The sequence below is a fragment of the Petromyzon marinus genome, chromosome 47 (genome assembly GCF_048934315.1).
Source record: "Petromyzon marinus isolate PM22_M1 ecotype Great Lakes invasive population chromosome 47, UKy_Petmar_22M1.pri1.0, whole genome shotgun sequence".
In the NCBI taxonomy this organism is placed as follows: Eukaryota; Metazoa; Chordata; class Hyperoartia; order Petromyzontiformes; family Petromyzontidae; genus Petromyzon; species Petromyzon marinus.
Window position 1 is genome coordinate 5024391 of NC_133713.1, and position 72089 is coordinate 5096479.

At 50.1% G+C, this 72089-nt stretch overlaps 1 protein-coding gene across 3 annotated transcripts; it reads right to left on the reverse strand.

Moving 5' to 3' along the window:
* Positions 1–3644: 3644 nt before the first annotated feature.
* Positions 3645–55219, reverse strand: LOC116952456 (lysophosphatidic acid receptor 6-like). Of its 3 annotated transcripts, none has more exons than XM_032971819.2 (4): positions 55028–55219; positions 41190–41235; positions 13163–14275; positions 3645–7014 (listed from the first exon to the last, which is right to left on the reverse strand). In XM_032971819.2, exons 3-4 carry the CDS (start codon positions 13862–13864, stop codon positions 6646–6648), a joined length of 1071 nt encoding a protein of 356 aa, XP_032827710.2. In that variant the 5' UTR covers positions 13865–14275; positions 41190–41235; positions 55028–55219; the 3' UTR covers positions 3645–6645. The 3 variants fall into 3 exon arrangements, with proteins under 3 accessions (XP_032827710.2, XP_075930433.1, XP_032827709.2); XM_076074318.1 differs by lacking the exon at positions 41190–41235 and adding an exon at positions 51959–52117; XM_032971818.2 differs by lacking the exon at positions 41190–41235.
* Between the last annotated feature and the right edge of the window lie 16870 nt (positions 55220–72089).

Here is a 72089-nt window from a genome sequence, read left to right on the forward strand (position 1 = left end):
CGCGTGCGAGGCGGCAACACACTATCCGATACAGATGCAGGAGGGGTGGGGGCCGCATTTGCTGCGTCGTCTTCTGGTGAAGCCAGGGTATGGCACCACCCCGATGCCCGCAGGAAAGGAGTTTCACAACATTAATCGTGCACCAACCCTCGCTACCGGGTTAGTGCCACGCGCATGGACACCACCGGCCAACAACAACAAAACTCATAAACAGACGCGGGTCTGTTTATAAAATAACATTTCAGTCCATCAGCGCAATCGACCACTCCCCACACTAATATCTTTCAGCAGCGCGTGTTCAACAGGCAGGCAAACAAACACTGGGACTGCTTTTAACTGTGTCGCGTCTGCTGCTTGGGTTGCCCGATAACCATACAGTGAGGGGAAAAAAAGTATTTGATCCCCTGCTGATTTTGAACGTTTGCCCACTGATAAAGAAATGATCAGTCTATAAGTTTAATGGTAGGTTTATTTGAACAGTGAGAGACAGAATAACAACAAAAAAATCCAGAAAAACGCATGTCAAAAATGTTATAAATTGATTTGCATTTTAATGAGGGAAATAAGTATTTGACCCCTCTGCAAAACATGACTTAGTACTTAGTGGCAAAACCCTTGTTGGCAATCACAGAGGTCAGACGTTTCTTGTAGTTGGCCACCAGGTTTGCACACATCTTAGGAGGGATTTTGTCTCACTCCTCTTTGCAGATCTTCTCCAAGTCATAAAGGTTTCGAGGCTGACGTTTGGCAACTCGAACCTTCAGCTCCCTCCACAGATTTCCTATGGGATTAAGGTCTGGAGACTGGCTAGGCCACTCCAGGACCTTAATGTGCTTCTTCTTGAGCCACTCCTTTGTTGCCTTGGCCGTGTGTTTTGGGTCATTGTCATGCTGGAATACCCATCCACGACCCATTTTCAATGCCCTGGCTGAGGGAAGGAGGTTCTTATCCAAGATTTGACGGTACATGGCCCCGTCCATCGTTCCTTTGATGCGGTGAAGTTGTCCTGTCCCCTTAGCAGAAAAACACCCCTAAAGCATTATGTTTCCACCTCCATGTTTGACGGTGGGGATGGTGTTCTTGGGGTCATAGGCAGCATTCCTCCTCCTCCAAACACAGCGAGTTGAGTTGATGCCAAAGAGCTCCATTTGGGTCTCATCTGACCACAACACTTCACCCAGTCGTCCTCTGAATCATTCAGATGTTCATTGGCAAACTTCAGACGGGCATGTATTGCTTTCTTGAGCAGGGGGACCTTGCGGGCGCTGCAGGATTTCAGTCCGTCACGGCGTAGTGTGTTACCAATTGTTTTCTTGGTGACTATGGTTCCAGCTGCCTTGAGATCATTGACAAGATCCTCCCGTGTAGTTCTGGGCTGATTCCTCACCGTTCTCATGATCATTGCAACTCCACGAGGTGAAATCTTGCATGGAGCCCCAAGCCGAGGGAGATTGACAGTTCTTTTGTGTTTCTTCCATTTGCGAATAATCGCACCAACTGTTGTCACCTTCTCACCAAGCTGCTTGGCAATGGTCTTGTAGCCCATTCCAGCCTTGTGAGGTCTACAATCTTGTCCCTGACATCCTTGGAGAGCTCTTTGGTCTTGGCCATGGTGGAGAGTTTGGAATCTGATTGATTGCTTCTGTGGACAGGTGTCTTTTATACAGGTAACAAGCTGAGATTAGGAGCACTCCCTTTAAGAATGTGCTCCTAATCTCAGCTCGTTACCTGTATAAAAGACACCTGGGAGCCAGAAATCTTTCCGATTGAGAGGGGGTCAAATACTTATTTCCCTCATTAAAATGCAAATAAATTTATAACATTTTTGACATGAGGTTTTCTGGATTTTTTGTTGTTATTCTGTCTCTCACTGTTCAAATAAACCTACCATTAAAATCATAGACTGATCATTTCTTCGTCAGTGGGCAAACGTACAAAATCAGCAGGGGATCAAATACGTTTTTCCCTCACTGTAGGTAGCAGCCATCTCCTGGCACCAACATTGGTTGGCCACTTGATCAAGTGCCACGAGACTGCCCGATTATCCGAGGCAACAGCTGCCTACAGGCACCAACATGGGGTTTGTCTCCTTGAGAAAGTGCTGCTGGGTTGTCTGATTATGATAGGCACCATTGCGATGCGTGTAATCGTTTCGTTCATGCACATTCAAAGTGTTGCTGGCAATGTGGGTCTTCATTTCCTTTCACTGAACCAACACCTGCCACCCACACCGCGTTCCATTCTCACACTGCATGGATCGCGAACCACCACGTGAGTGAATGAACGAATGCACTATCATTACGTATACCAAGCAAACATCAACGTGAAATGTCGATCTTGGTTGCATAACATCTTAAACTTACCTTTGTTATTTTACATATATATTAAACAAAACAAATGTTTAAGTATTGGCTTTCACAGATCATCGCAGAATACAACCAACATTATTTAAGCAATAAACTCAACTCATTCGTCAATAACACTTTGGGTGGCCTTAAAAGGAAAACATACATAACGTATATAATAGGGCACATTTCAGGCCCCATTCGCCATAGCACACGCACAATGCCACAAAACATCACGATTTTATGTTTCTAAGGCAATGATTCTCAAAGTGTGATTCCCAGACCAGCGAACCACCATCAGCGGTCTGCGATGCTCCTCCAGGCGGTTAGGGTTACGTGATGCAAAACGCAGCTTGTTCCGCAAATCACGACAATAGTTCACATTGTTTCGCACATGAAATCACGTTTGACTTCATACGGTATTTCATTTTAAAAAATGAAGTATGTAACCACCCTAATTAAACTACCCTGAGAACTCTTTTCTCGACTACTTTAAACTCATATTCTTGGTTCTTTCGGTAAAGTCACGAAAAGCTTTAAATCAAAATTTACTTTAAACTCATTTAATTGTTGTTTAGTTCGTCCTTCCACCGCACCTCCGATTATCACGGTTGGTTATGAACGGTGCGAAAGAAGTTCAACATACATACAGACATACATAGACATACATACAAACATACATACATAGACATACATACATACAAACATACATACATAGACATACAAACATGCCCTAACCCTAAGATGTAAATGCCCCCCCACGCCCATACCCAAGTAAAGACCTTAGAGCAGAGTTTTTTCACGTTATGGTAATACGACTCGTTTAGTAGTACCGATAGGAAGCGTTCAGTACGACTGATATTTAGAGAGATAACAGAGTGAATGCGTTTTGTCAACAGGGCTGGGGGCTGGCTGAGTGTTCCGCAGGACCAAACAAAGTTTTCATAATAAACGTGTTAAACCAAACGAAGTTTGAGAAACTTCTCCATAGAGCCCTGTTGTTTCTTGACAGACGTGCCGAGTTTTTTTGTCATGATCTGTGCACCGCTGGCAGTCACCACTCCAGCGCGGTCCTACCAGACAGTCTCGCTCCCTTCACCTGATGAAGGCCGCTTGTGTTGTGGCCGAAACGTCGTGAGAATATTATTGTGTTATTTTATTTTATCAATTTATTATTTTATTCTCATTCTACGTGACTTTACCGAAAGAACCAAAGAAGATGAGTCACCAAACAATTCACTGAACAATGCAACCTCTTAACGATACTTTCGCTGGCAATGACGACGACAAAGCGCAACGTTTCGCTTAATGACGGTTTTATTTCATTGCGTTATTTGGCCAAAGTTAAATGAGGTGATATCGTCAGCAGTGCTGGGGGCACGTCTCCTGACGTTGTGTGAAAGGCACTTCAATGACATAAAACAAAGACAAATTTAACCTTATTTGTATTTGGGCTCAAAAGTACTCGCTAGAGAAAGGCGGCGGCAGTAGCAGCAGCCGCAGGTTGTCGTGTTCGAGATCCCGATCGTGGTCACAGCCGTTACCGCCAGCTCCACCACCACCGGCTCCACCACCACCCACTGGCACCACCACCCACTGGCACCACCACCCACTGGCACCACCACCCACTGGCACCACCACCACCACTGGCACCACCACCCACTGGCACCACCACCACCACTGGCACCACCACCACCCACTGGCACCACCACCACCACCACTGGCACCACCATCACCCACTGGCACCACCATCTACCACTGGCACCACCACCACCCACTGGCACCACCACCACCCACTGGCACCACCACCACCACTGGCACCACCATCACCCACTGGCACCACCACCACCCACTGGCACCACCACCACCCACTGGCACCACCACCCACTGGCACCACCACCACCCACTGGCACCACCATCACCACCACCACCGGCACCACCACAATCACTGGCACCACCACCACCCACCGGCACCACCACCACCCACCGGCACCACCACCACCACTGGCACCACCACCACCCACTGGCACCACCACCACCCACTGGCACCACCACCACCCACTGGCACCACCATCACCACCACCATCACCCACTGGCACCACCACCACTGGCACCGCCTTTCTCCCTTCACCAGAGCCCACCGCCGCCCACCGCACAGCTCTCGGCCAGTGGGGGGGGGGGGGCGCTCTGTGCGTCGCCCCTCGTCACACACTCACTGACCTCTCCTGCAGTTGGTCCCTCTCTCTCCACCCTCCTGCATCAACATTCGCGCAAACGTCACAAGCGCTGGATCAAATACACCGAAGTTGCTGAACGCCATCCCCTCTGCTGCATTCTCCGTCTCCGTTGAAACCCGAGGACGTTCCATTACAGGACTCCCCTAGGGCAGGCGGACCGCGCACCGCATCGGGGTGGTGACGCTCGAGAGATATCGTGGTGACGCTCGAGAGATATCGTGGTGACGCTCGAGAGATATCGTGGTGACGCTCGAGAGATATCGTGGTGACGCTCGAGAGATATCGTGGTGACGCTCGAGAGATATCGTGGTGACGCTCGAGAGATATCGTGGTGACGCTCGAGAGATATCGTGGTGACGCTCGAGAGATATCGTGGTGACGCTCGAGAGATATCGTGGTGACGCTCGAGAGATATCGTGGTGACGCTCGAGAGATATCGTGGTGACGCTCGAGAGATATCGGGCCTTTCCCAGGCAACCTTCGGTGACCCGACAGCACCGCTGCCACTCTGCGATTGTGCTGCCACGTTGTGACGTTTGCCGGGCGGCCTGTGAATGTTGAGAGCAGCGGTCGCTTGTGAGACAAGGTGACTTTGCTTGGCACCGATCTACCGAGCGGTAAGCTTCACTAAAGTGCGAAAGCCACTTTTCACGATGGGATTTTTCTTCTTTTAGTAGTCGTAGTAGTCGTAGTAGTAGTCACCGGTGACTGCACCGAGGCCGTGCAGCATATTACACGTCAGCACCCTGTGTTACCACAGAGGGGCACTTGAAGGTCATCCCCGCGATCCCAACCATGACCCAGATTTCACACTGGGCTCGAGGCACTTTGTTACAACTTGCACTCCCCTCAAGGCCTTCATCCACCAGGGCAATCGTCGCTGGCAATAGTTACCGCAGCATATCCCAACTGTGTCAAAATCTCATTGCCCAAAATCTGAACAACAATTCTGATGCAAGTTGCCCTCCGAGTGGGCAACCGGGGCGGCAACGTCCAATCGGATCAGAGACGGAGGGTCTGCTGACGTTTGCTGCACCTGAAATAAATGGCGGCTTCCAAATCCAGCAAGAGTGGGATTTGGACGGATGGAAGAGAAAGCCTTCTGAGAAGTAATGTATTGTATTGAAATAACGGGCTGCATAAAGGAATCACTGTCATCTGACCAGTGACAACTACCAGGCCTGCCTCATCCCGAATAAACAGGTTCATTTACAGTCTGTAGACCAACCATTGTTCAGCATACACAATTTTCACCGAGGCTCGCTCTGATTGGCTAGAGAAATGTCACTTCATTCCGGCAAAGCGCCTTTGCCTGTGATGATTGCCCTGACATTGCCCGAATGAATTATGGCCTTTAGCCGAGCCTGTGTGGTTATTTCATCATTGTTTAGCTTAGCCTGTGTGGTCAGTCCATAATTCCGTCACACAACCAGACTCTTGACCACCCCTCCCCACACCCCCCTAAAAGGATCCATCCTTCACAGTCATCATCCTCGCTCCGACCATGTGCTCGACTCCAAAGACAAAGATCCCACATATAGCCTTAACAGACTTTGGCCAAGTGCTGTTAGCGAGCACCTATGAATGCCGGCATGGAAACAAGAGGAGGTGGGTGGCCAGCACCACGCCCGGTCGCCTTTATCTCCTGAATGGCGATGTTTACACACCACACCAGGTACTGATTTGAGGGCGAGTCGACCTAGGGGAAGCCCATTCAGATAATTGTCACTTGTGTTATTCGTGAGCGGGAATCGAACTCGGGCCGCCGGGTTTGTAGTGCGTGCGCACACACGCCAGTGTCCAGGCTCTCTCGGGCAACACACCACACTCCAGTGTCTCAGGTCTCTGTGAACAGTCAAATCCTTCACATTCTGGGGTTGTTTGCCGCCCTCTTTTCGAGATCAGGCGCGCACGTGTGCACATGCGCTTAACCCAAACGCGCTTGCCCCACACGCGCTCGTCCCAACAAGCCAGCAAGCCGCGAGTCGGTATCCTTGACCGTCCCATGGGGGTTTTCGTCGCGAACGTAACGCGGGCCCGCCCTCTTGCTCCTCCCAGCCCGTTCACACGCCGGTCTCGGCCTCTCCGTTCTCCTCGAAGAAGCCCACGGAGCGGCGCTCCGTGAGCTTGCGGAACAGCGCCCGCCTGCCGCTCAGCGTCTGCCTGAACGTCTCCGTGGTGAAGTAGTAAATGACGGGGTCGAGGCAGCAGTTGGCGCTAGCGAGCGACAGCGTGACGGGGTAGATGGTGCGCAGGGTACGCAGCGCCGCACAGCCGCCCACCGTCTCCGTGCGCACCATGGTGTAGAGCATCAGCGTCACGTGGTGCGGCAGGAAGCTCGTGACGAAGATGGCCAGCGTGGCGCCGATCATCTTCTGAATCTTGTCCTTGTTCAGGGAGCTCTGCGTCAGCATCGATGTCTTCCTAATGGTCTGGGGGGTTAGAGAAAGGTCAGGGAAGGAATTGTTAATCGGCAGACACAGGCTTGACTTCCTACGGTCCGAGCCAAGCGCGTCATTATATGTACATTTATGCCAGCACAGATCCTTGGCGCGTTCGCCATATGCAAGAATATAATTGTCAAAATAATCCCATCATCATCGTCATCGTCACGATCCACGGGGCAGGTAGCCCTTATGCGTCCACTGCACACTTTGTCATTTGTGGCCACTTTCCTCTCGGTCTTGTAGCGTCAATCTGTCTTCTTTGGTTCTTTCGGTAAAGTCACGTAGAATGAGAATAAAATAATAAAATAACACAATAAAATTCTCACGACGTTTCGGCCACAACGCAAGCGGCCGTCTTCAGGTGAAAGGAACAGACCTGTCGGGACGACAGACACCCGAAGACGGCCGCTTGCGTTGTGGCCGAAACGTCGTGAGAATTTTATTGTGTTATTTTATTATTTTATCCTCATTCTACGTGACTTTACCGAAAGAACCATCCTTGCAGTCACGAAAGCTTTAAATCGAAATTTAGCGTCAAGCTGGCTCAAGTAGTAGCCACATCTTTCTGGCACCAATCTCTTCGTGTCCCCGTCAAGGCAGTTCGCCCTGAGGTCTTCCTCTCTTTCCGGTTCCTTCCATTTCTCCGAACAACAACACTCTTAATGTTCCTATTTTTCTCCATCCTACGTGTGGGTGTCCACATAGCGCCGGTTTCCTCCTCATCGCTGCCTGCATCATCACCTGCAAACTTTACCTTACTTATTCGTTGGTCGCTCTTTGGGTTCAGCTTTAAGTGCAGTAATCACACTGAACAGCCGTACGGCAGATGCGGAGGCTGCTCCGATGTCCCACTCTCTAGACGCATCGCGCGCGACCATCCGATCGAGGCGGTGCATTGTGCCGAGTTGTTGGGGTTTTTTTCCCTCCTCTGAATGTGCCTCAATAAACAACACAAATGGTTATTTCTTTAAAACAACATCGCGGCCAGCGGTAGCAATCAGATTTTTTTCTGGGAGGAATTTCCTGTTATTATTAGCAGCTTTCTGTACGATACCAAACTTGAGTGGTCGTGCATTGTAGCTACGGAGCCTACTGAGACACGGAAAAACACACGTGAGCAACTATTTAGACATTTGCAGAAAGCCATCAAAATACCCCGAATGAGTGGGCAAACTGGAATGAACAGATGGGGTCTGGGCAGTATAAATGTCCGTGATTAATCTTACATTCTTGTGTTATCCAAAATATAAAAAAATAAAGTCCAGTTAAAGTATGGTACTTTGTGTTAAAAATGGAAGCATTGGCGCCAACAATTTGGTAATAACAGTTTTGTCTAAGCCTGGTCAAGTCTGTGGTGGGTGGGTGTTTACGGTTTGGGTGGCAGTGTCCACACATGTTATTACACCGCATGGCCATTTTTTGGTGGGTACAACGTTGAAGTATTGAATGGAACATCTGATGTAAAAATAGACGTTAATGTCTTTGGCAGCATTTACGATCGCAGACGATCCCAAACGGTTACATTTAGCGGTGATAACAATAATTATTACAATGGTCCTGACCATTCCGACTGTCCAGATATGTCACAGAAAATAGATAATTTGACCTCATTGTGCCATCACGTGGCTGAAAGTATACTTGCTCCTTAAAAAATCAAATCCATTTGCTCGTCGACAATGCATGTAGGTACGTTGAACTTCTTTTGCACCGTACGTCACCAGCCGTGCTAATCGGAGGTGCGGGGAAAGGACAACAAACTAAACACGCAAAAAACAATTATAAAGAAAAATAATAAAATAATAAAAATAAAACAATTAAATTCTCACGACGTTTCGATTGCTTGTGTTGCAATCGAAACGTCGCGAGAATTTTATTGTTTTCTTTGCATTATCTTATTATTTCCCTTCCACGTGGCGACTTTACCGAAAGAACCAAGAAAATGAGAATCCCTGCGGTCACGAAAGCTTTAAATCGAAATTAAATTCTAAAAGAAATTAGCCGTCAATCTACACGATGATTTAAAAGTGCAAAGCCCCAGTGGCCTCCTAATATCGGAGGGAAGAGAGCGTTCCAGACGGCCGCGGAAGAACATCTGAAAAGCGCCGCGATGCGGCGACCGTCTTTGGTCGGTGGCCAGCCAAAAAGCCGCTGGTGCTGCTGCTGCTGCTGCGGCTGCTGCTGCGGGGATGAGCGGGGTTCGTGTGGTGATGGTTCATGCTCGCTGTCGACAAACGGACTCTGCCAAGCCGCACGCAGAACAGCGCGTGGCCTAGCTGCGAGCGAGACCGCAGATTTTGTCACTGGGAAAACGCAGCGACTTCCCAAGAAGCAGCTCTGTTGACTCTGCAAAGTAAGCCGCGATACAGAGTGGTACAAAACGGCCAACTGGAACACACAGAGCCACTTTTGTAGTGTTTAAACTTTTTTTTTCTTCTCTTTACACCGGATTTTCATGGAATGCCAGGTTGGGCTGGGTTCACAAGACTCGTGCCAATGATTCCAGGCCCTCCAAAGTCATTCCCACGCAGAGGAAATGTCTGGAATTGGCTGATGTTTAACCACGCAGTGAGCAGTGTAGGTCACAGTGTAGGATGATCTAAAGAGACGGCAGTGGAAAGAAGGGGCAAGCAAGGGGGTGGGGAGTGGAGGGGATCCGAGGGTCCGAGTCTGTTGCCATGGAAACCTCAATGTTTGTTTCTTTCATGGCAATTTTTCTCTCTTGTACAAGTTGTCAAAGTTATTGTTTCTTTTTTATGATAGATTATTTTGATTGCTACATTGCCACATTCTTTATGAATTACGTCCTTGTTTTAGACACTTCCTCGCATTCACCAGATGTACAACGTCTCCGTCACACATACTTTGGGAGTTAGAAATATCGCATTCACTCCCCGCAATCCAAACCCGGACCAACTTCAACATCACTATCGCCGTCTTCAACATCCACCACGGATTCGACCCTGTACCCCTGCCCTCCCCTCCAAGAGCTCGCCCCTCCACCCCCACCCCAAATCCCTCCCCCCCCCCACACACAACCCCCTCTGAAAACAGATGATGGTTAAGGCCCTGCATGTAGCCTCTACCTCCTCCCCATCTCTCCCGATCCTTTGTATGTGCGAATGTTGAACTTATTTCGTACTCTACGTTGCCAACCGTGGTAATCGGATGTGCGGAGGAAGGACAGCAAACTAAACACAAAAAGCAGTTCGAAAGAAATTAGTTTTCAATCTAGATTTAAAAGTGCACAGCTCCAGTGGCTTCCTAACATGGGAAGAGCGTTCCAGACGGCCGCAGAAGCGCATTCTGAGAGAGTGCGATGCAGTGACCGTTTTTGTTTGATTACTAGCCAAAAGCTATTGCGAGGATGACCGGAGTTTGCAAGATGGTTTATGCCCCATTGACGAGATCAGCAAGGTATTGTGGTTCATTTGTGGTAAGCACTTTGTGTAGTGAGGGCGACCTCATTTCCAAATCTCTCTCTTTCCGTTTCCATTCATTTCGAATGTTCCATGCATTCTATCCTTGACACGATTCCCCTTACATGGAGTGTGGACACAGGTACAAAGCTGCTGGTTGAGAATGAAACAGCACTGGGTGAATGGAAAGCTTAACCGTGATCATTTGGCGGGCAATTTTTGTTGATATAAATATGACCTTATACGTAGGCTTTCACGATCAATATTATGATTTATAGTTGGTTTCTTTTGGGTCAGATCGTGTTGGTACAACGTCAATATATATAACTATAACCCTGCACCACCCAGCGATGTTGCCAATCAAATCGAAATGTCACGTCGTGGGAAATACGCCGAATGATTTGGCGAATTCAGGACCTGGATCAAGAAGCGCTTGCACGCAAGGACCGCTGAGGGGCGCCACGGTGGCTAGGAGATGTCAACTCCCTCGCCTGGTATACAGGAAGTCGTGGGTTCAATCCCGACCCTGACGCCTGCTGCTGCTGTATATTTGGAGTTTGCGTGTCTCTCTCTCTCTCTCATCACGGTGGCTAGGAGATGTTAACTACCTCGCCTGGTATACAGGAGGTCGTGGGTTCGATCCCGACCCTGCTGAGATGTTAACTCCCTCGCCTGGTATACAGGAGGTCGTGGGTTCGATCCCGACCCTGCTGAGATGTTAACTCCCTCGCCTGGTATACAGGAGGTCGTGGGTTCGATCCCGACCCTGCTGAGATGTTAACTCCCTCGCCTGGTATATAGGAGGTCGTGGGTTCTATCCCGACCCTGACGCCTGCTGCTGTATATTTGGAGTTTGTGTCTCTCTCATCATCATCACGGTGGCTAGGAGATGTTAACTACCTCGCCTGGTATACAGGAGGTCGTGGGTTCTATCCCGACCCTGACGCCTGCTGCTGTATATTTGGAGTTTGTGTGTCTCTCTCTCTCATCATCACGGTGGCTAGGATATGTTAACTCCCTCGCCTGGTATACAGGAGGTCGTGGGTTCGATCCCAACCCTGACGCCTGCTGCTGTATATTTGGAGTTTGTGTGTATCTCTCATCATCATCACGGTGGCTAGGAGATGTTAACTCCCTCGCTTGGTATACAGGAGGTCGTGGGTTCGATCCCGACCCCGACGCCTGCATATTTGAAGTTTGCGTCTCTTTCCCACCGTGGTAGCGTGGATTTTTCTCTGGGTCATCCGGTTTTTTCTCCACATTTAGAAACATCCGTTTAGAGTAGGGGGGTTGCTATACATTTCCACGTGATAAGCCACTTCGTTGAGCTATCATTTGCGGCCAGGTCGCTTCTGAAAGAAAAAAAAACTATATATAGCTCAGCGAGTCCTTAACTGGTAAATGAAAATAGATGGCTGCTGTTCACGCGCCTGGTGATGCTGGGTGCGATCTGTAGTGAAACGTCGTCGAGAAAAAAATTGTCCAAAATGTTTTGCTCGCATTTTCAACTTTCCTTCCGGTTTTTTTTCTGAAAAAAAAAACAAACTAATCAATCCGAGTATTTTCCCACAACGTGACAACTTTAATTGATTGGTTCTATTGTCGGGTAAGTGGAGGGTGACAGTTAATCAATGGGCATTGTAGCTACATGACGATCTAACCCCAACATAAACTAATTACGAATCCTTCAAGACGCACATGCCTCTGAACCTTGCTCGCGCAGACATGTGGCGAGAAAATAATCCGACGTTTGAACCGGCAATGACGATGGTAGCCAAAGGACGCGCAAATGACCGCACGGCACTCTTGAAGGAAGGGACACCTTCAGGCAGTTGCCGCTTTGTGTTTCACAGTTGAGAGCCTCGCAGGGGCGCCGCGGGGCCCCAAGCAGATAAAAGACCTCACGTGGGCGTCTATCCGCTTCAACTCGATACCGCAAGGGCAGCCAATGCGTAGCACACACCGGGAGAGGACCACCGCCAAACTATGCATGCGGCGAGCATGAAAACGTAGAGCGGAGGAGCAGGGGACCATGGCCGGGGGGGGTCCAAGATCGGGACGTCCGCCATCCGCGACGTGGCCATCGGGCTCGCACCACCATCGTCTCTCATCGAGTTAACAGCTTACTGTGCTCCACCGCGACCACTCTGACCACATCGCCAGAATCTTGACAAAACAAATAAAATCGAGCGACCAAGCTGCCGAATGGAGCCGGCGAGGAATCGCCCGCGGTGAGGAGCTCGAGCTTGGGATTAAAATTCCAAATGGCTCACCTGGCGGAGCCGACACAGGCTGAGAGTGGGTTTAGGCCGATGCGACGCTCTCATGAAATCATGGGGAGGTGGTGGGGGGGGGGACTTCTGCACAACCGACCGATGTGCTTGTCAGGAGAAGCAAACCACGGCTCATCTCTTGAGATGCCCTGCAGCATCACAAAGCACTCCTCAAGATTTGGCAATGCCAACACCAGAAGCGGTGGCCTGTTCACAATATTGTGAAAAGACTCTATAGGTTGGACAGGAGACACGACTAAGGAGAACAGAGGAAGTTCACCGTAAACAATAAGGGAGGGGGGATATCCTTCAACCTCCCTAAACGCGTCACACATTCCGCTCAAATTTTGTTCGTTCACTTAAGACACATCTGACGAAAGCTCTCTCGCCGAAACACCGCCGCCAAGAGACGCCGCCGCCGCCGCCGCCGTGCCGGATGCCCACCAGCAGGATCTGGCAGGAGCAGTACACCATGACGCAGAGCGGGATCACGAACCCGACGAGCTCCACGAACACGACCACCGCTCCGATCCTCGACCAGTCCTCCTGCGAGAAGTTCTCGAAGCACGTGGTGGTGGTGGCGGCGGCGGCGGCGGCGGCGGCGGCGGCGTCCGACGGCGGCGGCGGCGGCGGCGGCGGCGGCACGTTGGCCGCGCGCAGGGCGAACACCGGCGCCCCGCACAGCGCCACAAAGAGCCACACGGCGGCGCTGACGAGGCGAGCGATGCGCGGCGTGCGCAGCGGGCGCGAGCGTAGCGGGTGCACGATGGCCAGGAAGCGGTCGGCGCAGATGCACGTGAGGAAGAGGACGCTGCCGTACATGTTGACGAGGAAGACCGCCTTGCTCAGCTTGCACGCGAGCTCGCCGAAGGGCCACAGCCCGCCACGCGCGTAGTACAGCACGCGCAGCGGCAGCGAGCCCACGAAAAGCAGGTCCGACACCACGAGGTTGGACATGTATATGGTGGTCTCCGAGTGGCACTTGATGTGGCGGCAGAACACCCAGCAGGAGACGCCGTTCACGCAGAGCCCCACCACAAACACCAGGCTGTAGGCGACGGCGTAGAACGTGTTCTTGAAGTGCGCGTCCGCGGTGCACTCGGTGACGTTGAGGCCAGGCGGCGGCGGCGGCGACGGCGAGTCCATGGTTCGCGCGCGGGGCCTGCGCCGGATCCTAGTCGGCGGCACGCCGCGTCGGAACGAGCGCCGAATTCCACGCGGGAAGGGGCGGGAGGTTGGCTGACGGGCGCGCGTGGCGGCGATGGCGGCGATGGCGAGGTGGTTCGAGGCGCGAGCCGGGCGCGCCGTCCGCTGCCCCGTCAGCGCGCTGCCACCGCATTGCGTTCGGCGGGGCTGCCGCGAGTTAGCCGTCGTTCGCTTGAGCTGCCGCTCTCGGCGCTACGCGTCCGCGTCCGGGGCGGAAGCGAGCTGCCGTTGGTGTCGCGGCGCCGGGGTTTGCTACGGCACGGCTCTGCCTGCGGGCGGCCGCCGCGCTGTGCGACGGCGTGGCTGCTGACGGGTCTCGGTCGAGCGCAGGCTCCATCACGGGCAGCTAATCTGTTGAAGGCAGCAACAGCAGCAGCGTTCCCAGTTACCACTTTTGACGAGGGCATATTTTTTACAAAGTTTCATTTCATCCATACTCTTTGGTTCTATTCGGTAAAAGTCACGTGGGTAAAAAATAAAACAACAAAAATCACGACGTTTCGGCCACAACACAAGTGGCCTTCATCAGGTGAAGGCATCAGGCTGTCTCGAGGACAGCGCTGGAGTGAAACACAGCCACGCTCAGACCGCGACCTTTAAGCTGTGTGCGAGGAAACAAGGTGCCTTGACAAAGGAATTCGCATAAATATTAGCATTTGATTGGCCGACTTAGCATGATGAACGGTGTAGAGGTGGTGTACATGCGGGTGAACATGCCGGTTGGCGAGGGGGGGAGGGGGAGTTTACCTATTGATGGTGTGAAAAGGGAATTTTTAAGAGCTGCGAAAGTTTGGGGTACCACTACTTGAAAAATATACTGTACCATTGAAAATTAGTTTAATGTTTGGTTCGATTTAGAACATCTTTCCAATGGTTGCTTAATTTGAAACCATCTTCTCGGTTGAAATTGTGACTGTGTTTGTAGATCTGAATTGCCTCGTGAACAAATCTCTGATAAAAACCCGTGGGTTTGCAAAGAACCTTGGTATCGGAGAAAATTATATCGTGATCACCCACAGCGTTGTAACAGTGATCAGCTACGGCAGAAGAATTCGTTCTGCCGTGTTTCAAATCTGATTTGTGCTCGCGAATTCGGTCAGAGACATGTCACTTTGTCTCCTCTATATAGCAATCACCGCAGGTACAACTCAATTTGTAAACCCCGGGGTACTGTAAGTCAGGAATGACGTCCTTCACGGATGGGATCAGATCACGCATTTTGTGTACTGTATTGAACCGGACCCGGATCTTGTGTTTGTTTAGAATTTTGGAAATCTTTTTAGTAACGCCTGCTATATATGGTAGTGTGATGGTTTTGACCGGAGTATCAAGTGGTTGTTTCTGTATGGAGGGAGAAACAGCTTGGTGGATGGTACGGTCAGAGTATCCATTCCTTTTGAGGGCCAGGTGTACATGTTTTAATTCACTGGTCAGGTGGTGTTAGTCCGAAATGCAATGAGCCCTATGGTATAAAGTTTTGATGAGATAATTCTTTTGGGCTGGGTGGTGGTGGGAATCAGGTTTAAAGTAGGAATCTGTGTGGGTGGGTTTCCTGTAGACAGAATGCCCCAATGAGCCATCAGGTCTCCTCTCAAACAGAACATCCAAGAATGGTAGCTTGCCATCTTTTTCCACTTCCATGGTGAATTTGATGGCGGGATGTCTGGAATTGATGTGGTGTAGGAAAAGGTTCAGAGCTGGGAGGCCATGTGGCCAAATGACGAAAGTGTCATCCACATATCTCTTCCACAGGGAAGGTCTGAGGGTGGAAGTCTGGATGGCGTCCGATTCAAATTTGTCCATGAAAATATTGGCTATCACTGGTGACAAGGGGGATCCCATGGGGGTACCCTCATTTTGTTTGTAGAAGGAGCCATTCCAAGTAAAGTAGGTATTGTTGAGGCAGTGCCTAACCAGTGCAGGTGTATCGGGGTCTAGTCCATGTTGGACCAAATTGTGTTGAACGTACGACACCGTATTGCAGCGAGCGGCGTTATCCACTCGTCATCGTTGCCTTTCTCAAAACCTGCTGGGTCAGTAGCTCGGCCCTGCTCGTGAGGGCACGCGTGCCACTGGTTGCATTTGCATAGAGGCGGCATACTTTGATTCCTTGCCGCCACCGAGGCATTTCAGTCGGGGATTTCACCCAACGCGCTCCAGCTACCGCAGAGGCAATGGACGATTCAGTCCCAATACACAGAGATGTCTCGAGCCAGGCTAGCTCACAGTTGGGAGTGTTCCACTACAGGCAAGACACGTCAGCCTCATGTGATATTAGAACGCTGGCAGAGTAGGCCAATGCACAGAGATGTCACATAGCCAGGCTGGGTGGACCCCCGTACTGGGAATGTTCTATCAGGAACTTTCACAGCTTCGTCAGACCACTGTGCACCTGTGCGCGTCGTGGAGGACTGCAGGAAACTCGGTGCCTTTCCCACGATTGCTGTGGCTTGCGTATATTTTACCTGGTCTTTCATTTGTTGTAAGTGCTCGTTCCTGGATTGCACGGAAAGATATTTGGCAGCCAACCGATAACCGCCACTGACAAATTGAGGCGTTTTCTGTCGTGGCAGCAGAGCCAGAAAAAGGAAAGGTTCTGTGGCCAGCTGCATGAAACACCTTAATAAGTGACAACCTCCTTTGAGTGACATTTATTTATACAGGAGGCGAGTGGAATTTTACATTGAAGTTCTTTGATGCAACCAAACCGCGTTCTTTGACTCTTTTCCAAGCGGTGGCGGCCCGGGGTCGTAGCGCAGTGCGCTAACCACAGCACTACCGCTCCCCATACGCCTGGAAGCACACTCGCATAAACGTGCGGGAAATATGTCACGCACAGCCCAACTCTTGCTTTGAAACACAGAGGGAAAGAAAAGTGCGTGTTGTAATCTGAAGAACACGGCATTCATTTTCAATCTCTGACCTTCAGAAAAAAAGGTCACTGCTGGCTCAAACCAATGGGCTGGTGATGCAGCGTTGACAGCGGCGCTGCGCAAATCACTCTTCGTTAGGAACGTGAACATCATCGGCAAGCTGCAAAATCGCAGCAGTAACATTTGCTCTACACTCACTTTTCAGACACACCTAAAGCCCCCTTCTCTCTTCAAGCCCCCCCTCTCTCTTCAAGCCCCCCCTCTCTCTTCAAGCCCCCCCTCTCTCTTCAAGCCCCCCCCTCTATCTTCAAGGCCCCCCTCTCTCTTCAAGGCCCCCCTCTATCTTCAAGGCCCCCCTCTATCTTCAAGGCCCCCCTCTATCTTCAAGGCCCCCCTCTATGTTATAGGCCCCCCTCTCTCTTCAAGGCCCCCCTCTATCTTAAAGGCCCCGCTCTATCTTAAAGGCCCCCCTCTATCTTAAAGGCCCCGCTCTATCTTAAAGGTCCCCCTCTATCTTCAAGCCCCCCCTCTATCTTAAAAGCGCCCCTCTATCTTAAAGGCCCCCCTCTATCTTAAAGGCGCCCCTCTATCTTAAAGGCCCCCCTCTATCTTAAAGGCGCCCCTCTATCTTAAAGGCCCCCCTCTCTCTTCAAGGCGCCCCCTCTCCCCTAAAGGCCCCCCCTCTATCTCCTTGAGAGCCACGGTCATTTGTGACGTCTGTGATATACTGTGAATGTCACCAACCATTGCAATTATTATTTCCAATAAAACTCAAGGCATCCATCAACACCGCCCCGAAAAGGCAAAAAATCAGCAGCAGGCGACGCCTTGAGGAACGATCCTCCTCCCTGACACAGGCCAATCAATCACGTTAACGATCAGTGAACGAAGTGAAACACAAATTAACTAAATCATTTTGGTCATTGGTGATTACGCCGAGAATATCAACCCCACTTGGACGTGAGAATGAATATTCGTTTACTTTAAGGGTCAGAGCCCCGGAATGGATTCAAATCCGGGATCTTAGTGGAGCCACCTCCACACTACGACCCCCGGGACTCATGAGAGTCACCCAACCAAGTCACCCAACCAAGTCACCCAACCAAGTCACCCAACCAAGTCACTCACCACAGTCACACACCACAGTCACACGGTACCCAACGTAGTCACACACCAGTCACAAGGTACCCAACCTAGTCACACCACAGTCACACGGTACCCAACCTAGTCACACACCACAGTCACAAGGTACCCAACCTAGTCACACACCACAGTCACATGGTACCCAACCTAGTCACACACCACAGTCACATGGTACCCAACCTAGTCACACACCAGTCACAAGGTACCCAACCTAGTCACACACCACAGTCACACGATACCCAACCTAGTCACACACCACAGTCACACGGTACCCAACCTAGTCACACCACTGTCACACAGTACCCAACCTAGTCACACACCACAGTCACATGGTACCCAACCTAGTCACACTACAGTCACAAGGTACCCAACCAAGTCACTCACCACAGTCACACGGTACCCAACCTAGTCACTCACACCAGTCACAAGGTACCCAACCTAGTCACACACCACAGTCACAAGGTACCCAACCTAGTCACTTACCACAGTCACATGGTACCCAACCTAGTCACAAACCAGTCACACGGTACCCAACCTAGTCACACACCACAGTCACAAGGTACCCAACCTAGTCACTTACCACAGTCACACGGTTCCCAACCAAGTCACACATCAGTCACACGGTACCGAACCTAGTCACTCACCACAGTCACAAGGTACCCAACCTAGTCACACCAGTCACAAGGTTCCCAACCAAGTCACTCACCACAGTCACACACCACAGTCACATGGTACCCAACCTAGTCACTCACCACAGTCACAAGGTACCCAACCTAGTCACACACCACAGTCACAAGGTACCCAACCTAGTCACTTACCACAGTCACATGGTACCCAACCTAGTCACACCACAGTCACACAGTACCCAACCTAGTCACTCATCACAGTCACACGGTACCCAACCTAGTCACTCACCACAGTCACACGGTACCCAACCTAGTCACACCACAGTCACACGGTACCCAACCTAGTCACACACCAGTCACAAGGTACCCAACCTAGTCACTCACCACAGTCACACGGTACCCGACCTAGTCACACACCACAGTCACAAGGTACCCAACCTAGTCACACACCACAGTCACACAGTACCCAACCTAGTCACACCACAGTCACAAGGTACCCAACCTAGTCACACCACAGTCACACGGTACCGAACCTAGTCACACACCACAGTCACATGGTACCCAACCTAGTCACACACCACAGTCACAAGGTACCCGACCTAGTCACACACCACAGTCACATGGTACCCAACCTAGTCACACACCACAGTCACACGGTACCCAACCTAGTCACACCACAGTCACACGGTACCCAACCTAGTCACTCACCAGTCACAAGGTACCCAACCTAGTCACACCACAGTCACACGGTACCCAACCTAGTCACACACCACAGTCACAAGGTACCCAACCTAGTCACACCACAGTCACAAGGTACCCAACCATGTCACTCACCACAGTCACACGGTACCCAACCTAGTCACTCACCACAGTCACACAGTACCCAACCTAGTCACACCACAGTCACACGGTACCCAACCTAGTCACACCACAGTCACACAGTACCCAACCTAGTCACACCACAGTCACAAGGTACCCAACCTAGTCACACACCAGTCACAAGGTACCCAACCTAGTCACTCACCACAGTCACACGGTACCCAACCTAGTCACACCACAGTCACACGGTACCCAACCTAGTCACACACCACAGTCACAAGGTACCCAACCTAGTCACTCACCACAGTCACACAGTACCCAACCTAGTCACTCACCACAGTCACACAGTACCCAACCTAGTCACTCACCACAGTCACACAGTACCCAACCTAGTCACTCACCAGTCACATGGTACCCAACCTAGTCACACACCAGTCACAAGGTACTCAACCTAGTCACTCACCACAGTCACACAGTACCCAACCTAGTCACTCACCAGTCACACGGTACCCAACCTAGTCACTCACCAGTCACACGATACCCAACCTAGTCACTCACCACAGTCACATGGTACCCAACCTAGTCACACACCACAGTCACACGGTACCCAACCTAGTCACACACCACAGTCACATGGTACCCAAACTAGTCACTCACCAGTCACACGGTACCCAACCTAGTCACACACCACAGTCACACGGTACCCAACCTAGTCACACACCACAGTCACACGGTTCCCAACCTAGTCACACACATCAGTCACACGGTACCGAACCTAGTCACTCACCACAGTCACAAGGTACCCAACCTAGTCACACCAGTCACACGGTTCCCAACCAAGTCACTCACCACAGTCACACACCACAGTCACACACCACAGTCACACAGTACCCAACCTAGTCACTCACCACAGTCACATGGTACCCAAACTAGTCACACACCACAGTCACACGGTACCCAACCTAGTCACACACCACAGTCACACAGTACCCAACCTAGTCACTCACCACAGTCACAAGGTACCCAACCTAGTCACACACCAGTCACAAGGTACCCAACCTAGTCACACACCACAGTCACAAGGTACCCAACCTAGTCACTCACCACAGTCACACGGTACCCAACCTAGTCACTCACCACAGTCACACAGTACCCAACCAAGTCACTCACCACAGTCACAAGGTATCCAACCTAGTCACTCACCACAGTCACAAGGTACCCAACCTAGTCACACACCACAGTCACAAGGTACCCAACCTAGTCACTCACCACAGTCACATGGTACCCAACCTAGTCACACACCACAGTCACATGGTACCCAACCTAGTCACACATCACAGTCACACGGTACCCAACCTAGTCACACACCACAGTCACACAGTACCCAACCTAGTCACTCACCACAGTCACAAGGTACCCAACCTACTCACTCACCACAGTCACACAGTACCCAACCTAGTCACACACCACAGTCACAAGGTACCCAACCTAGTCACACACCACAGTCACACGGTACCCAACCTAGTCACACACCACAGTCACACGGTACCCAACCTAGTCACACACCACAGTCACAAGGTAACCAACCTAGTCACACACCACAGTCACAAGGTACCCAACCTAGTCACACACCACAGTCACATGGTACCCAACCTAGTCACACACCACAGTCACACAGTACCCAACCTAGTCACTCACCACAGTCACAAGGTACCCAACCTAGTCACTCACCAGTCACACAGTACCCAACCTAGTCACACACCACAGTCACAAGGTACCCAACCTAGTCACACACCACAGTCACACGGTACCCAACCTAGTCACTCACCACAGTCACAAGGTACCCAACCTAGTCACTCACCACAGTCACACGGTACCCAACCTAGTCACACCATAGTCACACGGTACCCAACCTAGTCACTCACCAGTCACACAGTACCCAACCAAGTCACACACCACAGTCACAAGGTACCCAACCTAGTCACACACCACAGTCACAAGGTACCCAACCTAGTCACACCACAGTCACACGGTACCCAACCTAGTCACTCACCAGTCACACAGTACCCAACCAAGTCACACACCACAGTCACAAGGTACCCAACCTAGTCACACCACAGTCACACGGTACCCAACCTAGTCACACACCACAGTCATAAGGTACCCAACCTAGTCACTCACCACAGTCACATGGTACCCAACCTAGTCACACACCACAGTCACATGGTACCCAACCTAGTCACACATCACAGTCACACGGTACCCAACCTAGTCACACCACAGTCACACGGTACCCAACCTAGTCACACCACAGTCACAAGGTACCCAACCTAGTCACACACCACAGTCACACAGTACCCAACCTAGTCACTCACCAGTCACAAGGTACCCAACCTAGTCACACCAGTCACACGGTACCCAACCTAGTCACTCACCACAGTCACACAGTACCCAACCTAGTCACACCACAGTCACACAGTACCCAACCTAGTCACACACCACAGTCACACAGTACCCAACCTAGTCACACACCAGTCACAAGGTAACCAACCTAGTCAAACACCACAGTTACACAGTACCCAACCTAGTCACTCACCACAGTCACAAGGTACCCAACCTAGTCACACCACAGTCACACGGTACCCAACCTAGTCACTCACCACAGTCACACAGTACCCAACCTAGTCACACCACAGTCACACAGTACCCAACCTAGTCACACACCACAGTCACACAGTACCCAACCTAGTCACACACCAGTCACAAGGTAACCAACCTAGTCAAACACCACAGTCACACAGTACCCAACCTAGTCACTCACCACAGTCACACAGTACCGAACCTAGTCACTCACCACAGTCACAAGGTACCCAACCTAGTCACTCACCACAGTCACACGGTACCGAACCTAGTCACTCACCACAGTCACACAGTACCCAACCAAGTCACTCACCACAGTCACATGGTACCCAAACTAGTCACACCAGTCACACGGTTCCCAACCAAGTCACTCACCACAGTCACACACCACAGTCACACAGTACCCAACCTAGTCACTCACCACAGTCACACAGTACCCAACCAAGTCACTCACCACAGTCACATGGTACCCAAACTAGTCACACCAGTCACACGGTTCCCAACCAAGTCACTCACCACAGTCACACACCACAGTCACACACCACAGTCACACAGTACCCAACCTAGTCACTCACCACAGTCACATGGTACCCAAACTAGTCACACACCACAGTCACACGGTACCCAACCTAGTCACACACCACAGTCACACAGTACCCAACCTAGTCACTCACCACAGTCACAAGGTACCCAACCTAGTCACACACCAGTCACAAGGTACCCAACCTAGTCACACACCACAGTCACAAGGTACCCAACCTAGTCACTCACCACAGTCACACGGTACCCAACCTAGTCACTCACCACAGTCACACAGTACCCAACCAAGTCACTCACCACAGTCACAAGGTACCCAACCTAGTCACACACCACAGTCACAAGGTACCCAACCTAGTCACACACCACAGTCACAAGGTACCCAACCTAGTCACTCACCACAGTCACATGGTACCCAACCTAGTCACACACCACAGTCACATGGTACCCAACCTAGTCACACATCACAGTCACACGGTACCCAACCTAGTCACACACCACAGTCACACAGTACCCAACCTAGTCACTCACCACAGTCACAAGGTACCCAACCTAGTCACTCACCACAGTCACACAGTACCCAACCTAGTCACACACCACAGTCACAAGGTACCCAACCTAGTCACACACCACAGTCACACGGTACCCAACCTAGTCACACACCACAGTCACACGGTACCCAACCTAGTCACACACCACAGTCACAAGGTAACCAACCTAGTCACACACCAGTCACAAGGTACCCAACCTAGTCACACACAACAGTCACATGGTACCCAACCTAGTCACACACCACAGTCACACAGTACCCAACCTAGTCACTCACCACAGTCACAAGGTACCCAACCTAGTCACTCACCAGTCACACAGTACCCAACCTAGTCACACACCACAGTCACAAGGTACCCAACCTAGTCACACACCACAGTCACACGGTACCCAACCTAGTCACTCACCACAGTCACAAGGTACCCAACCTAGTCACACACCACAGTCACACGGTACCCAACCTAGTCATACCATAGTCACACGGTACCCAACCTAGTCATTCACCAGTCACACAGTACCCAACCAAGTCACACACCACAGTCACAAGGTACCCAACCTAGTCACACACCACAGTCACAAGGTACCCAACCTAGTCACACCACAGTCACACGGTACCCAACCTAGTCACTCACCAGTCACACAGTACCCAACCAAGTCACACACCACAGTCACAAGGTACCCAACCTAGTCACACCACAGTCACACGGTACCCAACCTAGTCACACACCACAGTCACAAGGTACCCAACCTAGTCACTCACCACAGTCACATGGTACCCAACCTAGTCACACACCACAGTCACATGGTACCCAACCTAGTCACACATCACAGTCACACGGTACCCAACCTAGTCACACCACAGTCACACGGTACCCAACCTAGTCACACCACAGTCACAAGGTACCCAACCTAGTCACACACCACAGTCACACAGTACCCAACCTAGTCACTCACCAGTCACAAGGTACCCAACCTAGTCACCCCAGTCACACGGTACCCAACCTAGTCACTCACCACAGTCACACAGTACCCAACCTAGTCACACCACAGTCACACAGTACCCAACCTAGTCACACACCACAGTCACACAGTACCCAACCTAGTCACACACCAGTCACAAGGTAACCAACCTAGTCAAACACCACAGTCACACAGTACCCAACCTAGTCACTCACCACAGTCACACGGTACCCAACCTAGTCACTCACCACAGTCACACAGTACCCAACCTAGTCACACCATAGTCACACAGTACCCAACCTAGTCACACCAAAGTCACACGGTACCGAACCTAGTCACTCACCACAGTCACAAGGTACCCAACCTAGTCACACCAGTCACACGGTACCCAACCTAGTCACTCACCACAGTCACACACCACAGTCACACAGTACCCAACCTAGTCACTCACCACAGTCATATGGTACCCAAACTAGTCACACACCACAGTCACACGGTACCCAACCTAGTCACACACCACAGTCACACAGTACCCAACCTAGTCACTCACCACAGTCACAAGGTACCCAACCTAGTCACACACCAGTCACAAGGTACCCAACCTAGTCACACACCACAGTCACAAGGTACCCAACCTAGTCACTCACCAGTCACACGGTACCCAACCTAGTCACTCACCACAGTCACACAGTACCCAACCAAGTCACTCACCACAGTCACAAGGTACCCAACCTAGTCACACACCACAGTCACAAGGTACCCAACCTAGTCACTCACCACAGTCACACAGTACCCAACCTAGTCACACACCACAGTCACACACCACAGTCACACGGTATCCAACCTAGTCACACACCACAGTCACAAGGTACCCAACCTAGTCACTCACCACAGTCACACGGTACCCAACCTAGTCACACACCACAGTCACACAGTACCCAACCTAGTCACTCACCACAGTCACAAGGTACCCAACCTAGTCACTCACCACAGTCACACAGTACCCAACCTAGTCACACACCACAGTCACAAGGTACCCAACCTAGTCACACACCACAGTCACACGGTACCCAACCTAGTCACACACCACAGTCACACGGTACCCAACCTAGTCACACACCACAGTCACAAGGTAACCAACCTAGTCACACACCACAGTCACAAGGTACCCAACCTAGTCACACACCACAGTCACATGGTACCCAACCTAGTCACACACCACAGTCACACAGTACCCAACCTAGTCACTCACCACAGTCACAAGGTACCCAACCTAGTCACTCACCACAGTCACACAGTACCAAACCTAGTCACACACCACAGTCACAAGGTACCCAACCTAGTCACACACCACAGTCACACGGTACCCAACTTAGTCACTCACCACAGTCACAAGGTACCCAACCTAGTCACACACCACAGTCACACGGTACCCAACCTAGTCACACCAGTCACACGGTACCCAACCTAGTCACTCACCAGTCACACAGTACCCAACCAAGTCACACACCACAGTCACAAGGTACCCAACCTAGTCACACACCACAGTCACAAGGTACCCAACCTAGTCACACCAGTCACACGGTACCCAACCTAGTCACTCACCAGTCACACAGTACCCAACCAAGTCACACACCACAGTCACAAGGTACCCAACCTAGTCACACCACAGTCACACGGTACCCAACCTAGTCACACACCACAGTCACAAGGTACCCAACCTAGTCACTCACCACAGTCACATGGTACCCAACCTAGTCACACACCACAGTCACATGGTACCCAACCTAGTCACACATCACAGTCACACGGTACCCAACCTAGTCACACCACAGTCACAAGGTACCCAACCTAGTCACACACCACAGTCACACAGTACCCAACCTAGTCACTCACCAGTCACAAGGTACCCAACCTAGTCACACCAGTCACAAGGTACCCAACCTAGTCACACACCACAGTCACACAGTACCCAACCAAGTCACACACCACAGTCACAAGGTACCCAACCTAGTCACACCACAGTCACACGGTACCCAACCTAGTCACACACCACAGTCACAAGGTACCCAACCTAGTCACTCACCACAGTCACATGGTACCCAACCTAGTCACACACCACAGTCACATGGTACCCAACCTAGTCACACGGTACCCAACCTAGTCACACCACAGTCACGCGGTACCCAACCTAGTCACACCACAGTCACAAGGTACCCAACCTAGTCACACACCACAGTCACACAGTACCCAACCTAGTCACTCACCAGTCACAAGGTACCCAACCTAGTCACACCAGTCACACGGTACCCAACCTAGTCACTCACCACAGTCACACAGTACCCAACCTAGTCACACCACAGTCACACAGTACCCAACCTAGTCACACACCACAGTCACACAGTACCCAACCTAGTCACACACCAGTCACAAGGTAACCAACCTAGTCAAACACCACAGTCACACAGTACCCAACCTAGTCACTCACCACAGTCACACGGTACCCAACCTAGTCACTCACCACAGTCACACAGTACCCAACCTAGTCACACCATAGTCACACAGTACCCAACCTAGTCACACCACAGTCACACGGTACCGAACCTAGTCACTCACCACAGTCACAAGGTACCCAACCTAGTCACACCAGTCACACGGTACCCAACCTAGTCACTCACCACAGTCACACACCACAGTCACACAGTACCCAACCTAGTCACTCACCACAGTCATATGGTACCCAAACTAGTCACACACCACAGTCACACGGTACCCAACCTAGTCACACACCACAGTCACACAGTACCCAACCTAGTCACTCACCACAGTCACACGGTACCCAAACTAGTCACACACCACAGTCACACTGTACCCAACCTAGTCACACACCACAGTCACAAGGTACCCAACCTAGTCACTCACGACAGTCACAAGGTACCCAACCTAGTCACTCACCACAGTCACACAGTACCCAACCTAGTCACACACCACAGTCACAAGGTACCCAACCTAGTCACTCACCACAGTCACACGGTACCCAACCTAGTCACTCACCACAGTCACACAGTACCCAACCAAGTCACTCACCACAGTCACAAGGTACCCAACCTAGTCACACACCACAGTCACAAGGTACCCAACCTAGTCACTCACCACAGTCACACAGTACCCAACCTAGTCACACACCACAGTCACACACCACAGTCACACGGTATCCAACCTAGTCACACACCACAGTCACAAGGTACCCAACCTAGTCACTCACCACAGTCACACGGTACCCAACCTAGTCACACACCACAGTCACACAGTACCCAACCTAGTCACTCACCACAGTCACAAGGTACCCAACCTAGTCACTCACCACAGTCACACAGTACCCAACCTAGTCACACACCACAGTCACAAGGTACCCAACCTAGTCACACACCACAGTCACACGGTACCCAACCTAGTCACACACCACAGTCACACGGTACCCAACCTAGTCACACACCACAGTCACAAGGTAACCAACCTAGTCACACACCACAGTCACAAGGTACCCAACCTAGTCACACACCACAGTCACATGGTACCCAACCTAGTCACACACCACAGTCACACAGTACCCAACCTAGTCACTCACCACAGTCACACGGTACCCAACCTAGTCACTCACCACAGTCACACAGTACCCAACCTAGTCACACCATAGTCACACAGTACCCAACCTAGTCACACCACAGTCACACGGTACCGAACCTAGTCACTCACCACAGTCACAAGGTACCCAACCTAGTCACACCAGTCACACGGTACCCAACCTAGTCACTCACCACAGTCACACACCACAGTCACACAGTACCCAACCTAGTCACTCACCACAGTCATATGGTACCCAAACTAGTCACACACCACAGTCACACGGTACCCAACCTAGTCACACACCACAGTCACACAGTACCCAACCTAGTCACTCACCACAGTCACACGGTACCCAAACTAGTCACACACCACAGTCACACTGTACCCAACCTAGTCACACACCACAGTCACAAGGTACCCAACCTAGTCACTCACGACAGTCACAAGGTACCCAACCTAGTCACTCACCACAGTCACACAGTACCCAACCTAGTCACACACCACAGTCACAAGGTACCCAACCTAGTCACTCACCACAGTCACACGGTACCCAACCTAGTCACTCACCACAGTCACACAGTACCCAACCAAGTCACTCACCACAGTCACAAGGTACCCAACCTAGTCACACACCACAGTCACAAGGTACCCAACCTAGTCACTCACCACAGTCACACAGTACCCAACCTAGTCACACACCACAGTCACACACCACAGTCACACGGTATCCAACCTAGTCACACACCACAGTCACAAGGTACCCAACCTAGTCACTCACCACAGTCACACGGTACCCAACCTAGTCACACACCACAGTCACACAGTACCCAACCTAGTCACTCACCACAGTCACAAGGTACCCAACCTAGTCACTCACCACAGTCACACAGTACCCAACCTAGTCACACACCACAGTCACAAGGTACCCAACCTAGTCACACACCACAGTCACACGGTACCCAACCTAGTCACACACCACAGTCACACGGTACCCAACCTAGTCACACACCACAGTCACAAGGTAACCAACCTAGTCACACACCACAGTCACAAGGTACCCAACCTAGTCACACACCACAGTCACATGGTACCCAACCTAGTCACACACCACAGTCACACAGTACCCAACCTAGTCACTCACCACAGTCACAAGGTACCCAACCTAGTCACTCACCACAGTCACACAGTACCAAACCTAGTCACACACCACAGTCACAAGGTACCCAACCTAGTCACACACCACAGTCACACGGTACCCAACTTAGTCACTCACCACAGTCACAAGGTACCCAACCTAGTCACACACCACAGTCACACGGTACCCAACCTAGTCACACCACAGTCACACGGTACCCAACCTAGTCACTCACCAGTCACACAGTACCCAACCAAGTCACACACCACAGTCACAAGGTACCCAACCTAGTCACACACCACAGTCACAAGGTACCCAACCTAGTCACACCACAGTCACACGGTACCCAACCTAGTCACTCACCAGTCACACAGTACCCAACCAAGTCACACACCACAGTCACAAGGTACCCAACCTAGTCACACCACAGTCACACGGTACCCAACCTAGTCACACACCACAGTCACAAGGTACCCAACCTAGTCACACACCACAGTCACACAGTACCCAAGCTAGTCACACACCACAGTCACAAGGTACCCAACCTAGTCACTCACCACAGTCACATGGTACCCAACCTAGTCACACACCACAGTCACATGGTACCCAACCTAGTCACACACCACAGTCACATGGTACCCAACCTAGTCACACACCACAGTCACACAGTACCCAAGCTAGTCACACACCACAGTCACAAGGTACCCAACCTAGTCACACACCACAGTCACAAGGTACCCAACCTAGTCACACACCACAGTCACATGGTAACCAACCTAGTCACTCACCAGTCACATGGTACCCAACCTAGTCACTCACCAGTCACACAGTACCCAACCTAGTCACACACCACAGTCACACAGTACCCAACCTAGTCACACACCACAGTCACATGGTAACCAACCTAGTCACACACCACAGTCACATGGTAACCAACCTAGTCACTCACCACACTCACACGATATCTGCGCTCTGGCACGCAGAGCCCACCTTTCGAGACGTCAGTGGAGAGGAATTCGAGCCGTCCGATCCCGTTGTTGGAACGCGTTCATAAACAAGGCGCAGATTCCGTCACCCACCTGCCCCCGCCCCCCATACCAAAGATAGCAAAGACAAAGATCCCCCGTATAGCCTGTAACAAGACTGTTGGGGCAAGTGCTGCTAGCGAGCACCTATGAAGATCGGCACGGAACACGAAGGGGTGGGTGGCCAGCACCACGGCTGGTCGCCTTTGTCTCTCCGGTGGCGATGTTTACACACCGCACCAGGTACTCATTTTGGGCCGAGTCGACCTAGGAAAGGCCCAAGACCGGTTCAAATAATCGTCACCGGTGTTTGTGGCCGTGAGCGGGATTCGAACTCGGGTCGCCGGGTTGGGAGCGCTCACACATCCGCCTCCTAGCGTGGCCACCTGTGGATCAGTGCGTCCACGCTTTCTCTACGACGTATTTTTCAGCCCAGCTTCAACCCTCTCTTCTGCGGGGTCCCCACGAATGAATCACTCGACCGTATCAGGTGGAACTTTTCTTAATTCGTTTATGCGGGGCACACAGACACATTACTTGAATTCTGAAACAAGCCCGACTTGTTTAAAGTTGTGGAAAAAAACAAACCATCAACATAGTGTTCCGCTCAAATGAACGCAGGGCAAACGCTCAACGTCCAGTGCACGGCCCTGAGCCGAATGCAACGATCCACGTTCCCTCCAGCACGAGGTAAGGGGCCGTCCATAAATGACGTCACGCGATTTTGGACGATTTTTGACCCCCCCCCCCTTGTCAGACGGCGTCACAAAAAGTCAGACCCCCCCCCCTAAAATATGACGTCACAAAGCTCTGCCCCCCCCCCCCCCCCCCAACAATAAACATGCTTATTGCAAACATGATGCCTTGAATAAAGGTGTCAGTTTTTGTGCCAGTTAAAAGGGTAAAACCTATTCCAATGCTTCAAAGCGCTTTAAACTATTGTCACTGTAGTGCGTATTTAATGTGCCGCTGCACTCTGATGTTGTAGGCGAAAACATTTATCAAAAAGTCTATTTAATTAAGTAGAACGTGTTGTCTATAGTTATTTAAAGCTGCGCATTTTGATGTGACGTCACATTTCTCAATCGCCCCCCCCTCCACCTCGTCACACATCGTCACAAATGTCTGACCCCCACCCCCCTAGGTGCGTGACGTCATTTCCGGACGGCCCCAAAAAGCCCGTCGATCTTACAACCCGCAGCTGACTTCCCATCAAAGTGATGTTCGTTTTTATCTCCCCAGCTGAGGAAGTTAAGTTTGATGCTCCAAGTTCCCCACCACCGATGCCACACGACCAGCTGGGTCGGTTTGTTGGATACGAACGGGTGGCGCTGAGGTTACAAAGTATTTTTTACTTGATATTTATAGAGCGCTTCTCATCAAGGCACGAACACATTAAAAAAAAAATATTAATATGGCAGGGGCGTGCAAGGGATGAGGAATAGGTGACTACAATAAAGGGGTGAGTAGGGGATAAGGAGAGGGGAGGTGGTCACGCTAGAGGGGTGGGTAGGGGTCAGGGAAAGGGTCGGGGCAGGGGAGGGAAGAAGTGGAGGGAGGGAAGAGAATGGGCAAATGGACGAGAGAGGGATCGTGTTGGCACAGGCGCCTGGCACTCATCCTGTGGGAGGTATCGCCACGAAACGTTCTGGGGGTTCCATTCCCCCCAATCGGCTCACCCAAAAGTGAAAACAAATAACTTGGGTGGCAGCTGCTGCTGCTGCTGCTCCTGCAGTGTTGGCAGTCGTGGACAAACAAACAAAAGCAACGCAACGCATTCGGCAAAGAACACCGCGTGGCCTTCAAAGGAACATTTTAACATGTTGCATTTCATAAAACGCCGCCTACATATTTTCGAAAACGTAAACATATAATCGGCAGTACTTCATGGCAGTGGACCTTGATGTGCTGTGTAGGATGGCCACTGCCTGCGATGTTGCCGATTATATTATTTTCATCTTCTTTGGTTCTTTCGGTAAAGTCACCGCCACGTAGAATGAGAATAAAATAATAAATTGATAAAATAAAATAACACGATAATATTCTCACGACGTTTGGGCCACAACACAAGCGGCCTTCATCAAGAACCAAAGAAGATGAATCATTGCAGTCACGAAAGCTTTAAATCGAAATTTGTGTTTGTTGCGGTTGCACCCGATTCAAGAGCCGAATGGCTCACAGGGCTATACCTAATAAATGAAATCAAAACTTAAAGAATGTTCTTCTTTGGTTCTTTCGGTAAAGTCACGTAGAATGAGAATAAAATAATAAATTGATAAAATAAAATAACACAATAATATTCTCACGACGTTTCGGCCACAACACAAGCGGCCTTCATCAGGTGAAGGGAGCGAGACTGTCTGGTAGGACAGCGCTGGAGTGAAACGTCGTGAGAATTTTATTGTGTTATTTTATTTTATCAATTTATTATTTTATTCTCATTCTACGTGACTTTACCGAAAGAACCAAAGAAGATGCATCCTTGCAGTCACGAAAGCTTTAAATCGAAATATATTATTTTCCTTTAAATGCCACACATATGCTTAACCATATAGGTGGTGGGGTAAAGTGTGGGTTACTCCCACCCCTCCCAAGACGTCTGGTTCACATCGTGGAAGAGCAGGGCGACATCACCTCTCGCTCTCCGGAGAGAGAGGGGATGTCGCCGTAGCGTTCCCTCTCTGCCAGCAGTGGCGTAAGAAGGCTCCGTGTTGACATTCATTGTGTGAATGCACTCGGCGAAAGTGATGCGTTTAACACGTGTGTGTTATGACATGTGGGGAGCGGTGGTGTAGCGGTTATGTCGCTGCGAACCCAGTGACCCAAGTTCCATTTCCGCTCACGCCCAACACCAGTGACAATGATCTGAACCGGTCCTGGGCCTCCCCTAGGTCGACTCAGATTTAAATGAGTACCTGGTGTGATGTGTAAACATCGCTACTGGGGAGACAAAGGTGGTCGGGCGTGGTGCTGGCCACCCACCGCCTCGTGTGCCGTGCCGGCTTTTTGCATACGTGCTCGCTAACAGCACTTGCCCCAAGAGTCTGTGAAGGCTACACGGGGGATCTTTGTATTTATATTTATTATAACATGTGTACATGTGCCGGTGCGTGTGTTTGCTATGTGCGCTTGGTGTGTCAATAGAGATGCCCCCTCCCCCATCTCAAGGGATTTGGCACCAGAAATATTTGAGTGCAGGCTGCTTGCCCGGTTGATCCCAGCACACAGGCACAACCCAACACGAACTCCTCAATAACACCGCGTGTGTGTGTGGCCTTAAAGAGAAACTAAATACAGTAAAACCTTGGATTGCGAGTAACTTGGTCTGCGAGTGTTTTGCAAGACGAGCAATTTTTTTTTTAAAATCAATGTTAATTTGATAAACGAGCGAATGTCTTGCAATACGAGCAGTACGTATATGCTCTGTCTGCCGAGCGTCACGTGATCACAACTGATATACGAGCCCTTTGATATACGAGTGCTTTGGATTACAAGCACGTTTCCGGAACGAATTATGCTCGCAATCCGAGGTTTTACTGTATATCTATAAGGTAGGCTACGTTTCAGGCAATAGCCGTTGCTCCCAATGCCACCTATTATCTACGTACTCTTAAGGCCACAGTTTTATCGAAGCTAAAACAGACGATACGTCAATCCACCCGCACGCAAAACGCACACTCACTGAGCGTTGCTGTGGCGAGTACCCGTACCGAAATACATAAGCAGACGATATGAATACGGGACGGAGTTGGTGCATACTTGGTTCGTTATCGGCGTGCACAGATTGGAGGAGGAGGAGAAGTTACCATTGCAACCTTATCTTCGTCACTGTGATTACCAAGTCTGGAAGCGATTGTAAAGATTGTATGAGCTAAAATAAATTCTTACATCCACATCGCATCCAGTAACCGAGTGCGAGATGCAATCGTTCACTCGTGTAAATTTGACGCAAATGGTACTTGTATAAGCTAATGGAAGGAATTGGTGATTGGGCCCAGGAACACATGCCAGGGGTGGGCATGGTGCCTTGTGTGTCTTAGAACAACAAATATACCCACAATGCATTGTGCCAGCAAAATGGCATTGTTTTACTTGCACTATACAGTCACCGACTTAATTTGATGGAGTTTAATTAGTTTAACGCGTAGGCTTTCGCGACCAATATTATTAATAATAAAAGTTTTTTGGGTTAGATCGCGTTATTTATAAATGTGTCGGAACCCTCCACCACCCGACGCGGCCAATCAGTAAAAAAATGTCACGTTGACAAAAGACAAATAGTTCGCCACTTTAACCCACCGGTGTGTTGAAGAGTGAATCCACAACATTAAAAAAATGTATTTAGATTACAGGGCACACATCGTCTGTGGCTGTAATCTCTTTAGAACTGCTCTTTTCGTGTTTCGTTTGTTTGTCCTTCCCCGGCGGGTTGGACACGTACGGTGCGAAATAATTTCAACATATTCATACATCAGGGCGTGCCGGGCGGGCTGGTTGTTGTTGCCCTGCACGTGTTGAAGGAGGAGGCTGTCACGTGGCTCTGTTGCTACGTGGGCTGACGTTCGCTCACGGAACATTGCATATATATTTATAGTTAATTCATTTTTATTGTGTATTTGGTGCTCTAACCGTGTCAAAGTCACCGATACTCAAAATGCCACTGTTAGTGTAACTAATCATATGTCCATTTACAAATCGTTCATTTAAAAACAACAATTTTATTTTCTTCATGACCCACGGTGCAAACAAGTGCAGTCTCCAACCCTCATTATGAAAAAGGGTCATTGCCTGAAACGTCGTAGATCATACGTACGGTATACATTTTTAATGGTGCCGTGTGGTTGAGGGGCGTGTTGACCTGGGGGCACGTTGACCTTGTTAATGGAACGAAAGGGGAGGCGGTCGCAAAGCAGACACAGCATGGGAGACAGCGAGACAATGCGGACGAAGAAGGCACTATAAACAAGACAAAAATACCCACTCTAGAATGAAGGAACAACCCCACAGAGCAACAATGAATTGCAAGAATGAACGGTGAAGGAGGGAAATGCTTACACTCCTCATGGTTACAACCGCAACACTTTCCTCCTCCCACGCGTTTTCCTCCCCCACCCAAATATTCCAAGTTGCTTGTGGAATCGCGGCCATTAAATTCCAAGAATTGTCCACAGTCTCCACGTGGCACCTGCATTAAGAAAGCCGGGATGACACGGGACGTGCCTCTCATAGCTGCTCAGCAGCAGCCCCATCTCCACGACTGAACAATAACACGGACGTTATTACACCCCATCTCCAACGCCTGTCCCCCCCCCGCCCCCTCTGATTTTCCCAACACTTTCTGCTGCGGTGCCTCTTACCCTCTACGGGCTGACATCTACGGTCACAAACACCTCTCTATCGACAACGTACACGTTAGAATAATAATAACAATGATATTTATTTATGCAAGAGAAAACTGGAGTATCAAGAGGCTCCCTACTCGGCTTTGTTTGATCAACTCATTTTTCAAAATGAGTATTTTCCCTTGTGGGAAGAAACCAGAGGGGTCAGTCAGTCAGTTAGGTAATTTTTGGTGAGGAAATCCGGCTAAGAAGCTCTTTTCAATTGCGGTCTGACAAAAACAGCTGATAGTGTAGCGCGCACGACGGGACCCGAGGGCATCCACGTGCGTACGAGGGGAAGACGCTCAAAGTTCGCACACAAACGTGTTCGCAAGTCCACACACCACCATCTCCTGGCCGCCCACTCAGAGCCAAGGGGGGCTTGTCAATTGCACTTCTCACCCCAGTCCGCTGCCTACTTACTGATAAGGGTGCAATGTGGACCAATCTCTAACCACTGTCATCACCTTCGGTTGTTTGGAAAGCTTGCAGTGAGGTCTCAGTTTACAATGTCAATAACCTACAATTACAGGCGTGCTGCAAAGCCCCAATTCCCAAGGCCCTATCTAGCAAACAAACATCATTAGGCGACTCCTCTAATGATGCGACTCCCAGGTACAATTGGATGACAAGAAAACTGCTTAAAAGAAACCACAAAAGAAAGTTCCAGATCTAGCAAGGGATTGGGGGGGGGGCATGGAATGTGTAAATAATTTACCAAATGGGTATGGTAAACGCGCCAGTTGGCAGAGGTGCAATGATGCATGGATCCGTCCGTGTAAAGCTCACGATGCAAGAGTCGTCGACATTGCGTGTGTGCGTGCGAGGAGTCGCACAAGGCTGAAGATTTGTTGTCGCGCACTCCGCAAAGTGCAGCCCATCACGAGTGCACCACGTTGTTCGCACATCTGTAGTTGTTACTTTGGGAAGATAGTTTAAAAGTCTGTTGCTAAAACCGGCTCAGACGTACGTGATGGGATTTGCGTGACCCCCACCCCCAACCTCCCCCCTGTAGCCTCGATTGGCCTCTGCATTAGCGGCTACATAAAAAATAAATAGGATTCTTAAATTGATCCACGATCCTGAACCGTGGAAGTTCGTGACGTTTGTTGTTGCTGTGGGGCGGGTTGATCACGAGTCTGAGCTTCAACGCCACACCATCGCGACGATTCGTAGGGCACCACGGTGGCTAGGAGATGTTAACTACCTCGCCTGGTGTACAGGAGGTCGTGGGTTCTATCCCGACCCTGACGCCTGCTGCTGTATATTTAGAGTTTGTGTGTCTCTTTCATCATCATCACGGTGGCTAGGAGATGTTAACTACCTCGCCTGGTATACAGGAGGTCGTGGGTTCGATCCCGACCCTGACGCCTGCTGCTGTATATTTAGAGTTTGTGTGTCTCTTTCATCATCATCACGGTGGCTAGGAGATGTTAACTACCTCGCCTGGTATACAGGAGGCCGTGGGTTCGATCCCGACCCTGACGCCTGCTGCTGCATTTGAAGTTTGCGTCTCTCTTTCACCGTGGTCGTGTGGATGTTTCCCTCCTCCGGGTCCTCAGGTTTTTTACCTCCACGTTTAGAATCAATATGCGTTTCAAGTTGTTTCTTGCTGTGGTTGTCCCGCCTGATGACGGACCGCTTGTGTTGCACCCGAAACGTCGTGTTTTTATTTATTTTATTTTATACGCTACGTGACTTTACCGAAAGAACCGGAGAGTATGGATCCCTGCAGTGACGAAAGCTTCAAATCAAGATTTTTGGCTGCTGCAAGTATCCACGTGATAAACCAGCCACTTCATTGATCTATCATTTGTGGCCAGGTCGCTTCGGGAAACGAGCTACACAGCTCAGTGGGGGCCCTTACCTAGGTGAAATAAAAAAATATAGTTAACAGTTAGTCATTTGAATCGTGAGTGAAACGCCAGTTACTCTTGCTTCTCTCAATCGGCTCTTGTAATTTGTTAGCTTTTTTCCTCCCTTTGGCGAGCAATTCATTTATTTATTTTTGTGCTGTACGGCCGCTTTGACTACCTTGTAAGAAGGGGCTCTCTATTCGTGTAATTTATTCTTGTGATTGTCAAACGACTGCAGCGCTTTGATTCACACGGTGGGCTGAATCAGGTGTTCAGATTCTTAATTAAAATATGCTGCGAGCCAGCCTCTTCTCAGGGCTGGTGGGGCGGCAGGCGGGCGGGGGGGGGAGGTCGTAATGCCTTCGTCATAAGTCTGGAATAATACGTCTGCAGAGTTCGCTACAAGTCCCTGCGAGTTCACATTTGGATGATGTTAACAAGGGTGAGGCCTGGGTATCTTGTGCGATGTGAACTTCTTTCGCAACATACAGCATTAAATTGCGTATAGACGTATTCAAACGATGTATTTAAACATTAAATGATGTATTTAATATGTTGCCGATAAAACTACGGCATCTTTCGTCCTGTATGCGTGTTGAACTTCTTTCACACCGTATGTAGCCAACCGTGCGAATCGGAGGTGCGGGGGAAGGACAACAAACTAATCACAAAAAGCAGTTCTAAAGAAATTACTTTTCAATCCAAATGACTTAAAAGTGCACAGCCCCAGTGGCTTGCTATTATCGTAGAGGAAGAGCGTTCCAGACGGCTGCAGAAGTGGACCTGAAAGTACGCGATGTGGTGACCGTCTTTGTCCGAGAGCTAACCAAAACACCGCAGTAGCCGAAGCCGATCGCACGACTGAGGCTCGTAAAGGAATGCAGTGAGCACTGGACACGGTCGCTAATCGGGTGAACATCTGTCGTTGTGTTTGACCCGGCGCAGCCCCGGGGAATCGGCATCTGCGTGGTCGGGTGGCAGCAGGAACTGATCGTTCCGACGTCTGGTTACCAGCATTGCCACGTTGAACTTTGTGACACTAGAAGAGCCCCGTTTTGACGATGGACCTCGTGCCGACTGAGAGAATGCGTTGTCCGGGGTTTGGTCTACGGTGGAAAGGGTGGCAAGTCCAGAATGTCCCGAGCAAGCTCCTCGACTGCCCTTAGGAGACATTCAGCGCACGACTTGGGCTCCAGTGTGATGAAGAAAATGTTTTGCCGGGCCAGTATGGGACGGAACAAGAGAATGATGAAGCGTACTCTTTGGTTATTTCGGCAAAGTCACGTGGGTGAAAATAAAAGAAAGTTAAAGTAAAACAACAATTGAAAACAACTAAATCAAATCACGACGTTTCGGAGGCAACGCAAGCATTTAGACGGAGAGTTAAATAGGGGCAGCACTAGGCCAGTCCACATGAAATTGATAAATTACCTCCATTATATAATTATACACTCCGTAAGCTGATGTCTGAAACACCTAAACTATGGATATAATTGGTGAGAAAAAGTACTGTAACACAGTCTTTTTTATGTTATATGTTCATATGCACGCCACGACTTGTTAAAAGGGCCGGCAAATTGCCAACAGTTGGTCTTAGAATAACAGGTCACACCCTCCTCTGCCGGACGATGACATCATCTGGTTATTGTGTGCTGGTGTCAAGTTACAATGTTTTTTTCTATATCAGAGCCCTTGAATGGACACTGCAACTCACACGTTAGGGATGTTTAAGTTTGTCAACGTTTTGCCTCTACCGCCTGTCAATCGTTGGGCGTTCGTTCACCACTTGTTGCAGAGATTCGCACGGTTCGAATCTAGCGGCCGCCCCGATTAATACTTGCGGGCGTAATGCCGACGATAACGCTACTGCGCTCCATCCGCGTCACAGAACGGCGTTCAGGATCCCGGGACGTAAATGACAAGAGTAGGCCGCTGTGTGCCGGCGTCAGGGTACAGATTTGCCAAATTCGAAATGTCCCACCACCGATTGCTCAATTGGGATCTCTCACACACACACACAGCAGCAATCATTGATCCCAACTGGCAGGCCGATGCGCCGGTTGGCTCTTGAAAATTAGCCTCATCCTGGTCTCCTTTAAGTTCTCGCCTGGTTAAACAAAATCAACTTTCAACCTAAAACTGACTGAACGCGGCCCTTTATTCTTGTTTTTGTGACAGTATTTCAGCGAGGGGTAATCCCCGTAAGAGTTGTCCCAGCAAGGTGTCGATCGACACTCCACTCATTGCAGACACATGATCAATATATGAGCGCCATCTCATTTCGGCTCTTCCGGCGGCCCAAGACGTGAAAAGGAGAGAGAGTGGCCCGGTGAAATGCTCCACGGAGTCAGATCATTTAGCCAGTTAATAATAATAATAAAGAGTCTTAACTCGTAACACGCCGCCACGCGAGGAACCACAGTGAAGGCAGCAGCCACGAGTGATGCTGGCACCGACGATTGCCCAAGATTTGCGGTTCTCTATATATAATATTAAGGCGTTATCACCCAATGAGTGTCTTCATGTGGGAGGAAACCGGATGCGCCCGGAGAAAACCTCGCGTGCGAGGGAGAAACACTGTATCCCATACAGACAGGACAGGGTGTAGAATCCACGTTTTGGTTTTTACCGCATTCCCCTGCCAAGCCAGGGTACACGGCACCTCATCGACGCCCACGGGAAGGGAGTTTCTCAACATTGATGCCATCCGCCCACCCTCACTGCTGCCTCCACAGCGCTGGGTTACAGGCAGCCACATGCACGACCACCACGGCCCGGATCCTCTTTGCAATGGGGCACGGGAGGAAGGCAGCGGGGAGCAGAACCCAACAGAGGGCATCACACGTGCCCCCCCCCCCACCCCGTTCTTGGCATGTCTGGCAGGTAGAGCAGTTACAATTAATCCATGCTTACACAGAGTATGTATTTACATGTTGTTGTTGTTGTTGAACTTATCGCGCATCGTACGTAGCCATCCACGCTAATCGGAGGCCTGTGCTCGTAACAACGTGTAATATTTATGAAAAACTCGAACGTCAATAACACTATAGTTTTAAAAGGAACAAAAAAATATATATGGGTGACGTTTCGAGCAATTGTCCTTCATAGCACATGCACAGCGAGGCTTGAGAGAGAGTCGATACGAGTGGGAGACTGCACTTGTAAGCCCTTCTTGGGGCGCCACAGTTGCGGGATGTTGACTACCTCGCCTGGTATGCAGGATGTCGTGGGTTCAATTCCTGGTATGCAGGATGTCGTGGGTTCAATTCCTGGTATGCAAAGGATGTCGTGGGTTCAATTCCGACCCTGATGCCTGTATTATTTGGAGTTTTGCATGTGCTCTCCGTGATCACGTGGACATTTCTCCAGGTCATCCGTGTTTTCCCTCCACATTTAGAAACGTGTGTTTAGAGTATTTGGCTGCTATGAATGTCCACACGTGATAAGTCACTTCGTTGAGCTATCATTGGTGGCCAGGTCGCTTCTGAAAAAGAACTATACAGCTCAGTGGGCCAGTAAAATAAAAAATAGTTTTAAATAGTTCACAGTTTCTATAAAAGTGGGGGGCATTCCCCGAAACGTTGCTTATTCAATGTGTTTTTCATTTTAAGGCCACAGTGTGTGTCATTGATGAATGTGTCAAATGTTTTGTTTTTGTTATTTGTGCTTCTGCACCGCTGCCAATGCAGCAGCAGCAGCAGCATCATCGCCAAATCACCTCATCAAAGAGCATAAACCATCATCAGGTGAACTCCGGCCATCCTCACAGCAGTGGCTTTGGGCTGGCCATCGGACCAAGACATTCAACGCATCGCGCGCTTTCAGATGCGCTTCTGCGGCCGTCTGGAACGCTCTTCCTTTCAATATTAGGAAGCCACCGGAGCAATGCACTTTTAAATCCTCTAGATTGAAAACTAATTTATTTAAAACTGTTGATTGCGTTTAGTTTGTTGTCCTTCCCCGCACCTCCGATGAGTATGATTGGCTATGTACAGTGCGAAAGAAGTTCAACATACATACGCACGGTTCGTGTGCACCTATATGTGCACGTGTTGTGTGTGCACGTTCGTATGTTCCTCCGCGTGTGTTTTCACCTCCGTCTAAGAACTCCATGGTGTCCAGCCAATGCCGCCGCTGCTTCTGCAACAGGCGATAATGGTAATTGCTGCTGCAACAGGTAGTACACAACGAAAACAATGTATAATTAAGAGCACCCTGGAAAGTAGTGGTGGTGCTGGACTCGGTGACACGTAGTGGGACTATTTCCTCAGCAGCTGCCTTGGGCGAGGCGGATTTAGAATGAAAGGAAGTGCATTGTCACCGATTCCCAAGGCTATCCCGTTTCCCCCCACGCGCAGCTGTGCCTCTGTGGGAGCGCTCGTGACACGGGAGGCAGTGTGTGGGGGGGGAGGGCAAGGGTGGTTGGTGGTCGTGGTGGTGGTGGTGCTAGAGGGGAGGCTTCTGAACGCCGCGGCCCCGCATGTCCTGCTGGCAAATCCGGCGCGGCGCTTTGCGCTTGCGATCGGGATGGAAGCGCGAGGCACAGGTGGCGGTCGCGGCGGTGGCCCGCCAGGGTGGGCGGCCGACCGCGAGGCCGAACGGTGTGGGACATCGGCCGGTGGTTTTACAACCGCGGCAAGGAGGGCGCACGCGTAAGCGAGCCGAGGGTCGCCCGCTGCCTCGTACGCGGAGACCGAGAACCCGGACGGGTTTCTCGAGTCGGCGTTCCATCTATTATTATTATCAAACTCGCTGCGAAGCTATACTCGGGGGTTGGAAATGGAATTAAATCACGAGGGGTGTTATGCGTGTGCCGAGCGTAGAGAGGATCACTTTTTGTTTGTACCAGGGGTCGAGTGACCTCCAAGGGAGGTTTATTTTCTAGGGCATTCAGAGAGAAAAGACACGTGTTCGAAGTGATTCCTTTGTTATGGCTTTTTCATTATTAAACAAAAATAAATAGTAGATAATGAGTGTACATATACTGGGTGGAGTAAAACCAATGGCTGGGTATTCGATTGGCTGGCTGATACAGAGGCGTGGCCAGGGCAGTTCAGCCAGAACACAGGAAAGTTCACAATCTTGTGTGTAGGAACATTACAAGTTAGCGGAAAGTTGGGGGGGGGGGGAGGATAAGAAAAAAAAGATGAATCCGCGATTCCTTCCGGTACGCAGTCAGGGTTCAAATTCGCACTCCCATCGGGGCGTTCCAGGGCGTTCCGGCCCATTTCCCCCACTGCATATACTGAGATAAAGCAGAACACAACACTGCTAACCAAATCAGAGCACGAATACAGAGCGAAGGATACAGAGGGAATTGAGGTAATCTGTCCATTGCATGTAACTAACGAGCAAGGTGCCAGGACTGAACACTCCTCATAGGCTCGACAAACTCACTGTCGAACACAAAAATATATATTTGTTTGTTCCTGGGTAGTAAGTGTTATTTCCTAATTGTTTATGCCTCAAAAGTACAAAAAATGGGCTATTATTATTCCCCACAAACTTTGATTTTGTGACCAGGACAGTGATATTTTGAAATGTACCTATTGTCAATGAGAAAACGTGGTGTGCATTTGTGTAATTCCTTCACGTAAAGTCCTGGCCACAAAAGCAAAGTTTGTGTGGAATAATAATAGCAGCCATTTTCCATACTTTTGAGGCATAATCAATGAGAAAATAACACTTACTTCCCAGGAACACAAATCGTGTTCTTGCCCTGTCCTGTGGCGACCTAGTGCACGTTCTCTCGGACTGGAACGAGAGCCAAACGGTGCGCACGCTCGTGCCTCCTGAAATCAGCGGAACGTATTTGCCGGGATACACCGGCGTCGCCGCCTTTCCCACTGATGGCCCAACCCGGACGTACTCTTCTCTCGGTCAGGATCAGGTCGACCAACACTGCGCGGCAAAAGCTGCGATAACGCTCAATAAAAAAAATAACCGGGAAACCGGACCTCGGTACAAATACAAACACGGAGCCGACCGTTTTCTAATTTTAGGTAATTTGGCGATGACACGTAACTCGCCTCGTGCCACTATTAGACACTCACAGTCTAGAGCGGCGTTTCTCAAACCCTTTTGGCCCGCGGATCACTCAGCCGCCCACCTCCTGTTGACAAAACGAATTCGCTTCTCTCGCTAAATACCAGTTACAAAATTATTCATATTTTTTTTGGAGGGGGGGGGGGCATTTAAATCTTAGGGCAAGGGTAGTATAGTCAGGGTAGTTTACCTAACTTAATTTTTAAATGGAATACCGTTGGTAAAATATTAATGTCAGAAACAACAAGTTTAATAAACGTCACCACCATCGTTGTCCGGACCAAGCTGCGTTTGCATCACAGCCCCGTGGGACCCACGTGGAGGAGCGTCGCGGACCACTCACTGGCGGTGGTGGTGCGGTGCCCACACTCTGAGATCCGCTGCTCGAGACCCATTACCATTGCCAGCCCGCACGCGTTCTCTCATCCTGCTGGAGACGAATTGTCAACTTAAGTCTCCTGAAGCTCGAAGATACTGCCGGGATATATTGGGCCTGCCACCGTTTACACTGTAGGCCCAACCAAGACAACACTCGCTCGATACTATTACCGAAACTGCGCAGAATACTGGGGCCGTCCATAAATGACGTCACGCGATTTTGGACGATTTTTGACCCCCCCCCTCGTCACACGGCGTCACAAGAAGTCAGACCCCCCCCCCCTCAAATATGACGTCACAAAGCTCTGACCCCCCCCCCCCACCCCCCAAAACCATATTTCCATTTTGAAAATTAAACATGCTTCAAATCGCTTTAAACTATTGTCATTGTAGTGCGTATTTAATATGGCGCTGCACTCTGATGTTGTAGGAGAAAACATTTATTAAAAAGTCTATTTAATTAAGTAGAACGTGTTGTCTATATTTATTTAAAGTTGCGAAATAAATTCAATAAGCATAAGGTTCAACGCAGCAGAACTTGTACCAAATCTCGGAACGAATCAATTCCTGCCGCCGCCTGCACACAAGCTGCCAAGTTCTGGACTCTCCCGGGTCAAACCCGAATGTGGAGTAGTCCCAGCTGTTCGGGTCAAGCCCGGGACAGGTGGCAACCCCTTTTACAAAGTGTTGCTGCAAGTGGTCACCACCCCCCACCACCACCACCACCCCCCACCACCACCCTCCCACCTTGAAGGGGCTGGCTCGCATGGGGCATTTTCCACGTCGTCAATGTGAAATATAAACGAGCAGAATATCTGGTCTTTGACCTTTGCGCGCTCTGGGCAAATTAGCGTCGTTTTGCTCTGGCCAGCTCGCGGCCAGAACAAACTCAACCCAGCGAAGGCGAAGGAGCACGCAGGAACACACAAGAGACAAAGATTCGCCCCATGTAGCCTTGCGAACGTTTGCGGCAAGTGCTGTTGACGAGCACCTATGAAGGCCGGCACGGTACACGCGTGGGTGGGTGTCCAACACCACGCCCAAGCTGCCTTTTGCCTCCCCAATGGTAAACGTTTACACATTCCACCTGACACTCAAAGGACGAGTCGTTCTCGGAGAGCACCTGGACCGGTTCAGATAATCGTCACTGGCGTTGGCCGTGAGCGGGAATCGAACGTGGGCCGCCGGGCTCATAGGCGCAGCGCGCTAACCGCTGCACCGCCGCTCCCCACCAACAACACCGACAATAGTCGCCATTCATCACTAAGTGGTGGTGACATCAACACAGTGCTTGTGCCAGGCCAGATGAACTTTGATGAGGTGTGGAAGGGTCGCAGCTGGTGGGGGATCACAGGACAGGCCCCGGTGTTATAGACTGACTGAGATGACCGACAGACGCGCCACCACATTTGTACGTACAGTACAGCATGTGTGTGTGTGTGCGCGCAAATATATATGGGGAGTGGCAGTGTAGCGGTTAGTGCACTGCTACAAGCCCGGAGAATTGAGTTCGATTCCCGCTCACGACCACTAAGAGTGGCGAATAAATAAACCGGACCAGGGCCTCCTCTAGGTCGTTTTGGCATTAAAAGAGTCCCTGGAACAGTGTAAACATCAGCACTGGGGAGACAGTGGCAGTGTGGTGCTGGCCACCCACTCCCCTGTGTGCCCTGCCACCCTTCATAGGCGCTCACCAACAGCACTTGCCCCAACAGTCTGATGACCGTTACATAGGGGATCGTTGTCTTTTTGTCTCATCGTGTGTATTTGTATGTATGTATATATGAAACCACATATACATACAAAGACAAAGATCCCACCCCCCACCCCGCGCATAGCCTCGACAGACTTTTGGGGCAAGTGCTGTCAGGCGCCATCTATGAATGTCGTCACAGCACCCGAGGGAGAGGGTGGCCAACACCACCCCGGCCGCCTTTGTCTTTACACACCACACCAGGGACTCATTTGAGGCCGAGTCGACCCTCGGGGAAGTCCAATGATTTGGTTCAGATCATCGTCACCGATGTTCGCTGCGAGCGGGAACCAAATTGGTTCGCCGGGTTTGTGGCGCAGACCCGCTAACCGCTACACGACCGCTTTAACACGTAGGGCTTTCGTGACCAATATTATAGACACAAGGGGTTTTTGGATTCGAAAGTGTAAAATATAAATGTGTCGGTAAGCCCACCGGCAAGGTTTGTCACGTAAACAATCATCAGGCTGTCCGTAAAGATGATGCTAGTTGTAATTACCTGCGAAACTTCATACTCGAATTGTAAATGTTGTGCGTTTACTCTCCGGCACACCTCTGTGCTGTACTAGAAACGAATTGTCCACGTTCTGTTTTACGTGACAAACTTCACTAATCGGCTGTGTCGGGTGGTGCTGGGTTTAACGACGCATTTACATTCACGCGATCTAACCCAGGAACCTCTATCACATGCACACTACCGCTCACCACTAACAGACACACACAAACACTCTACGAAGACACACAAAACTAGTCTACATGCACAGATACACTTACTGCCGTTGGCACGCGGTGAAGGTGGAAGCGGGTTAGGGGTGGAGAGACTCTGTATGTGTGTGTGTGTAGGGGGGTAACAGCCGCTGGGAGATCAGCAGGGAGTGGTCCAGGAACTCTTCCTGCTCCTCCTTGTGCCTCATTTGTCGAGATGCGACGACGATACCGAGATCGGAGTGGACAGCCTTGCTACGACAGTAAGAAGGCGATCTGTGTCAACAAGACTGGAGCATCAGGGTGCATGGAGTGAGACAGCCAAGAAGGTTGTAACCTCGAAGGTTTATAGCCTTGGGGTATTAAATCATAGCGGGATGCCCTGGAAATGGGCTTGGGTGACATGAGCCGAGGAGTATACGGTGAAGTTTATCAGGAGACCGGAGATTAGGTTATCGGGAGACCAGGGAGGGATGCACGGCCAGATTACAGAGAGTTAAGAGCCGCTGGGATGAAGTGGAAGACCACGGGGGAGGATGTAAAGTGTTTCAGGCTGCAACCTTTGAACACGACTCGAAGTGAATCCAATGTCCCAGCAATTCGTTGGTGGCAATGCTAGATTGCTACACACCGACACAGGATAAGTGGGCGCACACGCGTTCAGTCAGTCGTCAGACCGCGTGTGGTGACGTCAAGCGTGTTGCGATCCCACCTCTTCCAGGACGTTTGGGCAGCGTGGAACAGAAGGCCAAATGCCCTCTGGAGAGGCAAAATCTAAAGCTTCTCCTAGTGGGAGGACCTTACACCAGCAGTGGCATGAGCAGGAAATTTCAGGGCTGCGCCTCTACACACGCAAGTAAATACACAAATACGCACACGTGCCATACATGGGCACATGCATACATAAAACTACACAGTGTACACAACATACAACATAAATGTGCTTCATGCCTTATAATGCTTACACAAAGACACAGGCCCCCACCCCCCACCCCCCATATATCCTTTAAACAACTGTTGGGGAAAGTGCTGTTAGCGAGTAGCACCTATGAAGACCAGCACAGCACATAAGGGAGTGGGTGGCAAACACCACGCCCGGCCGCCTTTGCCTCCCCAGCGCTGACGTTCACACGCCGCTACGCCAGGCACTCATTTAAGGTTGAGTCGACCGAGAGGAGGCCCAGGACCGGTTAAAATAATCGACACCAGCGTTGGTGACCGTGAGCGGGAATCGAACTCGGGTGGCCGGGGTTCGTAGTGCAGCGCTGACCGCTCCACTACTGCACGCACAAACGAGCGGGTATATAAATAATGCTCCAAAGCAGCCGTCTTGCTCCAGTCCAGGCATAATATACCGAACTGTCCAGGATTATGAAACCCGCATTGTCCCTGCTGTGTTTTCAAACAAAAGTTTGGGGTGCGTCTTACGACCACGCGTGCGTCGAGGAGGCTCGTCAAGGACGCTACTGGGCAGTTGGAGGCAGTCGCCCTCCAGAGGAGCGATGCTCACAACAACGAGCGGAGCGCCGGGCGGATAAAATCCAGGACGTTGGCACAGTAGGGGGGTTACAGCTGGTGCATCTGCGAGCTGGTGCATCTGCTAGTCGTCTCAGTCAGCCAACCATGGCACCTGGGTCTGTCCCGTGACATCCTGTCAGCGAGACTTCGACACTTCACGTGGCAGCCTCCAAGTGCACCTGGCCTGGCACAGGCACCGTGATGACGTCACAGTCACTTAGTGGCGAATGGCGGCTATTGGTATTGGATCATATTTGTACAACTTCATTGACACCAGGCACGAGTTTAGGGCGCTTCTTACTTTCTGGGGAATCTTATGATCGAGACAAAATGTGGACTTGTATAGCGCTCATCTTCTTTGGTTCTTTCGGTAAAGTCACGTAGAATGGGAATAAAATAATAAATTGATATTTTATTTTATCAATTTATTATTTTATTCTCATTCTACGTGGTGACTTTACCGAAAGAACCAAAGAAGATGAATCCTTGCAGTCACGAAAGCTTTAAATCGAAATTTGTATAGCGCTCTTCATCCATGGATCACAGGGCACCGTCACACAATATGGGTAAATAAATATAAAACACAACAAGTATAAAAACACATCGATAAAAAAAACCACTAATAATAATAACAAAAGGAGGGCAAGGGCCTGACAATTAACTTTGGTGAAAGCCTTCTGAAATGTGAATGTCTTAGGTGGCCCATGGCCGCTGTGTGCTCGCCGCTTTCTGCAGAGGTTCGTGTTGGTTTGAATGCGGCAGGCGCTCTCCCCTGGTTGGTCATAACCACACAAAACGCAGACGCACTCGGCGCGTACTGCCCCACAGTGCACGTTAAAGATCACCGGGCGTGCCTCGGCCCATTGTCCCGCCGGGCGTCGCGGTCCAAATTTGCCACGTTTTACAAGAGTACACCGCCAGTGACTCAATTGGGTAGACCCACAAAGCAAAATCGTTGGCGACTGCCAGATTAAAATCCGTGCGTGAACGTCGCGGATTCATTCGCAGTAGCCCTGCACCATCAGATTGGCACAAATACCAAATGGACGCAGTGCCGGATTAAGCGAGTGCGGGGCCTGTAGTATATGTTGTTATAAAGGGGCCCTAGATAAAAAAAAACCCTAAATGTTAAAACACACGCATTTTTTTACTTGCATAGTAAAGTAATTGTATTTTTTTCATTTGCTATGCAGCCAGATAATACGACAAATCGCTAACCTGAAACACCCAGTCGTTCGTAAAAGTTGAAGGCGGTATAGTACTATAGTAATAGTGCAAGTGCAGAATCACTGAACCGGAATTGATAGCTTGAAATGATTTAGGGCGGGGCCCTTAAAAGTGCGAGGCCCGTAGCTACTACATATGTAGTAGTAGCTACACATGTAGTAGTAGCTACTACTACATATGTAGTAGCTGCTACTACATATGTAGTAGCTACTACTACATATGTAGTAGCTACTACATGTGCAGCTACTTTTGCTACTAGGAAAATTCCGGCACTGAATGTACGGAACCATTATTGACTCGAAAGAGTCTAAAATTAATAAGTAAAAAAATGCATAATTTACCCGACCCTCTCTCAACTGGTGTCAATCATACTCTTTGGTTCTATTCGGTAAAGTCACGTAGGTAAAACATAAAACAACAAAAATCACCACGTTTCGGCCACAACACAAGCGGCCTTCATCAGGTGAAGGGACCAGACTGTCTCGAGGACAGCGCTGGAGTCAAACACAGCCAAGCTTGGCTGTGAAGGCCGCTTGTGTTGTGGCCGAAACGTCGTGATTTTTGTTGTTTTATTTATTGCCGACGTGACTTTACCGAATAGAACCAAAGAGTATGGATCCTTGCAGTCACGAAAGCTTCAAATCTAGAATTGGTGTCAATCACCCACGAGCCCCAGGCATTCAGCTGGGCTGCCAGTCACCACCAACTCGGCCTGGCACAAACTCAATGTGTTCACAAGTACTGCGCGCTGGCGGAGGTCATTCTAAATGTGACTCGGTAAAAGTGCACACCCCCCCCACCCCCCCCCCCCCTTGATAGGAATCATTTCCATTCAAGATAACACTTCGTTTCCCGCCCATGAGCAACGGTGGTTATAATTGTTGTACAGTGTGTGCAAGGATTACGGGGCCGTCCATAAATGACGTCACACGATGTTGGACGATTTTTGACCCCCCCCCCTCGTCACACGGCGTCACAAAAGTCAGACCCCACCCCCCCCCTCAAATATGACGTCACAAAGCTCTGCCCCCCCGAAATAAAACATGCTTCTAATCGCTTTAAACTATTGTCATTGTAGTTGCGTATTTAATGTGGCGCTGCACTCTGATGTTGTAGGAGAAAACATTTATGAAAAAGTCTATTTAATTAAGTAGAACGTGAGAATTCTATTGTTTTATATTTGTATTACTTTATTGTTTCCCTTCTACGTGACTTTAGCGACGAAAGAACCAAGAATATGAATCCCTGCAGTAACGAAAGCTTTAAATCTAAATTTAAGTAGAGCGTGTTGTCTATATTTATTTAAAGTTGCGCATTTTGATGTGACGTCACATTTCTCAAACCCCTCCCCCTCCTCGTCACACATCGTCACAAATGGCTGACCCCCCCCCCCCCCCCCAGGTGCGTGACGTCATTTATGGACGGCCCCCACGAGGCATATGGTGTACTTTTACTTCGAACCGGCACGCACTACCTGCTCCGATATCGTTAATAATACCGTGTGTGGCCTTAAAAGGAAACACTATATATAATAGGCGACGTTTTTTTGTTCAGGCAATGGACCTTCTTCATAGATGCATGAGGGGCGATTGCCCGAAACGTCGCCGGCTATAGTTCTTCCTTTAGAAACGTATAGGCGAAATTGTATCGAGTGTAACGCCTTATAATTGCCCACAAGGTCACACGGTGTTGTTACTGACGAATAAACTACCAACGTAGCAGCAGCAGCAGCACCACCAAAACATGCATTCAGCCGTAACACAAAACACAAGCCACAGCGGACGAAAAGTAGGCCAAACACCCTGTATTGGGTCGATTATTACCAAAGTTATTGATGGTCTCACGAAACCAGTTTTTTTTTTGCCCTCCCGAACTTACTATCGTCCGACTCTATGCTAACAAAGACTTTCAAGTTTGGGCACGCTTTTCGCCCCTGATGATTGGTAAACACTTCCCACGTGAAGCAGGTGTGCGCACACATTCCAATTAAGACAAAGGTCCCCCAGACGGCCTTGAACAGACTGTCGGGGCAAGTGCCGTTAGCGAGCACCTATGAAGACCGGCACGGAACACGAAGTGGGTGGATGGCCAGCACCACGCCCGACCGCCTCTGTCTCCCGATGCTGATGTTTACACACCGCACCAGGTACTCATTTTATAGGCCGAGTGGACAATGGAGAGGCCTAGGACCGGTTCGGATAATTATTCACCGATGTTGCCCGTGAGCGGGAATCGAACTCGGGTCACCGGGTTCGTGGAGACCCGCCACTGCTCCCCCACGTTGTGAGAAACGCACACACACACGCACGATCTGTAATCGTGATCTGAACGGGCAAACGTGGAAATGTGGGGTCGCGACGGGCTGGCACACTTTGAGACATCCTGCCCCATATGATTCCGTCCCCATTGTGAAGACCTTCACGCGGAAACATTTGCTGCGGGGTTTTTAGGATAACCACCGCGGTGCGCTTTCAGACGCGTTTCTGCCGCCGTCTGGGACGCCCTTCCTTCCGATATCAGGAAGCCGTTGGAGCTATGCACTGTTAAATCATCATCTAGATTGACAAACTCATTTCTTTAGAACTGATTTTTGTGTTTAGTTTGTTGTCCTTCCCCCACACCTCCGATGAGGATGGTTGGCTACGTACGGTGCGAAAAAGGTTCAACATGCACGCAAAGCAGACGAGACCTTGTACTACCCTCCCAAGTGACCCTCTCACCATCCTACGATGTGACAATCCACCCAGCACCTGCGCATGGAACTGGTTTCATCGCTCCATCTCCCATGAGTGGACGTATTCTCAAGATTTGTTCCATTCCTTAGATGGATACTCGCCACGGTGGCTAGGAGATGTTAACTACCTCGCCCGGTATACAGGGGGTCGTGGGTTCGTTCCCGACCCTGACGCCTGCTGCTGTATATTTGGAGTTTGTGTGTCTCTCCCCGCGGTTGCGTGTGCTCCAGTTTGTCCCTCCAAATTTTGAATCATCATCATCATCATGCGTTCAGACTAATTGGCAGCCATACATTTTCCACGTGATAAGCCACTTCATTGAGCTATTATGTGTGGCCAGATCGCTCAGTGGGCCTCTCCTGGTAAAGTATTTTTTGTTTAGTTTTCGCTTCGTTTCATCATTATTTTTAGCACAAAATGCATTAAAAATATATATATCCAGTGCGCGGTCACTGTGGTCAACCAGAATGGAATACGGAACATGTAACGGACTCAAACGTACGTTAACAGCGATGCACAACTTCGCTGCTGCTGCTGCCGCTGATGCTGCTGACGAAATCGTCTGGCTCAGCAACCTCGGTGTGGGATTCCAGTTGTTGCTCAACATCAACGTCGGCCACACGAAGACGACTGCCTGCCACGAAGTAGACTGGCCAAAGAGCTGTACACACACAGGCAACGTGTTGTGACGCTAAACAACGAGCCATCATCATCATCCTAAGTGGCTACGGGTCGGCCTTCACGACTGCCTGTCCACTCTGCAGTGACGCGTTGGCGAGTCGCGCGTGGATGGGAGCCAAGCAAAGCATGCTCGACTGTCCACAGGCTCAGTGCAGTCTCCTGGGTGACGGAGAGAGAGCGAGAGAGAGTCCTTTCCCTGAGGGTTGGACTCCTGCATCTGGTTCGGAGGCCTGGCTGAGTACGAGCGGTAGGCCTGGGTTATGTACGTACGTTGGAACTTCTTCCGCGCCGTACGCAGCCAACCCTGCTAATCCGGAGGTGTGGTCAAATGAAAACTCAACACAAAATGCAGTTCAAAAGTAATGAGTTTTCAATTTAGATTTAAAAGGGCATAGCAGCAGCGGCTTCCCAATATCGGAAGAAGGTTCCAGACGGCCACAGAAGCGCGTCCGAGAGAGCGCGACGCCGACTTTGGTTCGATGGCCAGCCAAAGGCCGCCGCTGCCGCGAGGATGCGCGCAGTTGGCGTGGCGATGGTTTATTGTCCTTGACGAGATCAGCGAGGTCGCGCGGTTCACTTGTTTGAGGCGAGCGCTTTGTGCGTAATGAGCGCGACCCTATTAACGAAGTGTTCGTTCGGCAACTGGAAGGCAATGCAGCTCGGGGCGCACTGGACGGGCACGGTCGGGATCTGCGTCAGGCTGGGAGTGCGTGCCGGTTCGAGTCCTCGGGGGAAGGTTAAGAGAGTCCTGGGAGAGGGCGAGTTCCCGAGCCGTCGAACCTTCGATGAGCGACAACCATTCGTGGCCAGGTCGCTAAAGTAAAGGAAGCTAGAAGCTCAGTGGGACTTTACCTGGTAAGATACAATAAAACAATATATAGTTAAGTTTAATTTGAATATGTTGTAAGTGCTTTGTTTACATATCCTGAACTTTGCACTCCCATCGTGTTTTTTGTTTGTGTAGCTTGTGTGTTGTCACGTTCTGACCCGTACCTACTGGACATCTGTGAAATAGAGCTTAACAGCTCATCGGCATTCACCCTCCAGTCCAACTAAATAAACAGATGCTGTTCCAAGTGGAAGAGAGAGCGGGAGGGAGAGAAGGAGCGGTCCCACCACACATCGCGTCGTCCCCACTACCCCCCCCCCGAGTGTCGCGCCAGGGGAACCCCCTGGGACCAGTCCCCCCCCCCCACGTTCCCTGGCCCCCCACTAGGACCAGTCCCCCCCACGCTCCCTGGCCCCCCACTAGGACCAGTCTCCCCCACGCTCCCTCGCCCCCCACTAGGACCAGTCCCCCCCACGCTCCCTGGCCCCCCACTAGGACCAGTCTCCCCCACGCTCCTCGCCCCCCACTAGGACCAGTCTCCCCCCACGCTCCCTCGCCCCCCACTAGGACCACAGTCTCCCCCCACGCTCCCTCGCCCCCCACTAGGACCACAGTCTCCCCCCACGCTTCCTGGCCCCCACTGGGACCACAGTCTCCCCCACGCTCCCTCGCCCCCCACTGGGACCACAGTCTCCCCCCACGCTCCCTCGCCCCCCACTGGGACCACAGTCTCCCCCCACGCTCCCTCGCCCCCCACTGGGACCACAGTCTCCCCCCACGCTCCCTCGCCCCCCACTGGGACCCCAGTCTCCCCCACGCTCCCTCGCCCCCCACTAGGACCAGTCTCCCCCCACGCTCCCTCGCCCCCCACTAGGAACAGTCTCCCCCACGCTCCCTCGCCCCCCACTAGGACCAGTCTCCCTCCACGCTCCCTCGCCCCCTACTAGGACCAGTCTCCCCCCACGCTCCCTCGCCCCCCACTAGGACCAGTCTCCCCCCACGCTCCCTCGCCCCCCACTAGGAACAGTCTCCCCCACGCTCCCTCGCCCCCCACTAGGACCAGTCTCCCTCCACGCTCCCTCGCCCCCCACTAGGACCAGTCTCCCCCCACGCTCCCTCGCCCCCCACTAGGAACAGTCTCCCCCACGCTCCCTCGCCCCCCACTAGGACCAGTCTCTCCCCACGCTCCCTCGCCCCCCACTAGGACCACAGTCTCCCCCCCCCAACGCTCCCTCGCCCCCCACTAAGACCAGTCTCTCCCCACGCTCCCTCGCCCCCCACTAGGACCAGAGTCTCCCCCACGCTCCCTCGCCCCCCACTAGGACCAGTCTCTCCCCACGCTCCCTCGCCCCCCACTAGGACCACAGTCTCCCCCCCCCCCCACGCTCCCTCACCCCCCACTAGGACCAGTCTCTCCCCACGCTCCCTCGCCCCCCACTAGGACCAGAGTCTCCCCCACGCTCCCCCGCCCCCCACTAGGACCAGAGTCTCCCCCACGCTCCCTCGCCCCCCACTAGGACCACAGTCTCCCCCACGCTCCCTCGCCCCCCACTAGGACCACAGTCTCCCCCACGCTCCCTGGCCCCCCACTGGGACCACAGTCTCCCCCACGCTCCCTCGCCCCCCACTGGGACCAGAGTCTCCCCCCCACGCTCCCTGGCCCCCCACTCGTCTGGGGAACATTCAATCGAGCGCTTCCAGCCACAGGGAACAACGCCGAGCCAGCAGCCCGCCACCCCCCGGCCCCGGCTGGGCTCGAAGCGTCAACTTTGCTCGTCACCCGCACTCTCGGCCCCGAGCCATTTGGTGGCAATTCCACATTCCCATGGAAGAGGCCAAGTACCTCCATCGGGAAGGAGAAGTCAGGACTCCTGTTGCTGTCCGAGAGTGGCGCTCATTGTGTCGGCCCCCGGAACAGAATGTATTCGTCCCTTGCACTCGCTCGCTCGCTCGCACGCGGTGTTCACTTGCTGTGCGTGCCAATTGTTGTTCGTGCGGTGCGTTCACGCGCCCACAACGGCCATTCGCTACAAGACGCAGCGCACCGGGGACGCGACTCACCTCCATCGTGGGCGGAAACTCCCTCACTCCACAGCATCACCAGCAGCGCGCTCGCCACGCTCCTCACCGACACCACCACCACCATCAACCCCCCGCCGATTCTTCTCCGGCGGTGCAGCAGCAGTAGCTGCTGCTCCCTCTGTCTGCACGGTCAGGAGTCGGCTTCACCGGGGGCGGGGCCACAGCTACGAGGGCGGGGCTACAGGGCTGTTGAGAGGCGGGGCCACTGCTCTGGAGGGTGGGGTCACTGCTCTGAGGAGGGGGGGGCAATGTGCTAAAGGCGGGGCTACGGGCAGGGGGCTGGGCTAATTATCGGGGACAACAAAGCCGGAAGGCGGGGGGCTACATCGCTTGAGGCGGGGCTTCAGGGTCTGAGGCGGGGTTGATGGCGGGGCTGCCGAGGTGTGGGGCGGGGCTGCAGGGTTGGTGGGCGGTGCTACAGGCATAGGGGCGGAGCCACCGCGCTGGGGACGCTCCAAAGCCAAGGGCGGGGGCTACAGCACCATGGGGCGGGGCTCTGGGTGTTATGGGCGGGGACTACGAGGCTGGGGAGGGGGCGCTCCAAAAGCGGGGGCGCGACTACGATGCTCGGGGCGTGGCTACGAGGCTAGGGGGGCGGGGTAGAGGCGAGGGTGGCCGCTAGGAGGCGGCAGTGCACGCGGCAGCGGGATGCGAACAGGGCCCACGTGGTCAGCAGACAAAGCGATGTCGCCCGTGGGTGACGAGGGCGGTCGTGAGAGCGTCGCTGCGGTGATCGCGAGTGACGAGGGCGACCGTGAGCAGCCCTCTTCCTCATCGTCTCTTTCCACAAGAAACATTCACTTCGTTTCGACGCAACCCATCGGATGTGTAAACAGACACAATATATATCCATAATACAGGTTTTTTTTTTGGGTTAGATCTCGTTAATGTAAATGTATCGTTATATATTTACGCGATCTAACCCCCAAAATTGTTTTATTATGGATTATATTAGTCGCGAAAGCCTACGTGTTAAACTGACACAATATGTATGTTTGTGTGGAGAGAGAGAGATGCATGAATTAAAGGAGATACATGCATTGCCTGCTTGACCTATTTTGTGAATAAATCGTGAGCATCGCAATGCAGAATGTAATACAACTCTTTCCGACCTACCGATGGCATCAAAATTGTTGCTACTTTTTTATTTCTCTTATACGTTTTATATTAGGCAAGGTACAGTACAATATTTAATAAACTTAGTATATCCTTATATTAAATGATAAGTCAACATACGGTATAAAATGACCCATCTAAATATTAAATTACTGTAGGTTTTTAATTTGTTGTCGATAAAACTACGGAATCTTCAGTCCTGTGTGTATGTTGAATTTCTTTCGGAGGTGCGGGGGAAGGATAACAAACCAAACACAAAAATCAGTTCTCAAGAAATGAGTTCATCAATCTAGATGATGTAAAAGTCCATAGCTTCCAGTGGCTTCCGTGCATCGAAACGTGCCAGATGTTCACAGAGCTCACAACGCCGACGCCGCTGGGTTGGCCTTGCCAACAATCTTCACCGCCATGCAGCGGTGGAAGCACCGAGGTTCTGCTGCTGCCCGCAGGCTTTTTATTGATCGGCCCAGTGCATTGTGGGTTGCCTGGTTCATTCATTGCAAGGCACAATCAGTTGGTTGTGTCTTACCAACACCTCCTTGTGTTGGTAAGACAGCAATAGAGGCGACGCGCAATGCGCTGTGCCAATGCAGGGAAAGCATAAGGGGGCGCCACGGTGGTTAGGAGATGTTATCTCCCTCGCCTAGAATGTAGGAGGTCGTGCGTTCGTTCCCGACCCTGACGCCTGCTGCTGTATATTTGGAGTTTGTGTCTCTGTCTCCCCGTGGTCGCGTGGATGGTTCTCCGGGTCCTCCGGTTTGTCCCTTCACAGCATCACGCGTTTAGAGTATTTTTGCTGCTATAAAATGTCTACGTGATATAAACCACTTCTTTGAGCCATCATTTGAGACCCAAGTTGCTTCTGAAAAAAAGCGCAATAGCTCAGTGGGCCTTAACATAAAACATTCATTTTTATAATTGGACAGCTCCCTCTCGCACACTGTAGATCATTGCCGAGAAAGCCTGTTTTTTTCCGCTGATATGTTAATGATAATAATACTAATCTACATTTAAAGGCGCATTTCATCCATAGATCCCAATGCGCTGTTGCGTGAAAAGGAAGAAATAAAGAGAACCAGGGTGAACGGGGAGAAAGAGGGCGTAACGTAAATAGGTGAGTTTTCAAGACGCGATCATGTAGTTGATAACAAGGTTTGGAGACTGTACTTGTGTGTATCTGTGTATGCTTGGGTGTCTGAGTCGGGTAATCTTCCTTTTTGAACCAGTAAAGCCATGCTTGCTGAATTCAATAATATTCAAGAAATTGCATTGAGACTCTCATATCCATTAAGTGCCTGCTATTTCCTGTCTGTAACATCTTCATCACAAACACCTGTCGGGTAAGATGCCACGATGCACCCTTTGATGTTACAAGGCGCGCTTCTTTCAAACTGCACGACATTCAAAATGTAGACAAAATACGTCTTCACTTTGACCCTCCAAAAAAAAACTGCCGTTTAACTCAACCAAGCCCGAATGCGCCGAAAGTGCACTGTCAAATGAGTGCAGCTGTTCGAAGGAAAATTGCCTTTTTTTGTATATTACATTGGGACATTAAAGTCCAACAAACCGGCATGAAAGTTGTATATTTTCAAGTACAACTTTACGATGCACACACGCATTAGGGTGAAACGGTGGCGAGATGTTAACTACCTCGCCAGGTATACAGGATGTCATTGGTTCGATTCCAACCATGACGCATGTATATTTGGAGTTTGCGTGTATCTCTGGCCGTGGTCACGTGGATTTTCCTCCTGGTCCTCCGTTTTTTCCCCTCCACATTTAGAATCAACATCACGCGTTTAGAGTATTCGGCTGCTGTAAATTCCAACACGATAAGCCCACTTCGTTGGGCTATCATTTGCGGCCAGGTCGCTTCTGAAAGAGTGATGGAAAGCTCAGTGGGTCTTACCTGGTAAAAAAAAAAAGTTTAGTTTATTTGTGGTGCTCCTGCGGGTCCATCCCTGTTTCCTATGGCCCCAAAGTCAAGACGCTCACAGTGGTGTATAGAGCAGCGTGACCCGTAGCACCACCACGGGAAGGGGAGTAGAGCCAGTTGCCCAATAGGGCAGCAGACCGAGGGGCAAGATGCGCGGGAGAAGGAAGGGAGGCTGGGGCGTAGGTTCCCAAGACAGACAGAGAGGAGGGCTCGGCTCAAGATGAGCGGCAGGAGGAAGAGAGGATGATGAGTGCCGGGCAACAGGGCTCATCGGAGGTGCGGGGGAAGGACAACAAACTAAACACAAAAAGCGGTTTTAAAGGAATGAGTTTTCAATCCAAATGATTTAAAAGTGCATTGCTCCAGTAGCTTCCTGATATGAAAAGGGAAGAGCGTTCCAGACAGCCGCAGAATCGCGTCTGAAAGTGTGCGATGCAGTGACCGCCTTTGTTCGATGGTTAGCCAAAAGTTCGATGGTGCCGAAATGTCGGGGATGAGAGGGTGGTGGTGGTGATGATGATGATAAGGGAGGGAAGAGAGGGAGAAGAGGGAAGGAGCGAGCAGAAGTGAGCTGCACAGAAGAGGAGCGGCGTCTGTTCTCACAGGGGGCAGTGGCAGGGAGAGGGGAGGGATTCAGAGTGGGGGTGGCCACACGGAAGTCACGTGGTTTACGAGAGGAGACTTGAACTGGCTTAGATGGATTTGTGTCAATTGTTATTATTGTATAGTCTCGTCAAGGGTTGCCATGATACAGCGACACTTGCTTCGTACGGTATACGATCCTCGATAATCGTGTCATCTTTTTTGTAGCTAAATACATCATCATATCGTGATCATTATTTCCACACATATGACTTGCTGGAAATGTAAGTGTTAGGGGAATATTTGCTCCATTTATAAATCACATAAAAAACTTACATGTTGTATTACCAGATGATAATTCTGAGACACTGATAAATGACATTATGACTGCAAAACAGCACTGGACATCAGCGATCCCAATTTGCCGAAGGGAGGATTCGTTTGGCGTTGTGTTAGTTCGAGATGTTTACGTTTTATCCAGGACCCGTTCTATCCCAAAACCAATTCGTGAAAGCAGTGGGCAATAATTTGTCAAGAGGAATGGGCAGGGAGCCAATCCACCCCGCAAAAAGTAGACACACTAAAATTCAGGGATTACACAGTGGCTGCACGATGTCATGCGTGAGCCACTGCCCTTTTTGGATGGCGCCAACAATTTTGCAGTAAGTGGAGGCAGTCATCTTGATTACGTGTGATGTGTCATACCCCAACCGCTATACAAGCCTGGATTACGTAGCGCCTGCAAGTTTTTGCCTGCTAGATCAGCAGTTAACCAGAATTGATTCAAAGTGGGCCTGGCTCTGCCGATGAGACGCTGCGTGTCGTAATCGGTCCAGAAGTGTTGCTCGTCTTGAAACAATGCGGCTGAAAGTTACGCACTCCCAGAAGGCCGTGCGGCTGATGGGGTTTTGTGGGAAATACTTTTACGCATTTTTATTTTTGTTTAAGTCGAGACGGATACGTGAATTAAGACGTCATGTCTACTCCTTGACTTCGTTTACCCGTGGAGCTGTCCCACCAGATTCTGAATGACCGCGCGAGTTGCTGAAAGCCCGCAACGGGCGGGTGGAACTGAAGAAAGCCACTGCAATAAGTCGCACAACCGCACGGATTGCCCTGCGCAGAGACGCAGCCACGTGTGACCACGCTATCTCAGTGCATTGAGGCCAAGGGGACGTCATGGCCAATGCTGTAGGTGCGACGGTATGTTTGTTGGCCTTGCCCCGCACCTCCGATCAGCACGGTTGCCTTACGTTCGGTGCGAAAGAAGTTCAGCACACAGTACATACACAATTGCACATCACGTCCTTGTTGCCCCAACCATACTGCTCACGGCTTCCTTCACAGCTTCTTCTTATTCTGTCTCTAGCCAGCTCTCCTTCTCACGCGCTGGACATTCATTGCGTCCTCCCCAAACAAATTTGCCTTCAATGTTGATGCCACATTCTAGTCCAATCCCCCCCCAGGGTACGCAACTCATGTTGCTCGCCAATGTCATCCCCTGGGCTGGCATTCCAAGAGTTCTCTCTCTAATCATCCGTACGGAAACATAGACATCGCTCATTCCTCACCGCGCCTGTTTGCGTTGTCTGAGTCAGATTTTACACATTCTGCAGTCAGCCCATTTCTGCCGAAGCTTGAAGTGACCAATTCATTGGCTTGGTTTTCCGGAATATTTATTTTGGAATGCGCAATGGCATAACGCGACGTGACCGTAGAGAGTTCACCACCACACCCACTCGGCACTTGCTGAAGGGCTTAATGATGACTCCAGAGTTTTTGGGGACATGCTAAACATCTGACGTTCCACCATAATTCGTGCCCACTTTCACCCATGTTGTTGTATCGGCTCGAGACCTTTTGCAAAAATGGCAAAATGACCTCCCGCACGTCGATCACTGCAGCTCACTCTACGGGATAGACGCACGCACCTTTGAACTTGGGAACGCGGCGCCAGCGGCGGAAATATTCGCCACTCATCGTAGAAGCTCACGGTTCGAATCCAGCAGGCCGCCCTTGGTTATCGCTACGGTTTTATTTAACCGTGAACGAAAAAAATATCGAGAAAATACCACGTGGCACCCCTCGTGACGGTGGACTTTAACTGTCCCGTGACGTCATTCCAAGTGAGTTGGAGGGGGCATCGTGTGCACACACATATTTATACAGACACACATTTATACAGACACACGCATTTATACAGACACACATTTATACAGACACGCATTTATACAGACACACATTTATACAGACACACACATTTATACAGACACACACATTTATACAGACACACATTTATACAGACACGCATTTATACAGACACATTTATACAGACACACACATTTATACAGACACACACATTTATACAGACACACATTTATACAGACACGCATTTATACAGACACATTTATACAGACACACACATTTATACAGACACACATTTATACAGACACACACATTTATACAGACACACACATTTATCCAGACAACCATTCATACAGACACACATTTATACAGACATACATTTCTACAGACACACATTTATACAGACACACACATTTATACAGACACACATTTATACAGACACACGCATTTATACAGACACATTTATACAGACACACACATTTATACAGACACACATTTCTACAGACACACATTTATACAGACACACAAATTTATACAGACACACATTTATACAGACACACACATTTATACAGACACACACATTTATACAGACACACATTTCTACAGACACACATTTATACAGACACACACATTTATACAGACACACACATTTATACAGACACATATTTATACAGACACACATTTCTACAGACACACACATTTATATAGACACACATTTATACAGACACATTTATACAAACACACACATTTATACAGACACACATTTCTACAGACACACATTTATACAGACACATACATTTATACAGACACACGCATTTATACAGACACATTTATACAGACACACATTTATACAGACACACATTTCTACAGACACACACATTTATACAGGCACACAAATTTATACAGACACACATTTATACAGACACACACATTTATACAGACACACACATTTATACAGACACATTTATACAGACACACATTTCTACAGACACACACATTTATATAGACACACATTTATACAGCCACATTTATACAAACACACACATTTATACAGACACATTTCTACAGACACACACATTTATACAGACACACATTTATACAGACACACACATTTATACAGACACACATTTATACAGACACACATTTATACAGACACACACATTTATACAGACACATACATTTATACAGACACACGCATTTATACAGACACATTTATACAGACACACACATTTATACAGACACACATTTCTACAGACACACACATTTATACAGGCACACAAATTTATACAGACACATTTATACAGACACACACATTTATACAGACACACACATTTATACAGACACATTTATACAGACACACATTTCTACAGACACACACATTTATATAGACACACATTTATACAGCCACATTTATACAAACACACACATTTATACAGACACATTTCTACAGACACACACATTTATACAGACACACATTTATACAGACACACATTTATACAGACACAAACATGTAGCCGCAAATGATTCCGCTTGGGATTACACACTGTGACCACGTCGGCAGACTATATCTGTCCGTGAAACATCGCGGGAACACGAAATGTGCCTAATTATCGCCGTGATTATTGTCGTGCCACGTGAAGCCCTTTAGAGAAGCTGAGCCGCATCGTCACAAATTGCCACTGCCGTGCGATCAAATGCGTGATGGTCAATGGAACATAAACACTTAAAAACTTCCTGAATCTGACTCGCCCTCGTGTCTTCATCACGTTCACTACAAAGCCCATGGCCTTTGACGGCTCATCCAAGGCAATGCTGTGAAGTCAACAGAGGCGATAATCACACTGTGGCAAAGACAACATGTGACATGTGCATGCACCGCCTCGTGACCTCTGCTACTGGTGACGCGTATCCTGTATCGTGGTGCGAATGCATGCTGGGAGAAAGGCGCTGGCTCTTCAGCACTCCCGCTACTGGCTTGCAGAGACGGTGATGCCCCAAATTTACGTCTTTCTCATTTTACGTCGTTTCGCAAAGACGTCGTCGCGTGATTGACACCACTGCTGCCCGATCGCGTCGCCTCAATCCACACTCAGGTCGCTGACAGCATCGTTCATGCTTCTCGTATCCGTCGCCTCACCCTACCCTGTACGCAAGCTACTTTCCGTCGCGCGTTAAGACATTTACCGTGTGCCGTGGGGTACAATATATGATTCATGAACGGTATTTTGGTGGTTTGGAAAAAGTGCTTTGATTGACGTTTCGATATTTGCCGTCGCAACTTTTCGGAACGCATCCCCGACGAAAACCGTGGTATTTCCGTCATTATTCATGCCATTAAGTCATAATTTTTAAATTCTAATTTCAACGTATCACGCGCCGTATTGTATTTTCCCAATCTCGGAGACAGCGAACGACTCGGAGGCGCGAGGAAGAACCAGGGGCGAGCGGGAAGGCAGCCAAGCGGTGAGCCGACGCCACTCAATTCCCCCGAGCTCTGCCGTCCGCTATATATGAAGGTTTTATGGCCCAGTGAATGAGTGTTTACGTGTGGCAGGAAACCGTAGCACCTGGAGGCAACCCGCGCGTGTGAGGGCGCAACGCTCTATCCCATTCCAGATGGAACAGGTGGAGTCCACATGTTTTGCTGCGCTGTCTTCTACTGGCGAGCCAGGGTACGGCACCTCATCGACGCCTACGGGAAGAAGGGAGTTTCACAAAGTCCGCGTGCGGTGATTCACCAACTGCCGCTGCCGCCTGCACAGCACTGCTGGATTCCAGGGAACCTGCGTGCACGTGACAGTAGCAGGGGGCTTCATTTCTCAAGGAATATTTTTTCCATGAAATCTCACGGGCTCCTGTGGCCAAATAGTTTTCTGGATCTCAGGCCTGGATAGCTCTGGCTGACATGAAGCCCCCCCCCCCCCCCCCCCCTCGACAGTAGTACGCGCACACAGCGTTGTGTCTGTACGTACATGTGTTGAACTTCTTTCGCACCGTACGTTGCCAACCACGCCAATCGGGGGTGCGAGAGAAGGACAACAAACTAAACACAAAACGTAGTTGTAAAGAAATAACTTTACAATCTATATTTAAAGTGCATAGCTCCAGTGGCTTCTTAATATTGGAAGGAGGAGCGTTCCAGACGGCCGCAGAAGCGCATCTGAAAGCGCGCGATGCGGTGACCACCGTCTTTGTTAGATGGCCAGCCAAAAGCCGCTGATGCGACGATGACCACCAGAGTTCACGTGATGCTTTATGCTTCTTGACGAGATCAGCGAGGTGTTGTGGTTCACTTGTGGCAAGCGCTTTGTGCGTAATGAGTGCGACCTTTTCACGAAGTTTTTGTTCGGCAACCGGAAGCCAATGCAGCTCTGCGAGCGCTGGACGGACACGGCCGGACCTTGCAGAGTGTGGTAATGTATGTATGTATGTTTGTAACGTGTGTGTGTGTAATACAAACATACATACAAATAACGCGACTGGGATGTCGAGTGTTTGCTAACGCAGGCTGTGACGTGGGGCAGATGTTTTCCTAGTGCCCGGGCCAGGCCCAGAGGTCGGTGGCCCTACACATGGCCTTGGGGGTGCCAGGCGCGGCTTGTTTGTCATGGGGCTCGTTTGACCCCAGTGCTGACGGAGGGCGTCGGCAAAGTGATGACATTCCCCTTTTAACATCAAGAGCGTTTGTTGCATTTTGTGCTCGCAAGAGTCAATTGAGTCTGCGTACAGATAAGCAGAATGGAGATCAGGGCTGGCTGAAACCGCTGGTATATTGGAATCATGGGGATGTGGACGTGTTACTAACCCTAATTGAATGATTATTTGACAGACAGGGTACTGGTGGCTCAGCTCTCCCTTCAATGTTCTCAAGAGTCAAGAACAAAAATGTTGGTACAATATTTCAGACCAAGTGGTGGGGCATCCTTCAGCCTTTCATCATTGAGTTACATAAAGGGTGAGAGCTAGAGGAGAATACAAGGCAGACCAAAGCAGATAATACTCTCACCCATTTAGTGTTGAGTTTATTAATGTTGTAAGTATTAACCAGGGTGGCCATGGAGTTTGGACCACGAACCTCTGCTACAAGTAGCAAACGCACTACCGCTAGGCCATGTCACGGCCCTCCTAATACTGTTCAAACAAATCGAACAAGTAGGCTTTCGCGACCAATTTGATGATTGGTAACTTCATTTTGGCTCCGAGCGTGTGCACGACGTCACGTTTTCTACGTGGAGGGAGGAGATGGTGGTCCTTGATCATCATCACGGAGCAGTCCTTAAAGGACCACATGCTGCCCCAAGAACCGCAGGTTGCCGACCACTTGTCTGGAACCATCAGGAACACCACGAGACAATTTGTCAAGTGTTAGACATAGTTCAAACACCCATTAGCTGGCCGAAAGCATCCTAATATATATAGAGGACTGTGGAGCTCGGGCAATTGTTGGCACCGTAGGCTACTCGCCGCCTGGGCGGCTGCCTCCCCTCGTTTCTCGGTACCTCGGCGACTGTGAGAGACGCGATTCACACGAACGACGCCGCCGCCAAATACACAATGAAACATCGCGATCGTGGTGTCGATCCCACATTTACGCGATGTCCCCGTCCCAGAAAGACACTCGCAAGTTGGCAACAGCGGCGAGGAGAGACCGACTATGGACGATGGCCCCTGGAGTGTCATCGCCAGACGACTGGATGGAATTTTAACTAAGCCACTCAACTATTTTTTGTCATTATTTTACCAGGTATGGCCCAACGAAGTGGCTTATCACGTGGAAATTTATAGCAGCCAAATCCTCTTATTTAAATTTAAACAACACCAAAATACTTCTAAACGGTAGAACCAAAAACAATACCCCCACAAGTAAAAGTTTCTTGATTTACAATTTTTTGCCAACGAATGATCCGCAAAAAAAAACATTCTGAGGAGGGTGGAAATCAACCAACATACGATTCTAAAGCGCGTGCTCAAACACAACTTTGCTGTGTGTGTGTGTACATTTTTCTTAATTCACATTTCCAGCGCATGACGCTACATTTGCAACGACACACATTTGACTAGACTCGTGCAGTTGTGTCCGTACCATCGAGTCCCGGAGTCTGACATTGGAACCTTTGCTGGTGAGCAAATGTCATCTCCCTTGTCTGCTTCGCAGGAGATCGTGGGTTCGATCCCGGACCCTGGCCGCAGCCTGTTGTACATTTGGAGTTCGCGGTTTCTCTCTCCCCGTGGTCGCGTGGATTGTTCTCTGGGTTGCTCCCGTTTTCCCATCCACATTTAGAAACGTGCATTTACAATATTTGGCTGCAATAATTTACCACGTGACAAGCCGCTTGGTTGAGCTATCATTTGTGGCCAGGTCGCTTCTGAAAACCAGCTACATTGCTCAGTGAGCCTTACCTGGTAAAATAAAAATGTTAGTTTATGAATATTGAATAGCTCAGTTGGCGTTATCTCGTACATGAAATTGCAGCTTTAATTTAGTTTATAAACCGGCAAGGGGGAAGGAAGTAGTGATGTGTGTGTGTGCTCAATGTGTGTGGTGTGTGCGTGCTCAATGTGTGTGCTCAATGTGTGTGGTGTGTGCGTGCTCAATGTGTGTGAGTGTGCTCAATGTGTGTTTGTTCAATGTGTGTGGTGTGTGTGTGCTCAATGTGTGTGGTGTGTGCTCAATGTGTGTGTGCGTGCTCAATGTGTGTGGTGTGTGCTCAATCTGTGTGTGCGTGCTCAATGTGTGTGTGTGTTCAATGTGTGTGAGTGTGTTCAATGTGTGTGTGTGTGCTCAATGTGTGTGGTGTGTGCGTGCTCAATGTGTGTGTGTGTGTTCAATGTGTGTGTGTGCTCAATGCGTGTGGTGTGTGCGTGCTCAATGTGTGTGTGTGCTCAATGCGTGTGGTGTGTGCGTGCTCAATGTGTGTGTGTGTTCAATGTGGTGTGTGCGTGCTCAATGTGTGTGTGTGTTCAATGCGTGTGGTGTGTGCGTGCTCAATGTGTGTGTGTGTGTTCAATGTGTGTGTGTGTGCTCAATGTGTGTGGTGTGTGCGTGCTCAATGTGTGTGTGTGTTCAATGTGTGTGAGTGTGCTCAATGTGTGTGGTGTGTGCGTGCTCAATGTGTGTGTGTGTTCAATGTGTGTGTGTGTGCTCAATGTGTGTGGTGTGTGCGTGCTCAATGTGTGTGCTCAATGTGTGTGTGTGTGCTCAATGTGTGTGCTCAATGTGTGTGTGTGTTCAATGTGTGTGGTGTGTGCGTGCTCAATGTGTGTGTGTGTGCTCAATGTGTGTGGTGTGTGCGTGCTCAATGTGTGTGGTGTGTGCGTGCTCAATGTGTGTGCTCAATGTGTGTGCTCAATGTGCGTGTGTGTGCTCAATGTGTGTGGTGTGTGCGTGCTCAATGTGTGTGGTGTGTGCGTGCTCAATGTGTGTGCTCAATGTGTGTGTGTGCTCAATGTGTGTGTGTGCTCAATGTGTGTGCTCAATGTGTGTGCTCAATGTGTGTGCTCAATGTGTGTGTGCTCGTGACGACCACGGCACAGGAATGATTAACAGGCGCTCGCGGTGGGGAAGCACGCACGTGGGCCACTGGGCCGGGGGAAAAAATGTTTGCACCGTGAAATATTCGCGCTCTTGGCAATACAAGCGGAGATGGATTTTTATTTTGCAAAAATAAAAAAAGGGTGGCAAATCTGGACGCTGAAATGGAACTTTGAAGATAAAGAATTTCAATTTGGATAGATATTACCGAAGTCTCTTTAACACCATTGTTTGTTCGTTATTTCAGCTTCTTTGTATCTTCCACATTGCATGGAAACGTGTGAATAGTACTTCGCGTACGGTGGAGAGATGTTAACTCCCTCGCCTGGCATACAGAAGGTTGTGGATTCGATCCCGACCCTGGCGCCTGCTGTATATTTGGAGTTTGTGCGTCTCTCTCTCTCTCTCCACGTGGTCGCGTGGATGTTTCTCAGGGTCCTCCGGTTTTCCCCTCCACATCGAGAATCAACGTCACGCGTTTAGAGTATTTGGCTGATATAAATGTACACGCGATAAGCCACATCGTTGAGCTAGCATTTGTGGCCAGGTCGCATCTGAACGAAAGAGCTATGCAGCTCAGTGGGCCTTACCTAATAAAAATAAACCCTAGTTTATCGTTATTCGTAGGGCGAGTGAAACGGCAGTTACTCTTCATGCTCATGTTTCTCTCAATGAGCTCCTGTACTTTGTAAACTTTTTCCTCCCTTTGGCGAGATATGTATTTCTATATGTGCCCTACGGTGCTTTGAGTACCCTGTAATAAAAAAAACAGAGGCACTGGGTCTCTGTGTGTCTATGTTGTGTGTCTCTCTCTCTGTGTGTCTGTGTTGTTTCTCTCTGCTTGTGTGTCTGTCTGTGTGTCTATGTTGTGTGTGTTTTCTCTCTCTGTGTTTATGTGTTGTCTCTCTCTGCTTGAGTGTCTGTGTGTCTCCGTGTCTGTGTTTTGTCTCTCTCTCAAATTTAGTTCTACCTGATGACGGTTGCTTGTATTGCAATCGAAACGTCGTACTCTATTATTTAATTTATTTTATTTCCACGTGACTTTACCGAAAGAACCAAGGAGTACCCTGTAATAGTTTAGTTTGTAGTTTTAGGTTAGCTTATTCCCATTTTACAGTGTCTGGCGCAGCATTTTTACACCGCAAAATGACCACCTACAGAGTGAACAAGACTGAGAAACGAAGATGTAAACGAGACAGTAATAAAACAATTTATATATCTCTACAGGACTTGAATTGCATCACGAGCCATATACTTTATAACTAATGATTGACTTCACCGGGAAGAGTTCGTTGCTAGATGCCTTTTCTAGCAATGCAGCAGCAGCAGCCAGAATCAACATCAATCACATCATCATCATGAGCAGCAGAAGTCTTCATTTCGCCTACTTCCCTCATCCCTGATGTGTTCATAAAAGAAAGAACGGCTAATCCTGTAAAATCTCAACCAGAGGCTATGTGATGAAGGAGCAATACGGCCCGTAACGTCGGAAGGGTGTGTTTCTTTTTGATTTAAAGCTTTCGTGACTGCAGTAATTCATATTCTTAGTTTTTTTCGGTAAAGTCACGTTGAAGGGAAACAACAAAATAATAAAATATATATAAAATATATTTTTGTTTTATATATTTTATTATTTTGTTGTTTCCCTTCGGTGTGTTTCTTGTTGGAAGTTCGTAGCATCCGTCGAACACGTGACTAGAGAAAACGTTTACAACAACAATAACAAACGCCTAAAAACAACACCAAGTCCGCCATCAGCTGCAACAGAAGTCCTCATCTTTAAAACCAGAAGCAGCATCATTTGCAGGTGCCCTCCAGAATAAAAAAAAGAACGGAATGGAGGATGATACGCTGTAAAGCGATATAACGTGACCCTCAAGTATGGAGTAATCAATTACGCGAATGTTAAGTGGGTGTGTCATGTCCCAATTAAAGTTTCCCGGGGTGCGTGCCCGCCCCTATTAAGAATTATGGATCAGGAGTCGACCATCTGCGATTTCGATCCCATGCTCAACCTCATGCTAGATCCCATCACTTAGCTCGTAAACTATTTTTTTAAATGAAGAAACTAAAAACTAAGCAATTTTTATTTCATCAAGTAAGGCCCACTGAGCTTTAACGCTCTTTTGTAGAAACCACCTGGCCACAAATGATAGCTCAACGAAGTTGCTTATCACGTGGAAATGTATTGCAGCTAAATACTCTGAACGCACGTTTCTAATCGTGGAGGGAAAAGACGGAGGACCCGGAGAAAAATCCACGCGGCTATGGGGAGAACGTGTAAACTCCAAATACTTAAGCGTCAGGGTTTGAATTGAACCAACTACCTCCTGTATACCAGGCGAGGTAGTTAACATCTCGCCACCATGGTGGCCATATATCACACGTGTATAACCCCCCATATACATTGCAGACTTATTCTGACGCGCCACTCACAACGACGAGCAGACTGATGATGATGCGGTGATGCAGAGGATGTCAGCTGCGGTGGCGGGGACGCTGTGTCAAGTCACATTTCAGCCACTGTTTGGATCACAACTCAGAACCTTTACCAAATGTGTGAAAGTCGAACGGCGCCATGTGGACAACCCCGGGACGGTGCCTGCAGCAGGCGTCGAAAAATGTGTTGGCTGGAACGGATGGTTGAGCGGTGGTCACGTGTGCACAGCGAGCTGGAGGGTTTGAATTCCACAAACAAAAAAATTCCCCAACAGATTTGTGTCAGACCAGCCAAGTCATGTAGCGTTCACGAATCATTACGCAACCGAATGACAACCCCACGCGTTCAGTTTTCATTCTTCTTCGTTCGCATGGCAAGGCGAAATTTGCAACATTATACGTCTATTATTATCACGCGTGTCATTATCAGGCACGTGTAGAGATACGTATAGATATTCATTCACTGAACACGTTTCACTAGCGATGCCTTCCTCGAGCTCGTGGCGAGCACGTGTCAGCATTACACGTGCAAGTGTAAGTTTGTGAGCCGTGCGATCTGTAGTCGTAGATTTCGATTTGAAGCTTTCGTGACTGCAGGGGGTAGTGCGACAAAACGCCGCCCAGTCCACGGGAAAGCGGCCGTAGTAGAACGATGGAGTCGTTGACTGCGGTGCGGTCCATTAGGGTTTGGGGGTTTGGGGAATCGGGGAGTCGGGGGGTCGAGGAGTCCCCTTCAATGTCCGACTCCTGGAAGAGGCGTGCGCAGCGACTGGGTTGGTCGAACATCAACGCGTTCGGTGGATCACATCTGTACAGATATATACAGAAGACAACGGTCCCACTATATTGGCGTCGTAGACTGTTGGGGCACTGCTGGGGGGGGTGGGGGGGGGGGAGTGGCACGACAGTGATGGGGGACTGAGTAAGTCAGTGTCGCGAGTGAATCCCACTGAGCTACACAGCACCACTGCGAGAGCCACTCAGCCACCAGTGGCAGCAAAAAGGGGCCACTGCTTCAGATTACAAGTTGTATGCTTGTGTAATGAGTCGACCGGACGAAGCTTGAGACGACACACTTGTATTTATTTTCCACGCGAGCTCACGCTGCGTGCGACCACTCCACTTCAATATCCCACCAGGAAGCCCCCCCCCCCCCCCAATCGCCCCGCCTCATCCGGTGACGTCACCACTCTCCTCCTGGGCATTCCCCCTCCCTTTCACGCCCCACCTCTTTCCTTTCCTTCGTGGTGTCATCTTTAACAGTAACCTGAGATCCCGTGGGTCTTTCTACCCCCGGATCACATAAATATTAGCACTACATCACCCCCCCCCTCCTCCCTTTGAAGAAAAAGTTGTCCTCAACCAGTTCAGTTCAGTCTTGAGTTCAGTTTATTTTGGTATAGCCCTGTGAGCCATTCGGCTCTTGAATCGGGTGCAACCACAACAAACAAAAAACATGAACAAGAAAACATCTTAAAGTGACTATGTGACTGTGCAAACAGAAAATCCATGGAAAAAAAAACAACAAAATATTCCTCAAAAAAGCACCGTACACCAATGCTGTGTGCAAAAAATCCCAGTGGGATGCAAGTCAAACAACAACAACAACAACCAACAACAACTGGTGAGAATCCAAGGGATTCAGGGTAATTCTGATGGCAGGGGAGTATGGAGGTATGAAGGAAAGAAACTACTTTTGTTGGTCAATAAACAACCAATTTTCAACTCAACCCGGAGTCCTCTCACTTTGGGTGTGTAGGTGTGGAGTGCATGTGTACATGAGATAATTTAAGACAGTAATAAATGAGAAACCGTAACACGGGACGGTGCACACAAGGTTGAACTGGACCTTCCAGCCGCAACAAACGAACAACCGACGACAATCTCCGGCGCAAAGGAACAACAAAGTCATTTTCCTCCGCGGTCCTGTGGTGTTGCATGCGGTGATTGTTCATCACTGTGGGATCATCACCCGAGCCCATGCCGGGTAACCGCGCCGTGTAGCCGCGGCTCGGTTGGATGCTGCCGCACCTCCTTGGTCACGGGTGGTCCGGGGGAAAGAAGGCAAAACCTTGTTGATGTTGGTCCGTCGCGGCAAGTGGCTTCCCCGACCTCAGCAGTGATGATGGTGAGTGAAGGGATGAAGGTGTACTCTAGATATTCGTGGTGACTTGGTTTTTGGTGAGTGTAGTGGGTGCTCCTCCGAATGTCTAGTGGTACATCCGTGGTGGGCTTTGACCGGTCAGGCTTTAGACGGGCGGGATGTACATACAGTGAGGTAAAAAAAG

Excerpts from the sequence above, each read along its gene's own strand:
- LOC116952456 (XM_032971818.2), bottom strand. The coding sequence starts at position 13,864 with ATGGACTCGCCGTCGCCGCCGCCGCCGCCTGGCCTCAACGTCACCGAG. Across the intron at positions 7,015-13,162 it reads GCTCCTGCCAGATCCTGCTG|ACCATTAGGAAGACATCGAT; the intron begins GTGGGCATCCGG and ends CTAACCCCCCAG.